The sequence below is a fragment of the Magnolia sinica genome, chromosome 2 (genome assembly GCF_029962835.1).
Source record: "Magnolia sinica isolate HGM2019 chromosome 2, MsV1, whole genome shotgun sequence".
NCBI classification, from domain to species: domain Eukaryota; kingdom Viridiplantae; phylum Streptophyta; class Magnoliopsida; order Magnoliales; family Magnoliaceae; genus Magnolia; species Magnolia sinica.
In genome coordinates, this window is record NC_080574.1 from 26,537,011 (window position 1) to 26,603,445 (window position 66,435).

The 66,435-nt window shown below is 40.7% G+C and overlaps 1 protein-coding gene across 2 annotated transcripts; it reads left to right on the plus strand.

Moving 5' to 3' along the window:
• Positions 1-30,391: 30,391 nt before the first annotated feature.
• LOC131236763 (receptor protein-tyrosine kinase CEPR2) lies at positions 30,392-43,465 on the plus strand. Of its 2 annotated transcripts, XM_058234179.1 has the most exons (4): positions 30,392-30,834; positions 31,487-31,716; positions 39,762-42,408; positions 42,825-43,465. In XM_058234179.1, the coding sequence occupies exons 3-4, from the start codon at positions 39,828-39,830 to the stop codon at positions 43,175-43,177; spliced, it is 2,934 nt and encodes a 977-aa protein (XP_058090162.1). In that variant the 5' UTR covers positions 30,392-30,834; positions 31,487-31,716; positions 39,762-39,827; the 3' UTR covers positions 43,178-43,465. The 2 variants fall into 2 exon arrangements, with proteins under 2 accessions (XP_058090162.1, XP_058090163.1); XM_058234180.1 differs by lacking the exons at positions 30,392-30,834; positions 31,487-31,716 and adding an exon at positions 39,247-39,669.
• The last annotated feature ends 22,970 nt before the right edge of the window (positions 43,466-66,435 follow it).

The window sequence follows — 66,435 nt, forward strand, 5'->3', positions numbered from 1 at the left end:
CAAGATGTTAAGAAGTTGTATGGATAAAAAATTGTTATGGTTGCGGCAAATACCATGAAATTTCATAACTAATTTAAAAAACACACTTTAAGCTCAAATTTAATAAATAATAAAGAAATTTGGTACCAAACACACTTTAAGCTAAAATTTAAAAAATAATAAGGAAAGAAAGAAAGAAAGAAAAAGAAAAAGATTAGGTAACATGCACATACTGACATAAACTATGTCCAACATCATGTCCAAAATCAAAAGTAAAAAAACCTAACATGCACATACTAACATATAGATTATGTAAAACTTTCATACATTCAATACCCTCTATATGATGAATGCCTTTGTGACATGTAACTAAATGAACCTTGTCCGAAATAGTAACCCCCTCCTCCACCTCCACCTTCGTTGCCAGATTCATTCTTCGGTTCTCTTTTTACTGATTCAACTGCAGGAAAACTCTTGGGCAACTTCGAGCTGGATGTGTCCAAAAAATAGTCTTTCACCTCTGCTAAATCGGATGGTGGGGATCTCTTCCTATCGTCCTCATTCACAGATGCAAGAAGTTTTTTCAGACGCTTTTTATGACTCAATTTGTACGGGATTCCCAACAGCCTATAAAATGCTACAAGACTTTTAATAAACTTTGATGGTTTACTTATACCTGCTTCAGCATCATGTTGTCTCGGAGGTGGATGTTGTTGTCTGGTACTTCTTGATCTATATGCCATTTGCATGCTTTCTTTGACGGCCTCTCTATAATCCCGTTCTTCTTGCTCTCTTAAAATTCTCTCTTGTTCTTCTTCTCTACTAATTGCGGTTATGGAAGGCCTGGAACTAGAGCTAGAGGCAGTTGTAGTTCCTCTGCTAAACCCTTCTTCATTTATAACAAACCTATTTCTATATATTTTTTGGTTAGTTGTATTAGTTGTAGTTGCAGGGTGAGGGGTGTGGAAAGTCTTTGTATTAGAATCGAGAATGGCTCCAAATAAATCCTGGACCTCCTGAGAAGCTTTGCTATAAGGTGCGGCGTCTCCTCCCTGACAAGCCGAATGTAATTTGAGTTGATTTGTTTTGTTGACAAACTATTTTCCACACAACTTACATTTCAACTTTATCTTTCTATCCTGTGAGTAGGTTTGGACTCCATAATCCCAAATATCTGCCGATGCATCATCTTCCGATGACATATCTGTTTAGCTTAGGACAAAAAAAAAGTTATGAATGAACGCAATTACCTAACAATATAATAAAAGATTTAAACAATATTATCTAATTGAATGATACTAATGGAAAAAGAGAAATATTCATCCACCTATAAAACATAACCATAAAACTTCAATGTAACTGCTTTAACAAAATTACAAATAACACGATATAACAAAATTAGAAGGCATCAAAATCATATTGCAGCTACAGGTACTGTCTCTTCAATCTTGTCACTCTCCTCTTCATCGAACTCCTTATCAATAGAGGTCTCTTTTCCCCACATCAGACGCAATCAATCCTGAGTACAAATGAGCGCTTCAACCGATTCAGGTGTAAATGAGCTTCTATACTTGCTTATGACCCTACTCCCCATACTGAAAGCAGATTCTAAAGCCACAGGTGAAATTGGAATTGATAATATATCGCGTGTCATTAACAAGAGCACAGAGTACTGTAACTTACTAGATCTCGTCCTCCACCACTCCAAAACATTAAAATCATCGCCTTTATTTAGAACTACAATATCCTCCTTGAGATACTCTTCAAGTTCTGATCTATGCATCTGTACTTGAGTCCCTTTTAATTGTGTATAATAAGACATGAAATCATCTATCGTGTCTTCTTGCGATTCATCAACAGTAGAACCAGAACCCACATGAGGAGATTGTTCTTTTGCGGCACACGTATACAAATTGTACAATTTACTAGCTACACCAGAAATCTTTTCGGCCTCACCAACACCCACACACCATACAACCTATTACATATGAAGCCAACCATAAACATCTTGTGCTGAGGATCAAGAACGATCGCAACACCCATTACCAGACCACACTCAGACCAATACTTATCAAACTTTACCTGCATACCCATGGTCATGAATTGTAAAAAGTCTTGTCCGTTACTACTTTTGCGCAAGGCATCTTTTACCTTCCAAAGTTCAGGCAGAAATATATTTGTTGTTGAATACTTGCAGCCCGAAAATTTCTTCGTGTTGTTGTAAAAAACATAAAGGAACTTACGAACTGATTCAACTCTTGACCAATCATCTTCAGAAGGCAGCCAAATATACGCATTATCAAGCTCCGCATAGTGAGAAAAGACAGGTCTCAAATCTATCGCTGAATCCAACATTTCAAAAGTTAAATTCCAACATGTCGTGACATCCAACTTCATCGTTCTCTGAGTTGACAAATTCAATCACTTCACGATCTCATTCCATGCATGTAATCGTGAAGGTGACCCCCATATGTACTTCACACTCCCTCTTATGTTTTTGATCATGGGATCGATTGTTTTAAGGACTTCTTGTACAATCAAGTTTAGGATGTGGGCACAACACCTAACATGAAATATCTTTCCACCAAAATACAAGTCACCGGTGGCCTTAAACTGGTTACTCAAATTCATTATCACGCTATCATTTGTAGGGGTATTGTCTAATGTAATTGTCGAGATCTTCTTCTCAATTTCCCACTCTATTAGACATCTGCGTATGCAGTCTGAAATCATCAAACCATTATGAGAAGGCGTAAGATAACGAAAGTTTATCATTTTCTTACAAAGCCTTCATTTGGCATCAACATAGTGAGTAGTTAGGGACATATACTCCTTTCGTTAATTAGATGTCGTCCACAAGTCTAATGTCAGGCTAATTCAGGAAATCGTGGCCAACTCTCCTTTCAAATTGACCTTCTCGCCTTCATACATCTTCATACACTCCCTCCTGATTGTTGTACGAGAGCCCTTCTCGTATCTGGGGTTAAGGCATTAGCTAGTCTAACAAAAGTAGAACTCTCTACCATATGAAATGGTATTTTATCTGAAATAATTTACTTGGTCGTCCACTCTTTCACCCACTCTTTGTCATACTTGTAGATGGACACTGACGGACCACCAGTAGATTGCAAAAATGAAAGTGTTTGTTGCCTTGCCGCACTTCTCACTTTTTTAAAACAATTTCCTAGATGTTTCTTTAATGTTGTGGTCGAACCATCTGCTTGCTTAGTGTACTAACTCTTACAGTGCTTGCATTGTATCTTCACTTGGCCGTTCTTCAGGGTTACTTCTTCAAAATTTTTCCACACTACTGACATCTTTTTCGTATTTCTCGCAACATGTGACTGTGTGGTACTAGTATCAACGACATCGACATGTACCTCTTCATGTTCAACACCTAATCCTTCATCTTCAAGGATCATAAGTGATGTAATTGATCGGGGACAGGGTATTGGAAAGACCCTCGCTTTCCATCTGATAGTTGAAATATACTAAATCATATTAGTATTAGCAATCTAATGCTAATAGAGTTATACTAAATCCTAAATTAGTTACCCATCCAAGGTTGGATAGATTGTAATACTTTTATATTCTCATTTAAACGTCCACGCTGAAAATCTGGCAGCATCTCCCAATGCCTCTCCAGATAAGTTGATCTTACGTTACAATCTGATGCCAAATATCTAAAGCAATGTGAAGATATTTGGCATTGGATACGAAACGAAAGAAACATATCTAGAGAGAAATGAGAAGATGGACCGCGGATCAGGCATGAACATTTAAATAGGTTATATGAAAGTATACTATCCATCTAACCTTGAACTGTCCAAAAAGGGACAATTTGAGTAATTTCTTTGCCACCAAAAACACATTATATCTATGTCTGACCACATAGAAATCCTCAAACGGGTAACTAATTATCTAACTTACAAGTAACAATTAAATCATAAATTAGTTACCCATCCAAGGTTGGATATATAAATTGTAATACTTTCATATTCCCATTAAAACATTTACGCCGAAAATCCGGCAGCATCTCCCTATGCCTCTCCAGATAAGTTGATCTTACGTTACATTCCGATGTTAAATATCTAAAGCAATGTAAAGATATTTGGCATTGGATACGAAACAAAAGAAACATATCCAGAGAGAAACGAGGAGATGGACCGCGGATCAGGCATGAACATTTAAATAGGTTATATGAAAGACAATTTAAACGATTTTTATGCCACCAAAAATACATTATATATATATATGGCCACATAGAAATCCTCAAGCGGGTAACTAATTATCTAACTCATAAGTCACAATCGCAACTAAGCTAAGTATACAATGCACAATAATTAACTAAGCAATGCACATATTAAGTTAAGTATACACATTACAATGCACAATAATTAACTAAGCAATGCACATATCAATCCCAAAGATTTTTCAGAAAATTAAAATATAGAAAATAACATCAAACAACTAGTGTCCCAGCACGTCGCTGCATTTGAGCAAACCTCACAAATCACAATCCAATAACATCTCTTGTATCAATTTAAGCTGAATTCAAAGAAATGGATAAACTAGAGAGTTCAAGGAAAAATTTGGAAACTAAAGTTAAGGATTTCAATCCTCTAGAGACTAGAATCAATGCTACATCTGTGGTATAGATTTTGAACCAATCTTGAATTGAAATCAAGATTTTCAGCAATGCCAAATGAATCCACTTATATAAATTCTAGATTTTCAGCAATGCCAAATGTATTTGTAGGTCCACTCAAATTGAGATTTAATAAAGTGGAATGAATGAGTGTCACATTCTCACCCACTCAAATCAAATCAGTTTTACAGTGCTTCAAAACAAATCATAAGAGCAAATGAGAGTGTAACTAATTGAGAAATGCTGAGTGCAGTGGCTCAATACAATTTGAAAGTGCACCCTCCTCAAGCATGTAAAAAACGAACCCATGTGCTAGATCACATTCTCACCCATATAGACATGAATTCTATGAGTGTAGAGAAATCTAGAGTAATTGTGTAGAAATCCGAAATGGCTTTATTAATGCATGAATCAATCCATTATTCTGCAATTTTTTACTAACAATACATACTTGTTGGGCCTGGCCCACCTCATCCAATTTCAAGGTGCAACTCTACACACATGCTATGTTAAAACATGTATTAGAGATATGCTTCATCCACATGGGTACTATCCTATGAGAACTTGACGAAAGAGACGGATGGTGGGGGCTCCATAAAGCTATCCATCAATTTTGATCATTTTACAAGTGTAAAAAGAAGGCAGATCAAAAGCTCAAATGTATGATATGGCCTCTACAGTTGAAGCCAACTTAATGTCACCATAGTGTTTACTTGCCATCCAACTTGTTCATAAAAATCACATATATCAAGATTAAGGAAAGACATAAATATTACTATATTAGCTTGATTCAAAACCTCCGCTGCTCTTGGGAGGTTTTCAACAGTAGGAGTTCAATCTCCATTATTTCCTGTGGTGTGGTCCACTAGCCGTTTGATCTACCTCATTTTAGGATCTAGAAATTACTTATAAACTGCATGGTTTCTAATGCAAGTTAAATCAAAATATACAAATTACGGGTCCCTATTTGGATGTATCAAAATTAAGCTTCCATAATCATCTCACAATCAGATTCTGAACATATATTGGATGATTAAAAATGAAAATATCTGTTAACCTATTTCAAATCGAAGAATCAGAGGTTAGTTGCTCAACTGATTAGATTTTGTGTCCATGTCTGTTTAACTTTAGTCAATATATGTCATTGAAACAGGCCCTGTTTCTATATATATATATATATATATATATATATATATATATATATTGTAATGCTCACTTGCACACTAGTTGTCACCCTTTCTTGCATTGAGCTATTGTTGTCAAATGGATGGTTAAAAATAAAGGAATAAATTGTAAATATTCAAAGGCAAAAATAAGATAGTTGATATTATCTTGATCAATCAAGCAGTGGGCAGTGGGCCATGGCTGGCCTGGTCGACGAGCCACGACCATACACTCGCACAGCGGGCAACGCCATCTATTCCGTGCAATAGGTGGCCTGGCCTAACCACCATAAGATTTGAGCTCTTAAAATAAAAATAATAATAATAATAATAATGGAGTGGCCAAGTGGGTCCTGCCTGATCAGGATCAGGAGTAGTGTTAACTTCGGGTAAAGATCGGGATCGGGACGACGGGATCGAGATCTTCGGGTAGAGATTGGGATCGGGACGATTTGGGGATTCCGGATCCGGCGTGGCGAAGGTTCTTCGAGTGCGGGTAGGGACAGGGTAGGGTAAAAACAGGCCGGGTATTCAAGATCTTCGGGTGCGGGTATGCCGGGTAGGGTAGAGAAGATGAATAGGATTTGGGGATTAGAGTTTGGCGCGGCGGCGAGATGAGCTGTTTGGGTAAGGTAAAAAAATAGTATAAGCTATCCGGTCCGGATCAGGTCGGTCCGAGTCGAATCCATTCGGATTTTTATAGTACTCGTCCGCCGTCGGTCCGGGTCTGTTCGGGTCGGGTCGGGTCCATTCGGTTCGGGTATCCGGGTCGGGTCGGTCCAGATATAGGTCTATCCATACCCGACCCGAAAAGAATCGGATTTGGAAAATCATGACCCGATCAAACTTGATCTTGGCCGTCGGTTCTGTTCGAATTGGGTGAGATCGGGTCTTATCAGGTCGGATCCACCAGATCGGGTATGAAATGCCCACCTCTAGACTTGGGTGTTTTACATGGTGTGTAAAACAGATGTTACTCGGCTTCTCTCTTCTTTTTTTCTTCCTTTTCTCTTTATAACCCCTCCTCACTCCACATGCAGTTGCAGTAAATCTCAGCTATAAATTTCTCTACTCCAAATTTCTCTCTAATTGCCAATTATCCTCTCGTGTCTAGAACCGTTAGGTTCATTTGTATTGGAGAAAAACATAAGAGAGAAAAAGTTCCCTCTGTAAAATAAATTTTAAAAAATATAAAAGTAAAAAAAATCTGCCAGCACGGCTGTCTGTGCTTTTTTTTTGGCTAGGTTGCTTTCATAGGTCACATCATGAGGTCAGTGTTATATCCAAACCGTCCATCTATTTAGTAAGCTCATATTAAGTCTTGAGACAAAAAATAAGATAGATCTAACTACCAAGTGGACCACACTGTAAAAGGCAGTGGGGAATTGAACGTCTACCATTGAAACCTTTCAGGGTTACGAAAGTACTGGATCATTATGAAATTTGTTTTTCCTCTTCATCCACGTCTTCGTGACCCTATGAATGAACTTAGACGGGAAGGATTTCTCACAAACATCACAGTGGGTCCCACCTGAGTTCCCATCGCCGGACCGTCCGTCAGCGCTCGTCTCTGCACGCCACCACGAGGAAGGCAGGGGCATTTTCGTCCTCAAATTCGGTGTCCGTACGAGGAGGTCTTAGTGCGTATGTTAAGTTTGTAATTCCTCATAAAAACCACTGGAAAAAAGGTTGGGTCACAGTCGTAAATTTCTCTTTTTTGACTCATGCCCTGAAATGATCTCTTCAAAATTATGAACAGTGTGATACAAAACATACATGATGGTGGGCCTACAAAACTCGGTGATACCACTTTAGTTGCCTATCTTGCCGCTCAAACCTGTCTGTAGCTAATCCTCGGAAACGGATTGGCTAGCCCCGTGGCTGGTGTTCTGTGCTCTGTGGGCCCTATCATGATGTATGTGTTTCATCCATTCTGTTAATCCATTTTTAAAGATTATTTTAGCCCTTTTTTGAAAAAATAAGAGGGATAGAAATCTCAATGGACCACACCACAAGAAAACAATATCGATTGGATATCCACAATTAAAATTCTCCTAAGGCCCACTGTACTGTTTATTTAAAATCTAATCTGTTGATTAGGTCATACAGGCTGAGATGAAGGGAAAAAACAAATATCAGCTTGATCCGAAACTTTTACGCCCCCAAAAGGTTTCTAATGGTTGACCATCATTCAACACTGTTTCCTGTAATGTGGTCTACTTAAGATTTTTATAGACCTATTTTTTGTTACATACTATAAAATGAACTGTAAAAATATATAGATGGCATGGATGAAACACGTACATCATGATGGAGCCCACAGACCACCCAACATCAGCCATTGGCTGGTGGCAGGGGGAGTAGCCAATCCGTTTCCCTAATCCGAGTCCGTGTGAAGGGGTGCTTGGCATCGGGACACGGATGCAGTGGATTCGGGCATCCGCTTATCACTGTCGTGTTCTATAGCATGGCGAGATTTGATTGGATATATGTCACTGCTAAAGATATAATTTAAAAAAATATATGACGGAAAGCCATCGGTAAGAGTGATTTGATGTGACCTAATCAATCTTATGTAGGTGCTAAGTTGACACGTATGCAACATCTGAACCATTCATAAGGTGAGGCTCACCCCTAACATGGCCTGGCCCAAAAAAGAGGCTGGTCCTTGCATCCAACCTAATGATGTGTTATCACCATATTTATGGTCAGGTCATATTCTGGGTGGGCCTGACCTGACGACTTCCCTGCATTTCGAAGGCACCATGTCGGCGGATATGTGACATATCACATTTCAATTATCTTTTTGAATGAGTGGCGCAATTTAAATCACCTTTCATTCCTTTCAATATCATTTTTTAACTTATTGATACTAACACACCGATTTTAATCAACTCATGTAATTTGCTAGCTTTTATCATGAGTCATTACAATACTACATTAATCTTTCAAATACTAATAGCCATGCATAAAATTAGATCTAGGCAAAATTCGACCCGATCCGATCCGAAGGTCAGGATCGGATCGGATCGAATAGGCCCACTCAGATCCGACCATACATCAAGTCGAGTTCAGATCAATGCCCAATCCGGACCAATCCGATCCGATCTGATCCCATCCAATCCGATCCACACAATGTTCATCCAATCCAATCTGATTTAATCCAATCTGAGTTTGGATAAGTGACTAATCCAAACCAATCAAGTTATGTAATGTTGTCCACTTGAGATTGGGATATACCTCATTTTTCGTGTAATATAATAAAATGTTCTTGAAAAAATAGATGGAAGGCATGGATTAAATAAATACATCATGGTGGGGTCCACAGAGCACCGACCACTAGCCATTAACTGGTGGCAAGGGGAGTAGTCAATCTGTCTCCTTAGTTATCTCAATCGGTATCTCGAGCACCCATTCTGACTTCTGACCTTGACACTTTGAGACGTGAGGAAGCAGATGGGCAGGTGTACCATGCACCAGCTGGTGCATTGATGTCAGCAAGTTCTGTGGGTCCCATGAGGTATGTATTATATCCAAATTGTCCATCCAACTGGCGGGCTTGTCTTAAGGCTTGAGTCGAAAAATAAGACAGATCTAAAGATCAAGTGGACCCCACTGCAAAAAGCAGTGGGGGTTGAACGTTTACCATTGAAACTCTTTTAGGGTTTACAGAAGTTTCGGATCAATATGAAATTTGTTTTTTCTCTTTATCCATGTAGTTGTGACCTTATTAGCAACTTGGATGGAAAATAAACGTTATGGTGGGCCCTACAAATTTTTTAATGGTGAAATTTTATTTTTTTTTAATTTTCAAAAAAAATAAAATAAAACAATAGACTCGTTCTGAACCATACCAAACCTTATCCGACTTGGTTTCCCTGACCAAGTTGGACTCGGTTCAGGTCAAGCCAACATTGCAAAGAATCGGATCGAGTTAAATGACCTGGACTTGATCCTAGATCGAATCAATTTTGGATAAGTTCATTGAAATTTTAGGACTGAGTCGAGTTAGACCCAATCCAGTCCGACTCGACTCGATGCCCACCTCTACATAAAATGTAGGGATCCAAATCGATTGGGTCAAAACCATGGGTAAGTGGATTCAATTTAATTAAACAATAATAATAATAATAATAATAATAATAATAATAATAATAAAGGTCTAGATCCAAACTTTGGTGCTTTTGAACTTGGCCCAATTTTCTCTTGCAAAAGAGTAGTTAATTTTCTCTTGCAAAAGAGTAGTTAGGAAGTGTTCCATAGCGGTAATGGTAGTAATAATAGTTACCATTATCACCGTTATAATACAGGTTGTAATGGCTATTACTGCTTTTTCTTTTTAAAAATAAAAATAAAAAAATATCTATTTATGAACTGTTTCAAGACTATTGTGGATCGTTTTATGCCATTACAGCCGTATTGGGCCATGATGCATAACAATAATGACCGTTATGATTGCATAACAGCCATTACATAACCAATTTGAAATACCATTGTAGCCATATATATATATATATATAGATATATATATATATATATATATCTAGAGTATCATAGGATAGGACTATAGCCATTTGGATTTGGAATTGTATTTGATGATCTAAACTGTTGATTGAATGAGACCCATATCTGGCTGCATCGAAAATCTTTATAATTAGAAGATCTTAAACATTCTATCAATGGCCTATAAAAATGGTTTAAGAGATGGTCCATGTTTAAGGGAAAAGAGTTAAATGATAAATGTTGAAATATTTCAATTTGAGATGTTCTTAGGTATCCCTGCTCTGATTTGCAATTAGTCTTTGCAACAGTGGTTAAACAAGGGTAAATTTATTATAGAAGTGTAGGCAAATGGCAAGCAACGGTTGAGATTTTACCCTACAAGATGGCTTAGACTCAATGAAATAATTACACATGTTGTGGCCCACCTGAGTATTTTATCAGGCTGATATTTGTATCTTCTCTTCATCCTGACATAAGGTGGTGCAGTCACAAACCTATGGTAGACATCCCAAATCCCCTATTTCACTTGGTGTGACCCATCTAAGTTGTAAATATAGCTGATTTTTCACTTCAAGACCTAACATCGAGTGTAGGACCCACGAACCGAGCGGGTTTACAAACATGCATGGTGAGCCCCATAGACTTGGGTGTTTTACATGGTGTGTAAAACAGATGTTACTCGGCTTCTCTCTTCTTTTTTTCTTCCTTTTCTCTTTATAACCCCTCCTCACTCCACATGCAGTTGTAAATCTCAGCTATAAATTTCTCTACTCCAAACTTCTCTCTAATTGCCAATTATCCTCTCGTGTCTAGAACCGTTAGGTTCATTTGTTGCACGCGCCCTTTTCTCTACTACCATCTCTTCTCAAAGATTTTCTATCATGGTGTTTCACCATTGATGTATTTGGTTAGAACAACTGAACCTTTCTAGTCTTTGCAATCACATTCAAACATTATGTCGGCCATTCACGCTTGTGTCTCGGTGCTCAACAACGCCTACCTCATTCAATCCGCATTACCGTAGTGAAGAGGCACTTTCTTCCACGATTGAACCGAACCAATTGAATTCCAATCTAGTGTGGTTCTATTCCCATTAAATGGACTCAGCACCTAGACTTTACAAATTGAATTTTGATGACTCTGTTACATCACATGAGAATTCCAGTGGTGGGGTTATTCTACTAGACATCATGCATGCATGTACCCGATCCTATCGCAAAAAGCCATACCCTCTTAGTTGGAATCAATTTGTAATTGATTCGGGAATCAGGTGCCACCCAACTCGGCTTTTCAAAAAAAAAATCTTTAAAAGATAAGAAAATTCTTTTATTATTTTAAAAATAACATACAATTCAAAAATTATATATATAAAAAAAAAAAACCCACATCCCAAGTCAGAGAAGGAAAAAGAAAGAATACCAAAGAAAACCTACACCCTCAATTAAGGGAAATCCCAAAATTTAGATATCAATTCCATGGCACATACTTGGAGAGCCAAATCAGCCTCCAAAATAGTGGTAGGAATGGAGGGATATAAGTCGAAGTGTATTGTAAATATTATCTTATCTCACTCTACTAAGTTGTGTATTTTGGAATAGTACTAAAAAATGAGGTTTTGTTAAATCCACTTGGGGCAGAGCCATGCGCATGCAAGAACTAATGCATGAGACAGAAGTTTCCCATGAGATTGGAAATAATTCTTAGATCTTAAGCCTACAAAAATTAGACAATTTCGCTATCAGATGGGCCATAGTTTAGAAAGTAAATTTACGGTTAAATTTTTTTTATAGCCATTCATTTGTTTTTATTTACTTAGGCCTGCCTGAGCTTTGAATTTGCATTTGTACTGGAAAATACAAACAATTCACATGAATGTGAATGCGTACAACTTACACATGATGTGGAATTATCAAACCTAAAAAGAAAAGAGGCAGTTACCTGAAAATCCCGTTTGATATGCATACATACGTTAACTCAAGTTAATAACCTACTGTAGTTAGGTCACATTCCAAATATTAGATTGGTTGAACAATCCCATCCTTTGATTCTTGGACACTTGTTTGTGGAAAGACGATCATTGGCTATTTTTCATTTTCAACTACCGATTAAATATTAATATATACACACTAACCTGAAAATAAAGTAGCAAAGTGTAATTTTTATTTCATGGTACATCTTAAATGGGACTGATTTGGATAGTTTAATTTGAATTAATTGTACTTAGTGTATGTAATTTCTCAGTGGCTGTGTTTCAACCATCACAGTCTACCAAGTATCAAATCTTTTTATATAAAAAGACGCTGAGATGAAGTTATAAAATAAAATTTTAAAAAATCCAAAGACAAGCCCATCACTTCGCAATCATCTCTAGAAGGAAGAAATTATATGGCACATAAGGACAAGCCTATCAATTCGTGAAATATACATCAACTCCCTATGAATGCGTTTGCTTAAATAAAATATGACATGACCAGGTACAAACCAAGGGCATCAATACAAAGCTTTGCAGTACAAAAATCCGCACAACATGATCACCAAGAAATAAACCCTTGTTTGGCACCCCTTTCTATTGTTCACTATGGTGTGGCCCACTTGAGTTTTGGATATGGCTGATTTTTTGTAGCAAGGCTTACTTTCGAGCGGCAAACCTGATGAACCAAATGGATCTCACTCATACAATATGGTGATGCCTGAAAAGGTTGGGTATTTTACACACTGTAAAAGAAATGTTGTAGATAATATGAATCCTTCCAAACCATACTCTCTCTCTCTCTCTCTCTCTCTCTCTCTCTCTCTCTCTCTCTCTCTCTCTCTCTCTCTCTCTCTCTCTCTCTCTCTCCATAAAAAATGGTCTAATTGATATCTTGATCTTTAATAATGGCCTGATTAGGACATTTATCTTCAATGTTGGCCTATTTGGACCACCAATTTTCATTATGAGTTCACTGCAATTGTTTATCTTCAATATTAGTGAAATTAAACATTTTATCATTTATGTCTGCCTAACTTAACCATTTGTCTTAAATATCAACCAAATCCTACCTTCAATTTCAATATTAACCTAACCATATTTGTCATCTCAAGTATAACTTTTATTTGACAGACTTCAGTGATACTTTGATGGAGTTTAGTAGACTTTGATAGACTTTAATGCACTTTGATAGACATTGATGCCCTTCGACATTCTTCAACGAACTTTAAAAGACTTGGACAAATTTCAATAGATTATAATGGGCTTTGATTGACTCTCAATAGACTTTAAAGGATTTTGAAGCATTTAATTCCTTTAAAGTGAGCCAAAATATGTCAAAGCACATCTAAGTACTGCCTCGAAATGATCCATTGAACTCTAAAAGTAGGCCATCAAAGTTTGTTGAAGTGAGTCGAAGTTTGTCCAAATTTACTGAAATCGCAGACATCAATATATTTCAATACACATCAATGAACCTCATGGACCCCAACATACTTCGACAATTATCTACTTAATTCAATGCTTCAAAGTTTATTAAAGATTGCCAAAGTTAGTTGACATTCGTTAAAGTTTATCAAAGTGTATCAAAATCTATTAATATTTGCCAAAGTTTATGTAAGTCAATCTATTTAGGGCGACATTGAATTTGAAATGCCTCAGTAAGCCTAGATGGATGAGGAATGGTTTCATTACACTGATATTGTTGAAGTACCCAATTATACGATTCCACTGACAGGAGAGATACACAGTCAAAACAAACCAATATTAGAAATCCATAGTACGTCTAGGGTGTGGTCCATGTACATGAGTTTTGGAGTCTTCATTCCTCGTGTGCAACCACTCATGTTTTCCTTAGTACCTAATCTATGTATTCCTTACAAAGATTATTATAATCAATACTTTCATCTCTAATATTGTCTAATCAAGATATTTTATTTTGAAGACAGGCCTAATTGAACCATTAAGCTTCGTTATAAGCCCATTTGGACTCATAATCTTTAATATACATGGAATTGAATCTTCAATCATGAAAATCAACCTCCACTATAGTTTGTTTTAAATAATGGTCAAATCTAACTATTCAACTTCAATATCATTTAATCGACACGTTCATCTTTAATTTGGCAATTAAAGACATTTAGTTAGACTTTAATGGGATTTATAAGTACTTGGAATTTAACGGACTTCAACATACTTCGACATATATCAATGAACTTCAATAACCTTGGACGAACTTAAACAGACTCCAACTCTCTGACAACGCTCATTGAAGTCTTTGAAATCCATCAATATTTGATGATATTCGTCCAAGTGCGTTGAAGTCGGTTAAAGTATGTCAAACATCATCGAAGTGCGTTATATTCTGTAAAAGTCTGTTGAAGTACATCAATTTTTGTTGGAGTCTGTCTAAAGCCCGTCAAAGTCCATTAAAACATGTCAAAGTCTATCGAACTTCATCCAAATTTATCCAACCACTTAGCTGAATGTAAAATATAAACGGCCTGTTTAGGCTAACAAGACAGAAGAACCGTTTACTTAAGCCAAATTTTAGTAGAGTAATCCAATTAAGCAGACATTAAAGATGGACGATATACTTCCATTATTATTACTGAAGGTAAACAATTAAAGCAAGCCTTGGCATTTTCAAGGTACTACATTTCTCTTTTCTGGTTCCCATCCCATTGAGTTTACCTTGTTTAATGAGTGACCCCATGGCAACAAGAAAAGGTCATCTTGTCCTATAATTATCTCTTACCTGCTAAGGCACTCCCTCTAGATCAATTATAAAGATTGATAGCATTTAGACCAACGTTAAAGATAAAAAGTCATGATTATTGACATTGAGTTATCAATAATAGACCAATCAAGCCATCATTTTACCATAATTGTTTTCTCATAAAATATATAATGCTAACCTTCATTTTACCATAATCGTTTTCTCATAAAATATATAAAGCGTGGCTGACTAAGTGGATGGCCATATTGCCTAATACCCAAGCCATGTATATGATTTGTTGGTGCCTGTCTATTAGGCATAGTGTTCTCATAGAGCATATGGACCTTTTGCATGAATTATTGCTCCCAGGTAGGCCCCATAGCTGAAGTGGTAGACTGAGTGAAAGATACCTCGTTTCAACACTGAGGTCTTGGTATCAATTCCCTAGTGCGGGTGGCTAACAGGGAAGTGTGAATTAACAGTGGTTGTACTAACAAGCTAACATTAAAAAAAAAATTAAAAAATTAAAAAAAAAAAAGTAGGCCAGGCTCAGGAGTATATAATAAGTTTTTTGGTTGGAAATTTTAACTCCATTTAATACATAATTCTATGGAAGGGTTGTTAGGAGTAATGGTAAGCACAGATGATTCAATCACTAACCATCATATGGACAGTGTTGATCTCTGACTCAGTGAGGTTTTTTTTTTTTTTTTTTTAATTACCTAATTAATATGGAATTTACATTCATGTACATCTTTCAAATAGCTACCTCATTAATCGATATAATGATCATCCTAATACCTTTTAGAAGGCGGCCATAAGACCAAATGGGTGGGTGGCTCAGGTGGGCCCCACCATGATGTTTATGTAAAATCCCCCGGACCAACAGGTGCCTCAGTCCAAGAGCACAAAAATCAGTTCCGTCTTCCATTCAAGTGGACCACATAATTGGAAATAGTGTACATGATAATGCTTACCATTCAAACTGTTTCTACATAAATGAATATGGTTTTTTTGGCACATGCCTAAACGATTTTATGTAATTTAATGACTGATGTGGATTTCATATAATAATCACGGTGGATCCCATTAAAAATTAAAGGCCGGTATCTGTCTCCCAGTTGTTTTCTTTGATACGCCCACTGTAATAACTTGATTCTATTGCGCACACCGGAATCACACATTAACCTGATTTTTTTATTTTGGGCCTCAGATGGTACTAAATATCTAATGGTCAGAGTAGTCAGAGTAAATCTTACATAAACATCACAATAGGCCGTATCAATCCATAACATCTACTCCAACAATTAGATGCATGATACTAGTTTAGGCCCATAATTTAAAAAATAATAAAAATAATAAAAATAAAAAATGGATGATTTGTGCTTAAGTTGGGATACATCAAAGAAAATGGTTAGGAGAGATATACACCCTTTATTTTTTCAGGGCCCACTATGATTATTGTATGAAATCTACTCCAACCATTAGATGCCATATAAGTATTTAAGACTGGAGCCTAAAAGTCAGACCCATCCGTAATTCAGGTGGTTCATGACACGTGAAATAGTTTGGAGGGTGATCATCGTCCTGTACACTATTTCCAATCATGTTGTCCACATAAATCAGAGATAGAACTGATTTTTGGGCTTTTGGCCTAACATGAGGTGAAGCACCCGGTGATTAGGATGGATTTTACATAAACGTCATGGTGGCGACCACTTAAGCAGCCAACGCATTTGCTAGTGGGCACTTCCTACCAGCCATTTATAAAAATAAATAAACAAATAAATAAAAATTGTAACGGAAGGTAGTGACGCAGCGGTTTGATTTTTTTTTATTTTTTTATTGTTTTTGAAACAGAAATAGGTACTGCAATGTAAATTTCATATTAGTTAGACGGTTCATTGTAAAATTTCCTTTTCATGTGGACTAACTAACGACGTAACCACCTCTATATATGAACGGCCTGAATCATCACGTGGTGGGGCAGCGGCGGGACGTGAATTTCCTGCAACAACCTTGTGGAACCCGTGTAAGGGAAAGCATTGTGGGGCCCACCGTGTGACATGCACTTGGGACATCGGAGGCGGATTAGCTACTGAGAGGTTGAGTAGCAAGACTCGCTACTGAAGTAACGCCACCAAGTCCTGTGGGTCCCACCATGATGGATGTTTTGTATTCACACTGTCCATTTGGAGAGATCATTTTAAGGCATGAGCTAAAGAATTAATGATACAGTTCTAAAGATCGAGTGGACCCTACCATAGAAAACAGCAGAGAAAATGACACCCACCATTGAAAATAGGGCCACAAAAGTTTTACAAAGCTAATTGTGTTTTCCCATCTTAAATTTGTGTTAGCTTATGAAGAGGTTGGATCTCAATTAAACATTAAGGTGAGCCTTAGGAAGGTTTCAACAGTGGGCGTCACTCTCTCCATTGTTTTCTATGGTAGGGTCCACCACAGCTTTGGATTTACATCATTCTTTGGCTCATGCCATAAAATGATCTCGACAAGTGAAAGGACCGTGTGGATACTCCACATACATCACCACATAACTTGAAAACGTCACTTTACAGCAAGTCTCCCTACTCAACCTGTCAGTAGATAATCCGCATCTCGGGACAACGTTTGCACGAGCTCATGCTCGACTTTTGTGTGTGTGGGCCTCACTGATGACCCTCTGGTACAGTCGGTGTGTGAGCCTCACCATATTATATATATTTTTATGCATGCACTGAAATAAGCTCGCATTATGGATGGAAGCATGGATAAAACACACACATCACAGCTGGCCATATGGTATGTGTGTTTTATCCTTGCGTGGATCAAGTGAGCCAGGGTAACTGATCAGCAGTTGAGTCTCAAACAGTGGGGCCCACAGGTCAGTGTATGTGTTATATATCTATGTTGTTCATCCATTTGCCAGCTTATAAAGGCATGGCCCAAAAATGAAGCATATACAAGTTTAAAGTGTACCACACCATAAGAAAGAATAATCATTGAATGACCACTATTAAAAACTCTCATGGTCCATGATAATGTTTATTTGCCATCAAACTGTTTATAAGGCCACATGAATCGCAGGGAAGGATAAACAGAAACATCAGCTTCATCCAAAAAGTTAACTATGATTTGAATAGTTTCATTTTTGTGCCCATGCCCTAAATAAGATGGCAAAGCATGTATTGTGTCAATATACCACACATGCATCCAGATGGGCCATGTAAGAAGTGGATACCCATCATGGCAGGCAATGTGGGGCCCATCATGGTAGGTTTGTTTTATGTTCAGGCCATCCATCCATTTTTACAGTTAAGACATCATTTAAAAAATGAAGCTGATTCCAAGCTTAAGTGGACTACACCATAAGAATATAATTATACTCACATTTGAAACCTTTATAGTGCACATTATGATATGTTTTTGTCATCTAACCTATTCATAAGGTCATGCCATCCAAAACTCGTGTCCCTTATGAAGTTTTTGATGATGGGCGTTCAATCACCACATTTTCTTGTAGTGTGATCCACTTAAGCTTTGGATTTGCTTTATTTTTGGACTAATACCCTAAAATAATGAGGCAAAACAAATGAACAGGATGGATAAAACACATACATCATAGTGGCCCCCACAGCGCCTGCCATCAGGGATGTCCTTGGTGAGGCGATCCACCTTGGGGCTGAAGCCCAACTTTTTCTGGTTGGGAGGATGGCTTCCCTTTTTATACAACTTATGAGATTGTCTGAAGACGTCAGGCCATAAACGTTGTCACACTGAAAATAGTAGTTAAAATTGAAAGTAGAGTCATATGGCATTCGGTCTGCGTATGACGCAGGCACTCATATTAGATTGTCCAGCTCCCAAACAGGCCCTTAGTTGAATGTAAAATATAAAAGCTTACTTAGGCTAACTAAATAGAAGAACCGTTTACTTAAGCCAAAATTTTGGTGGAATAATCCAATTAGGCAGACATTAATGATGGACGATATACTTCTATTATTATTACTGAAGGTAAACGATAAAAGCCAGCCTCAGCATTTTTGATGTAATACATTTCTCTTTTTTGGTTCCCATCCCATTGAGTTTACCTTGTTCAAGGAGTGACCCCTTGGCAAAAAGAAAAGGCCTATCTTCTCCTATGCTTCAATTATCTCTTGGCTACTAAGGCACGCAAACTCCCTCTATATCAACTGTAAAGATGGATAGCATTTAGACCAATGTTAAAGATGAAAAGTCATGATTATCGACATTGAGTTATCAATAATCAACCAATCAAGCTATCATTAATTTACCATAATTGTTTTCTCATAAAATATACAACGCGGACATCGTTTTACCATGATTGTTTTCTCATAAAATATATAAGGCGTGGCCCACTAAGTGGATGGTCATATTGACTAATACCCAAGTCATGTATATACTTTTTTGTGCATGTGTATTAGGATAGTGTTCTCATAGAGCATGGACCTTTTGCATGAATTATTGGTGGGGGAGTATATAATAAGTTTTTTGGTTGGAAATTTTAACTCCATTTAATACATAAAGCTTTGTGTTGAATCCAGCCTCATCCAAATCACAGGCATTGTGATATGAGTGCCATCAGATCTGGTGGTGGTCATGGCGTCATGGAAAAGATCTCAGTCATCAGATTGGTCTCCATGGATAGGTTGGTGAGGAGTAATTAATGGTCAGCACAGACGATTCAATAACTCACCATCATATGGACAGTGTGGATACCTGACCCAGTAAAGTTTTTTTTTTTTTTTTTCAAAAAAGCTACTTAATTAATATGGAATTTACATTTATGTATATCTTTCAAACAGCTATCTCATTAATCAATATAATAATCACCCCATTACCTTTTGCAAGGCGGCCATGAGAGCAAATGGGTGGGTGGCTCAGGTGGGCCCCCCAATGATGTTCATGTAAAATCCCCCAGACCAATCGGTGCCTCAGGCCAAGATCCCATAAATAAGTTCCGTCTCTGATTCAAGTGGACCACATGATTGCAAATAGTGTACAGGGTAATGCTCACCCTTCAAACTGTTTCTACATATATGAATATGATTTTTTGGACAAATGCCTAAATGTTTTTATGTAATCTAATGACTGATGTGGATTTCATATATATAATTATCATGGCACATCCCATAAAAATTAAGGGTGGTGTCTGTCTACCAATTGTCTTCTTTGATGTGACCATAGGAATCAAAGGTTAACTTGATTCCTGTGTGCCCACCAAAATCACGGATCAACCTGAGTTTTTGCTTTTGGGCCTCATGTAGTACTGAATATCTAATAGTATGATCAGATCTTACATAAACATCACACTGGGCTGTGTCAAAATCAAAGTGAAGTCCCTGAAAGTCATTTTCTTTCTTAATACTCTCTGCACGGTTGAAGAGGGATGCACTGACTTTGATCTTAGTGGAACCCATTTGATGTTTATATAACATCTACTTCAACCATTAGATGTATAATCCTAGTTTAGGCCCATAATAAAAAAAATAAGAATGATTTGTGATTAAGGTGGGCCATGCCAAAGAAAACGGTTGGGAGAGAGATATACACCCTTTATTTTTTTAGGGCCCACTGTCATTATTATATGAAATCTATTCCAACCATTAGATGCCACATAAGTATTTTTGCCTGGAGCCTAAAATTCAGACCCATCTGTGATTCATTTGGTCCATGACACGGGAAATAGTTTGGAGGGTGATCATTATCCTGTATACTATTTTCAACCACGTCGTCCACATAAATCAGATATAGAACTGATTTTTGGGCTTTTGACCTAACATGAGGTGGAGCACCTGATGAGCAAGATGGATTTTACATAAACATCATGGTGGGGACCACTTAAGCAGCCAACTCATTTGCTAGCAGCACATCTAACCAGCCATTTAAAATTAAAAAAAAATAAATAAATAAATTGTAACGAAAGGCAGTGAGGCAGCGGTTTGATTTTTATTTTTTTCTGAAAAATGTACTGCAATGTAAATTTCATATTAATTAGATGGTCCATTGTAAAATTTGCTTTTCATGTGAACTAACTAAGACGTAACCACCTATATGAACGGCCTGAATCATCACGTGGTGGGGGAGAGGCGGGACGTGAATTTCCTGCAACAACATTATGGAACCCGTGTAAGGAAACACATTGTGGGGCCCACCGTGTGACATGCACTCAGGATATTGGATGCCGGTTAGCTACTGACATTGAGTATCAAGACTCATTACTAAAGTGACATCACCAAGTTATGTGGGTATATTTTATATACGCACTGTCCATCCATATGGAGAGATCATTTTAAGGCACGAGCCAAAGAATGATACAGATACAAAGCTCAAGTGGACCTACCACTGAAAAGAGTGGAGACAGTGACTCCCACTATTAAAAATTCAAAAATTCTAAGGGCCACAAAAGTTTTAGATCAAGCTGATAATTGTGTTTACCCTTCTTAAATATGTGTTTACTAATGAATAAGTTGGATCTCAAATAAATATCACGGTGGACCTATGGAAGGTTTCAACAGTGGGCATCACTCTCTCCACTCTCTTCTGTGGTGAGGACTACTACAGCTTTGAATCTACCTATTTCTTTGGCTAATGCCCTAAAATGATCTCTACAAATGAATGGACGGTACGGATCTACACGTACATCATCACAGAGCTTGAAAACGTCACTTCACAGCGAGTCTCGCTGCTCAACCTGTGAGTAGATAATCCGCATCTGGGGACATCGTTGGCGCCAGCTCATGCTCAGACGCGAGCCCAAAAATCACGGACTTGGATTCGGTAGTGATGACCCTCCGGTACAGTCGGTGTGTGGGACTCACCGTATTGTATATATTTTTACCGCATGCCATACATCCATTTTTCCAGCTCATTTTAAAGCATTAGACCAAAAAGAGTCGGATCCAAATCTCAGGTGTACCACACTATTGGAAATGGTCGTGATTTAAAGTCCATCTTAACCCACTGTGGCCACAAAAGTCTTTAATCAAGCTATTATTGGTGTTTTCCCTCCATCCAAGTTGGTATGACCTAATCAACAGGTCGGATGGCAAAAAAATGTTACGGTGAGTACTAAGAAGTTTTAAAGGTGGGTTATTCAAAGAACACGAAGGGAACACACAAATATAACCTTGATTCAAGACTTTTGTGGGCCCTAAGAAGCTTTTATTGATGGGCATTCAATCACTGCGGACTCTTGGCATACCGGGGTTGCTTTGTTTTTTTTGGCTGACCTAACCTGTCGCGCCGGGGTTGCTTTGTTTTTTTTTTGCCCACCTAACCTCTGGAGTTGCTTTATTTTTTGGCTCTAGCACTAAAATAAGCTCTAAAAATGGATGGATGCATGGATAAAACACACATCATAGCAGCCATGGTATATGTGTTTTATTCTTATGTGGATCAAGTGAGTCAGGGTAAGTGATTAGCGGTTGAGTCTTGTTGATGTCAAAATCTGGATCACCCTCCGATGAGCCTTGAGTGCACAAAGTGAACTCTTGTCCTGCACAGAACAGTAAACAAAGGAGACCCTGGCTCAAGTAGGGGACCCTTTGATACCAAAGTCAAGCTAGAGAAACTGGGTCTAAGTTGAGTAGAGTAGTGTAAGGGTGTCAGATCTTGCGTACCTATTCCTGTAGAAATGATCCGTATTTATAATTGAGGGTCGCCTTAAATGTGTCCGATAATATCAGCACGATCATTGTCACTGCGCGAGAACTACGTGCATGCAGTCATCGGCCGTTACCCGTAGATCATGCGATAGGCATTACTTTAGTCGTGCGTTATGAGTTGCTCATTAATACTGTCGCTGTTCAAGCTCCTGTCTGAACCGACCTCATGGTTCGAATTATACCTAAAGGGCAAAGATTGTGAACAAGTCGATTACTTGAGCAGAATATGAAGTATTGGCTCGGATGTAAGATCATAGGGCACATGATAATCAAGCTGTCGTGAGAACCCCATTTGGAATTGAGTCGGCTCGAATACATCATTGTAGCTTTGAGGTTCTCGCCCCAGGACGTGTGACTTTCGAGTCTATGTCGTGGCTTTATTAGAACCCTCGAGTCAGATATTCATCTCACTTCAGATGCTTGTAAGCCCGAGGCTTTGCTCGTTTCTGCCTAAGTTGATCTTGATGTACTTTGGTTCAGATTTATCCAAAACAAGTCTCAAACAATGGGGCCCATATGTCAATGTATGTGCTATATACCTATGTTGTTCATCCATTTGCCGGCTTATGAAAACATGGCCCAAATTTGAAGCATATACAAGTTTAAAGTTTACCACACCATAAGAAAGAATAATCATTGAATGCCCACTATTAAAAATTCTCATGGTCCATGATAATATTTATTTGCCGACCAACCTGTTTATAAGGCCGCATGGATCCAAGGACAGATAAACACATATCAGTTTCATCCAAAAAGTCAATTATGATTAGAATAGTTTCATTTTTGTGCCCATGCCCTAAATAAGTTGGCAAAGCATGTATTGTGTCAATATACCACACATGCATCCAGGTGAGCCATGTAAGAAGTGGATACCCGTCATGGCAGGCAATGTGGGGCCCATCATGGTAGGTTTGTTTTATGTTCAAGCCATCCATCCATTTTTATATCCCATTTTAAGACATCATCTAAAAAATGAAGCAGATTCCAAGCTTAAGTCCAGCTTAAGTGGACTACACCATGGAATATAATTATACTTACATTTGAAACCTTTATGGTGCCCATTATGATATTTATTTGCCATCTAATTAATTCATAAGGTCATGCCATCCAAAATTCTTGTGTCCCTTATGAAGTTTCTTACGATGGACGTTCAATCACCACATTTTCTTGTAGTGTGGTCCACTTAAGCTTTGAATCTGCTTTAATCCTGTACTAATACCCTAAAATAATGATATCATAGTGGCCCCCACAGCCCCTGCCACCAGGGATGTCCTTGGTGAGGCAATCCACCTTCGGGCTGAAGCCCAACTTTTTCCGGTTGAGAGGATGGCTTCCCTCTTTATACAAGTTGATGGGATTGTCTGAAGATGCCAGGCCATAAACGTCGTCACACTAAAAATAGTAATTAAAACGGAAAGTAGAGTCATATGGCACTCAGTCTGCGTATGGCGCAGGCACTCATATTAGACTGTCCAGCTCACAATCACCAAGTGTCCACGAAATTTATTGAGCAATCTTAACTTTTGATTCGTGGACACTTGTGAAAATTGACGGTTTGATTTTTTTTAAAATTTTTTAATTATGCAATATATGTCCCAAATTAATAAACGTGCATTTATCAATTGCACGCTAATTATGCGTGCGAAGCAAACATGTAACTAATCTTTCAACATATAGGGCTTAACCCATCACATTGCCATCGCAACCACTTGTTCAGTTTCTATGTAATTTCTAAGGCCTGCCTATCATACACCACACTCTGCCAGAGTATTAAAAAAAAAAAATCTAAAATTCAAATGCCTCGCCATTTTTAAATGGCTAACTTTCTTTCCGTTACCCGGCACTTGCTCTCTTACACAGGCACACGTATACGATTTACATTCCTCGAGTACACTTGGATGGGCTGATTTTTGAGTTGTGGTCCATCCAAGCTAGGGCCATGATGATGATCGGTCTGGATCTGGCCCAACTTTCACCTGTAAGAAAGCCTGACAACTGATGACTAAAGCGGAAGAAAGCGAGAAACTCGTTTCCAAGGTGAGTTACTGAGTTATGGAGAAATTTGGGACTGTGGACCCCACCTTTTATCCAGCTGTTTTTACGAAACAATGCAAACTTTGTTTTGCAGCTTAGACCTGCGCGTGCGGAGAGCGAATTTGACGACGAAAATACCCCCTCCTTTCACGGAAACGGATTGGGTACTCCGCCTGCCACCAGCCAATGGCAGATGGTCAGTGGTCTGTGAGCCCCACCATGATGTATGATTTTCATCCATGCCTTCATATACTTTTCGAGATCATTTTATGGTATGAGACCAAAATTGAGTTATATCCAAATCTCAAGTGTACCACATTACAGGAAACAGTGTTGAATGAGCGTCAACCATTAGAAACCTTTAGGGGGCCCACTGTGATGTTTGTGAGAAATCCTCCGTGTCTAAGTTCATTCATAGGGTCACAAAGACCTAGATGAAGAGGAAAAACAACTTTCTTAATGATCCAAAACTTCTGTAACCCCTAAAAGGGTTTCAATGGTAGACATTCAATTCCCCACTGCCTTTTAGAGTGTGGTCCACTTGATAGTTAGATCTATCTTATTTTTCGTCTCAAGACTTAATATGAGCACGCCAAATAGATGGACGGTTTGGATATAACACAAACCTCATTATGGGACCCATAAGCAACACATAATTAAAAAAAAAAAAAAGCTACAGACTGCAGCGGCACTATTGCCCAGGTAGTAGGGCTACAGTTATGGCTACGGTTATAATCCATAACTATAGTGTATCGAAACTTGTAATTTTTTAGGCAAACTCGCTAGATAGCTCTAGACTTTTTCGATAATATCAAAAGACTTTCAATATATCAATGACCTATACCTATGGATTATAACCGTAGCCATAATTATAGTCGCTACCACTCTATGCAAATTTTATTTTATTTTTTTCACATGGAGAACTCTATTCTACCTACAATATTCTCTAGTACATATTTATATAAATATGTATATTTAAGCATATTAAAAAAATTTCTCTCTTTTTTTTATTTCTTTCGTTATTCATTTAACAAGAACATCTTCTAAACCAAAATTAGTTACTGGACGTACCCTGTATGATTTTGGGGTAGGAGATGCTACTTTAGCCAACCAACCCGGTTATTTTTCAATATTCCATCAGGTCGATGGTTGAAAATCCATTTCATTCACTTTGCGGTCAATTTCATTTATTTCATTTACTTCGCAATCAATTTTATATTTGCCCCGTTCAATTTTCAATTTGCCCTGCTCAATTTCATGTTTGCCCCGCTCATTTTTCAGTTTGCCCCGCTTAATTTCATGTTTGCCCCACTTAATTTCTAGTTTGCCCCGCTCAATTTCTGGTTTGCCCCGCCCCATTTTCAGTTTGCCCTGCTCAATTTCCAGTTTGCCCCGCTCAATTTTCCGTTTGCCTCGCTCAATTTCTAATTTGCCCCGCTCAATTTCATGTTTGCCTCGCTCAATTTTCAGTTTACCCCGCTCAATTTCTAGTTTGCCCCGCTCAATTTCTATTATTGTGGGCCTTATAAAATTTTTAACGATGAAAATCAATTTTTCCGCTACTCTTTGTAGTGTGGTCCAGTTGATCTATGGATATGATTCTTTTTTTTTATATATATAATGCTCCCAAATGATCTCCAAATATGGATGAACGTTGTGGATATAATAAATAAAAAATTGTGAGGCCCATGTAACTTTGACCTCCTTTGAGCGGGGCGAACATGAAAATTGAGTAGGGCAAATTAGAAATTGAGCGGGGCAAACTAGAAATTGAGCGGGGCAAACTAAAAATTGAGTCGGGCAAACATGAAATTGAGTGGGGCCAACAAGAAATTAAGCGGGGCAAACTAGAAATTGAGCGGGGCAAACTATAAATTGAGCAGGGCAAACACGAAATTCAGCGGGGTAAACTAAAAATTGGATGAACGTTGTGGATATAATAAATAAAAAATTGTGAGGCCCATGTAACTTTGACCTCCTTTGAGCGGGGCAAACATGAAAATTGAGTAGGGCAAATTAGAAATTGAGCGGGGCAAACTAGAAATTGAGCGGGGCAAACTAAAAATTGAGTCGGGCAAACATGAAATTGAGTGGGGCCAACGAGAAATTAAGCGGGGCAAACTAGAAATTGAGTGGGGCAAACTAGAAATTGAGCAGGGCAAACATGAAATTCAGCAGGGTAAACTAAAAATTGAGCAGGGCAAACATGAGGTCTGTGTTAGAGACCGAATGCATTTTATATAGGGGAGTAACTATGGGAGAGAATTTTGTGAGTCTTATCACAGGGTATATATTATATCTAGATCGTACATCCATTTAGAGAGCTTGTCTTAAGGCTTGAGATGAAAAATAAGACAGATCTAACTATCAAGTGGACCACACGAATGGTTTAACAGTGAAAATCATTCTTTGCTCTTTTTGGGCTCACAGAAGTTTTGGATCAATATGAAATTTATTTTTACTCTTCATTCAGGTGTTTGTGACCTTATGAAAATATTGGATGTAAAATAAATATTAAGGTGGACCCTACAAATTGTTTAACGGTGAAAATCATTATTGCTACTACTATTTATGGTGTGGTCCAGATGATCTTTGGATATGATTTAGTTTTTTGGATAATGCTCTAAAATAATCTAGAAATAATAAATACATCACTGTGTGGCTATGTAACTTTGATCTCCTTTGAACTGTTCGTACAACGTGGAGATCGAGGAGCGTCAGTGCTCCTCTTCCAATGACACGTACCTACAACAGTTATACAACAGCCAATCAGCTTCCCTCTCCAGCACAACACGCGATCATTTGAGGGGCTGACATGTTAAGAAAGTCTAACGGTGGATTAGGTACTGCCCTGCTAATTCTGAGCTCCAAACAGACTAGTGCTTCTATGCCTAACATGTTTATTTCTCATCTAAATGGATCATAAGGTCTCTTAAACATTAATGAGGGGAAAACACAAATATATTTTATTTCCCACCGTTTGCCCTGCTGAATTTCATGTTTGTCCCGCTCAATTTCTAGTTTACCCCACTCAATTTCATGTTTGCCCCGCTCAATTTTATGTTTACTCCACTGAATTTCTCATTGGCCCCGCTCAATTTCATGTTCGCTCCGCTCAATTTCATGTTTGCCCCCACTGAATTTGTAGTTTGTCCCACGCAATTTCATGTTTGCCCTGTTAAATTTGTAGTTTGCCCCGCTCAATTTCATGTTTGCCCCGCTCAATTTCTAGTTTACCCCGCTTAATTTCATGTTTGCCCCACTTAATTTCTCGTTGGCCCCATTCAATTTCATGTTTGGCCTGCTTAATTTCTAATTTACCTCGCACAAATTCATTTTTACCTCACTTAATTTCCAGTTTGACCGCGAAGTGAATGAAATGGATTTTCAACCATCAACCTGATGGAATCTTGGAAAATAACTAGGTTTGTTGGCTGAATTAGCCTCTCCCACCCCAAAATCATATGTGGTATGTTAAGTAAATCATTCTAGTTTAGGAGATATGTTTGTTGAATAAATATACAAAGAAATGAATTAAAAGAGAGAAAAAAATTTTATATGCATATATATACATATTTATATAAATATGTATTAGAGAAAAATGTAGGTAGAATAAAGTTCTCTATGTAAAAAAAAGTTAAATTTAAAATGAAGACAACGGACTACAGTTATAGCTACGGTTATAATCCGTAGCCATAGGTAGACGCAGGAATTTTGAGATAAACTCGCTAGACACTTTGGGACCTTTTTAGATATGTCGAAGGACCTTCAATAAATATTGAGAAGGCAGTGGCTACGGCTATGGCTACGGTTATAATTCGTAGCAAGAGGTTCCGAGTTTTTTACTTTTTATTTTTTTTTGCTGTTGTAATCCCCACTGCTTTTTGCGGGTCCCATCATGAGGTCTGTGTGATATCCAAACCGTCCATCTATTTTCCGAGCTCATATTAAGCTTGAGACGTAAAACAAGACAGATTTAACTATCAAGTGGTGGGCCCTACAAAATTTTTAACGGTGAAAATCAGTTTTCCCGCTGCTCTTTGTGGTGTGGTCCAGTTGATCTTTGGATATGATTTTTTTTTGGATAATGCTCCGAAATGATCTCGAAATATGGATGAACGTTGTGGATATAATAAATACATAGTTGTGGGGCCAGTAACTTTGATATCTTTTGAGCCGTTCGTACATCTCTCGGTCGGAGGAGCGTCAGCGCTCGTCTTCGAAAGGGAGGGGTATTTTCGTCCTCAAATTCGCTGTCCGTACGCACAAGTCTAAGCTGCAAATGCTTCGTAAAAACAGCTGGATAAAAGGTGGGGTCCACTGTCCTAAATTTATCCTCAGTTATGTGATATTAGACTCACGTTATTGTAGAACAGTACATGCACTATAAATTATGATAAGTGGGGCCCATATTTAGGAAATCCAGACCATCTATTTGTGAATTCTCTCTGTGGATGGATAATTCCATAAGAAACATCCTTGACAAGAAGATCTCAACGATTCTTTTTGGTACCTACAAATAGGCAGTCAGGAAGAAATACAGCAACGGTTCTCATTCAACCACACAATATTTTTCGTAGATTTTCCAACATCAGAGGTTTACTACATCTCCATCCACGGTGGGACACAACAAACCAATGGTCCCGATGACGGAACCATGCTCTCCACTCAGCAGAAATGAAAATCGAGGTATACGGTACAAAAAAGAGGGTCGCGTATCGTATAATTCCGTAAAAAGCTTTGATGCTCTGGCGGATGCTGACGAATGATGCTCAGGCACTTAGAAATTACATACATGGCATACAAGTAATTCAATCTAAACCGTTCGAATTGTTTCCTCAGACGAAAAAATACAGTTATTGGACTATCTGATAATCTGATTGGTGGACCTTCAATAGACGGTGAAAATGAAAAATATACAACGGTTCTATTTCAACAAACAATTGTCTATCAAGAGTTTATAATTGTTCAACCTATCTGATTTTTTAACTGTTACTTGGAATATTTTTTTTCCTGCAGTTTAATCGGTTTAATTTGTTTTATTGGTTCGGTAGGTGAACAATTTATTATTGTCCGCGTATCAGGCGTAGCCAGAGTATCAACTAACCGGAAGCGGATTGCCTGGTGTGGTCAGTGGTGTGATCACCTCACCGAATCGTGTGGGGCCCAAAATGATGTATGTGTTATATCCGCACCGTCCATACACTTTGAGAGATCATTTTAATTCATAATACGAAAAATTAGGTACATCAAAAGCTAAAGTGGACCACACCACATAAAGCAGTGGGGCAATAATTTCTACCGTCAAAACCTTCCTAGAGCCCATTATTATGTTTACGTGTCATCCAAACTGTTCATGAAATCACTTATAGGTAAATGAAATGAAAAAACAAATATCAGATTGATCCAAAACTTATGTGGCCCCAATAAGTTTTCAATGGTAGACGTTCAATCCCCTCTGCTTTCTTTGAAGTGGTGCACTTGAGCTTTGGATCTGCCTCATTTTTGGGCCAATGACCTAAAATAATCTCGTAAAATAGATGTACGGTGTGGATATAACACATACATCATGGGTGAGCCCATAGAAGTAGGTGACGTCAACACACGACGGAGGTCGGTGGTGTGTGGCACACCACGCAATCCGTTTGCCAAATCACCTCGGTAGCTACTCTCCAAAATAGGCTTCGTTTGCTTCCCTGTTTTATGCGAGCAGCAGAGAGGGATACTCTTCAACTTCGGTTTCTGCATTTTTCTCTTCTTGAAGACCGGGATTTCATTTAAAATGACGAAAACTCGGTTTTCTTGGAAGATTTGCTGCTAATTCCTTCAATTTTCAAGCATTTTGGCGGAGGTCTCGAGGAAACCAAGCTCAGTAATTATGTAGCTTCTGCAGCAAGATCGGAAATGGAAGAGATTTGAGCTTCACAGAAGGATTTTGGGGATTTCAGTCGAAGAATCTTCAAATACAAAATATCTTGGAAACGCGTCTCTCCAGGTACTCCAGATCCATCGATTTTCCATAGAAATTCCATGAGATTTCAATCTCGTGCTTGCTGAAAGAAACTTAGGCTATTGGAGCTTCAGTTACAGCTGGAAAAAGTTCCGGAATCCAGAGATTTCGCCGTCGTTTGGTAAGAAATCCACATTCACCACGAAAAATGCAAAAAAGAAATCGATATTTACAGTACTGCTGTACGGGTTTCATCTGAGCCGTGAAAAAGCTCCGATTTCTTGAAACTATTGTAGGATTCGAGGAATCCGAACTGGTATTAGTGGAAGAAGGCTCGAAAATTACAGAGATATTAATATTGGTAAAAAAGATATTCTTAAAAAAAAACTGAAAAAAAGATCGATGCTTTGAAGTAGCTTTTAGGGTTTTTAGTTCAATCGAGAAAAGAAAAGCTTGCTCCTTTAGTATGGAAAAAACGAAAATTGCTTTTTTAAACCCCTTTTAATCGAAAATCCCAGATTTTTTGTATTTCTTTCATTAAATATTTCTCAATCCCTCAAAACAGTATAAAACAGTGATTTTTTAAGGTTTTAAACACTAGATTTGCGTTAAACATATATTTATTTATTTATTTTTCAGAAAATAGTGAAAATACCGATATTACCAATTCGGAAAAGATGAAGAAAAGAAAATAAACGGTTTTTCAAAAACTTTTTGACTGATAGCTGAAACTTCATAGACGCGTGTTTGGCACCCTTTATTATCTTCTCCTCTGTTGGTGGGATTTCTGTTCTTTTGCGGAGCAAAAGTAATTAAAATATATCTTTTTTCAGACTTCTTAATCTCCGTCTGTTCGTCCGTTTTTTCTTTCGGCGAAGAAGGAAAGTGGAGCAGCTCTTTCTCTCCTCTGCTACTGCAACTCTGTCGGCAGGAGGAAATTTCAGGGCGATTTCTCGGAAGAATATCGTGTCGGGAGAAATTGATTTCTCGTTTGATCTTTTATCTCGCAAGGCCCAGCTTGCTGAAGCAATGGGGTTGTTATCTCGTCGCTTTTGATTTCGAGGTACGTTTTCCGATTCTTCCTTGGTTCAAAGACTTCAGATTCACCCATTCTCTTGTTACGCACCCGGCGTACTTTAGCAAATAAGGCGTAAAACCACGGCGGCAAACGCACTCGCCTAGGCACGCGGAGGCCCTGACTCGCGCTAACTGAGCGCTACGTTGATAAACATGCATCAGATCCACCCCGTCCATCTGGTGAGCCACCACAGTTTCACGGTTGATCCTAGACATCAGTCCAATCCAAGACTCATCTGGGCCACACGGTAGGGAACGGTGTAAAATCATTCCTAAAACCTCCAAATTCACGTGGTGTGACCCACGTGTTTCTTGGAATGTACTGATTTTCCCAAAGTCCATGTATCCGAGTCCAGCGCGTTGGATAAGTGGATTGGATGACATATACACACCACGGGGGATCCGGACAGAGAATTTGGACGATTTTTATGGTGGGATTTCCAATCTCAGCTGGTTCCATGATGCAGCCGATCTGATGGCTCCAGTCCAAACACAGTGCGGCACACCTGATGGATGGTGTGGATGGACGCGGATTTCCTGCAAAAGCCTTTCCAAGGATGCGCCGGGATGTTAGGTGAGGGCCACCGTGAATTTTTTTTTGGGAAATCCACACCGTCCATCCGTTTTTCCATATCATTTTAAGCCATGAGGCCACAAATCAGGTGAATACAAAACTCAAAGCAGCCATGCGAGAGGGAAATCCGGGGAAAGAGTTTCCTACCGTTGAAATCTTCCTGGGAGCTGCCTTGATATTTATATGCCATCCAAACCGTTTCCTCTCGCGCGGACCACTTGAGTTTTGGATCCATCTTATTTTTCGTCGCATTACTAAAAATTATGTCTCAAAACGGATGGACGGTGTGGATTTCTAACAAACATCACGGTGGGCCCCAACTAGCATCCTAGCGCAGGTACTTCCGCGTTTATACAGTAATGGGAGCGTCGGCTGATCGGGACCACTCACGTAGTCGGTCTGACTACGGATTGATTGTTCACGACTGAAAAGACACTCCGATAGGACAATCTCAGCCGTGACTTTACTGCACAGTCTGCAATTCTTCTGCGGGATGTCAGTCATCTAACCATTCCGGGGGTTCTGCGCAGTCTGCAACGTCTTGGTCGTCGGACGCGGAAGGAAACGGGGCTGGTGTCGGGGGGCGTAGCCAATCCGTTCCCGACGCGGAAACGGATTGGCTACTCCCCCTATCACCAGCCAATGGCTGGTGTTCGGTGGCTTGTGGGCCCCACCATGATATATGTGTTTCATCCATGCTGTCCATTTATTTTTGTTGATCATTTTATGGTATTATACAAAAAATGAGGTATATAACAATCTCAAATGGACCACATTACAGTAAACAGTGTTGAATGAACGTCGACCATTAAAAACTTCTTAGGGGCCATAAAAGCATTGGATCAAGATGATCTCTGGTTTTTCTCTTCATCTGGATCTTTATGACCTAATCAACATATTGGATTTCAGATAAACAGTACAGTGGGCCTCAGGAGGATTTAAATGATGGATATCCAATCACTATTGTTTTCCTGTGGTGTGATCCACCTAAGATTTATATCCCTCTAATTTTTAAGATTAAGTCTTAAAATGATCTTTTAAAATGGATGAACGGAATGGATGAAACACATACGTCATTTTAGGGCCCACAGACCACTGAACACCAGCCACGGGGCTGGTGTGAGTAGCCAATCCGTTCCCGACGCGGAATGGCTACTACACCCGCCGGTTCAGAGCTCAAGACCGGCGGGCCACCGTGATGTATGGATTTTATCCGTACCATCCATCTATTTTAAATATGAGCCGAAAAATTTAGGCAAATTAAAGGCTCAAGTGGGCGACACCAACGGGAAGCAGCGGTGCTGATGACACCCATGGTTGCAACCTTACTAGGGCCCACCCGTATGTTTATTTGTCATCCAACCTGTTCATAATGTCATGTAGTCCTGAATGAAGGAAAAATACAAATATTGGCTTCATCCAAAACTTCTATGGCCCCCCAACGGTAAAGCGTTTAATCCCTTCTGTTTGGTCCACTTGATACTTGGAGCTGCCTCATTTGTGGGCTTATAACCTAAAATGATATAGAAAAATGGATGGACGGTGTGGATAAAACCATTACATTACGGTGACCCCTCAGAGCCCCAACAGAGGGGGTTGTACCCAAACCGCGTCTAGGATCGCCCAAATTTTCAAAAAAGAACATCGGTCCTCCGCGACGGCGGATTACCTGCGAAAGCCTTTCGCAGGAAGTTCCTGCGCAAGGATGGTGGGTAGGGCCCACCAGCATGTTTTTGGCAAATATACTCCGTTCATCCATTTTGCAAGCTAATTTCACGACAAGCAACAGAAAATGAGGTGGATCCAAGAGTCAATTGGGTCACACGAGAGGAAACAGTAGGAATTCAGTGAGAACCGTTTCAGGCTAAATTTTTTGTATTTTCACTTCATCCCAATGTTAATGACCTTATAAACGGTTTGGATGGTATATAAACATCAAGGTGGAGCCCAGGAAGGTTTCAACGGTAGGTATTTCTTTCCCCCAATTTTCCCTCTGGTGTGGCCCACTCTAGCTTGGAACCACCTCAATTTTGGTCGAATGAACTCGCCAAACGGATGAACAGGGTATATTTCCCAAAAACATGGTGATGGCCCCCACCCACCATCCTTGCGCAGGAACTTCACGGACGCGGATTTCCTCCGAAAGCCTTTCGCGGGACGTTCCTGTGCTGGGAACCAAGGTGGAGCCCACTGTGATGATTTTGAGAAATTCCCTCCGTCCATACGTTTTGGGAGTTCATTTTAAGACATGAGGCCAAAAATGAACCGTACCCAATTCTCAAGTGGCCGAAAATATGAGAATTGAATTTAGACAGTTGAAATGTTCGTGGGTCACAGAAGTTTTTAATCATTCTAATATTTGTTTTTTCAGTTCATCCCAGTAGGAATGACATTATTAACGGTATGGATGGCATGAAAACATCACTGTAGAACCCAGGGAGGTTTCAACGGTAGGAATTTCCCTAACCACCTTTTCCTTTAGCATGGCCCACTTTAGTCGTGGATCCTGCTCAATTTTGGTCTCATAGCCTAAAATGAGCTCAAAAAACGGATGGACAGGGTGGATTCCATACAAACATCACGGTGGGCCCCACCTGGGTTCCCAACGCAGGAACTTCCTGCGAAAGGCTTTCGCTGGAAATCCGCGTCCGCAGGTTACCGCGTGAACGGGAACGGATTGGCTACTCCCCCGGACACCAGCCAATGGCAGGTGGTCGGTGCTCTGTGGGCCTCACCATGATGTATGTGTTTCATCCATGCTGTCCATCTATTTTTACCGTTCATTTAACTATTTTACTATATGAGACCAAAAATGAGGTATATCCCAATTTCAAGTGGACCACATTACAGGAAACATTGTTGAATGAGGGTTGACCATTAAAAACATTTTAGGGGCCATAAAAGCTTTGGAACAAACTGATTTTTGTTTTTTCCGTTCATCTGGGCCTGTATGACCGAATCAACAGATTGGATATCAAATAAACAGTAAAGTGGGCCTTAGGAGGATTTTAATGGTGGATATCCAATCACTATTGTTTTCATGTGGTGTGAACCACCAGAGATTTATATACCTCTAATTTTTGGGATTAAGACCTAAAATGATCTTTAAAAATGGATGAAACACATACATCATGGTAGGGCCCACAGAGCACCGACCACCAGCCACGGGGCTGATGGCAGGGGGAGTAGCCAATCCGTTTCCCGCGTGAACGGTCCATATCAGCCACAGTGATTATCAGTCACATACGCACGTGCCGTTTGTAAATTTTCACATACAGCCCATCATTCTCGCAACCTTCGTATGCCTTTTATCGGACCCCTGCCATGAAGATTATCTCTTACGAAAATCAGGCCCATCCACTCATTTAGTGGGCCATATCTATATGTCTCCTCTAGTTGTTGGATCGGCTGGATTTTAGCTCCAGGTCATCTTCATGGTGGGGCCCACCTCTTTTTATGGTTATGATATCCTACACATGTGAAACGTCGAAGCATCGCATATGCCAGCTGTATACGAGGCATTAACACACTTGAATCTAACTGTCCAAGTACTAAGTCCAAATATGATAGATTGTTAGCTGTCATACAAAAGTAATTATTCTGTCGTGATGGTGACGATTGATTGTTAGCTATAGTTGTAAGATAGATGACCGTCGAAATTATAAACGAATGTCGGTAATCAGAGGTTCGGATCAGCCAATCGATCTGAATGTCTACATGTGCTGCGTACCAACTGGGCGGTTTGGATTGAGATGGAAGCCTGCTAAAGTGTCAGGTCGCAGCATGAGCGCGTATATACACAGTGACACTCTACCAGCTACCATATCAATTTAAATGCACGCGGACCTTCTCCTTGGGAAGAATGTCGACGTCCAAGGCGCTGAGCAGCAGACATTGCTTATCCGTTGAGTTTCTTGCCTTTAATGATCCGGAAGAGTGTCATGGATGATACACATGCACTCTCAAACCGTGAAAAATTGCATACGTGCCGCACAAGTAAATTCAATTAGAAATAATAGTTTGCAGTTTAGATGAATAATGAACTAAAAACTAATTATTTAATAAACTGATTATCATATTAGTGGACATTTATTGGACGCTTGAAATGAAAGATATTCAATGTTTCTATTTCAAAAAATGAATCAGATATTAGGATCGTTGGAAAAATCTGATTTCGGGACTGTCACTCTCAATTTCTGAGTGCTTGCGGATCAATTGGGAGCTGCTTAGGTGCAGCTCTTACCGTGGGGCCCACTTTGATGTATGTATTGCATATCCGTGCTGGACATCCGTTTTTACAGATTATTTTAAAGCATTATATCCCGAGAATGAGACAGATCCAAATCTCAGGTGGACCGTACCATAGGAAAGAGTTATGATTGGTGATTAAGAACTTCTTGTGGGTCACGAAAGTTCTGTTCCAAGATGATATTTGTTTGTCCCTCCATCCACGTTCGTGTGACGGTGGGAAGTTTTTAATGGTGGGGCGTTCAATCACCACTGATTCCTATAGTATGATCCACCCAGATTTGAATCTGGTTCATTTTTGGGCTCATGCCCTAACTGATCTGAAAAAGCAAATGGACCGCGTGGATGTATGATACATACATCAAGGTGGGCCATACGGTAAGTGACGCACTGTCTTGGGTGAGGAGGCCGGGGCCGCACCTTATCCGCTCCCGAGCCAATGAAATCGGATTGCGTACTGAGTTACTCAGTACGCTCTTATCTGAGTTACTCAGTACGCTCTTATCGTACTGAGTAAACTCTGTTGGGCCCACCGTGAATGCATGTGGTTTATCCACGCTGTCCATCCATTTTTAGAGATCATTTTAGGCATTGAGATCAAAATTGAAGTATATCCACACCTCAACTGAACCATACCACATGAAACAGTGGAAATATTGGTTTCCACCGTTGAAACCTTTCTGAGGCACGCAGTAATGTTTATTTTTCATCCAACCTGTTCATAAGATCAAACAGAAATAGATGGAGGGAAAAAAACAAATATCAGCTTGATCTAAAACTTCTGTGGCCCCTAAGAACTTTTCAACGATAGAACTTCAATTCAAACTGTTTAAGCTGGTGTGGTCCACTCGATCTTTTTATAGGATTTATTTTTGCGCTAAAGCCCTAAAATTATCTGGTAAAATTGATGAACGGGTTGGATAAAATGCATGAATTAAGGTGGGACCCACAGAGTTTACTCAGTACGCTTAGGGTACTGAGTTACTCAGTACGCAATCCGCTTCCTCGACAGTATCCTACTAGGTTGAGGATCAAGATCCACCGTCTAGAGTGCCACGTGTACAGTTGAAGGGTGGTACTATCCTAACGTGGTAGAGACTATTCTTATCCCTGTTTTAGTGCAACGTGAGTGGTCTTTTTCTATTGCGAAGTTTTGTCTTTCATCACGTTGAAAAATCTACAGAGCGATATGCATCTTCATCCACACTTTATTAGATTAGAAAGGGAAATGACTCAAAATGAAGTGGGAGACACCCATCATGAAAGGAAGCTATGGGTGATGGTGCGATTAGCTGGGACCCATTTCCCATCACCTTCCAATAACAAGACGTCCGCAGCGAGCTTTTGTTTTACCCCTTGATGATTTTCATATTGGAAGATGCTCCCTTATAATTAGATTTTTCAGGGAAGTTTTGGCTTTTTCGTAACTTTCTCTTGTAAATTGTGATTGGACGGAAGATGCCGTTCATGTTCAGCGAAACAGAATCCAGCCTGGCTATCTCATTCCTGCAGGTCTGTTCTCGGCATTTCGATGCTTGTGTCCGTGTGTAGGCTCCTGCAAGCCAGCAAACGGGTAGTTTCCTGACGCAGGGGCGGTGGATCTGGACTTTCCATTTGCTGGGTTCCCTCGGTGGTCCTGGTCCATAGCTCAAAAACCAATTTATGTGGACGCGCTGTGTCATCCACTTCAAATAAATTAGGATGGGACCCGGAGGGATAAAAGTAGGATTAATTTCTAATAAATTCGAAATAATTTGATTGATGATTAAAAAAAATATGAAATTACAAATATTTAAATAAGGAAGGTTAAGACGGAGATTTAGACTTAGACACCAACTCAAACAACTTTTTAAAAATGACTTACTATAAATAGTAATTTACCATTTATAGACTGCCTCTATTTCTACTAGACTTCTTAGTTTTTAGCTAAGTGTTCATTTTCTACCACGCAAAGGATTAAAAGTTATACTACCCATAGCGGGCAACTGGGCATAGCAGGGTTAGGGTTGGTTGTCTTAAGTAGGTTCCCTTACCCCAAAATCATATATAATATTTTGAAAAACTCATCCCAGTTTGTGAGATATAATTGATTTAAGGTTCCGACGGTCTCAATCATTTCCACCTCCAATCAGGCCTCTCTGGTCTATCTTTGCCATGAAAGTGTTTGCGATCTGCTCTACATCGTCATTTAAGCCATGGATCACCCATGTTAGGGACCACCGGGTGGATGGTCCCCGCTTAGCAGGCTCAATTATATCATTTTATGGAAATTAAATACTTTTTTTAGGAGGGTAATAATAATAATAATTTTTTTAAAAAAGGACACTATCACTGCAACAGTTGGCTCATGATTGAAAGGAGTTGAGAAATTTTCATCAAGGCATGCAAATCAATCAAAAATAATAACCATAATCAAAATCAATCATGGGCCTTATCCTAGATCAAGGAGAGCTTGTCAATTCACTCCGGTAAGATGAGCATAACAATATTACTTGGGCCCACGAGGGGGGTTCGGGTTCCTGACCCATGAGATGTGAGGCCTGGGCTATGAGATAAAAGGATTGATTTGCCATCCTCTAACAGTTCAAGCTTTTAGAGCAAGTGGTTAATTATCCGGCATCAAATTGTTACCCGTTGAGCTTTCGATGGTCCATTTGATAGCCATATATAGGATGGTTTGGATTTTGTTTTTAATTGCGTTTGTTTTTTTCTTCCCCTGCTGCACTGAAATGGCCTACTTTTTCGATGATTTCATGATCAAATTGGTTGGCACTACATGGAAACCAGCATGTGTCACCCATTGGAGCCCGCATGTGAGATGATCCTATGATCTGAGCCGTTCATGTTTTGGATGCTGCCCGAGCTTGACCATAGTTAGAGACTACTAAGGCCGAGTGGATGATTCTGACCACATGTATAGCTGAATATGGAGCTTTGAGAAAGATTGTTTCCTTGCCTCATACTTAGCTCAATTGAATGGTCTGGATCGTCCTTTTGCCATCAGTATTGGACCGTAAGTATTAAAATACACCTGGATAATAGACAGGTAGCATTATTGGACCGATTTCACATGTGGGCCCAATGAGCTACGACAGGCAGATGATCCTCTGTCTCAACGTAAGCAATACTAAATTGTCTGTCTTATGTCGTCCTTGCCTTCCGAGAAAAAGAAAACAACTACTTATCGTTTCATTGTTCTTGTTTTACAGATATTTTAATGCTACTGCAGAGCTTTTACCGTCCAAAAGATTTCCCATGATACATCCACTCGCAAAATGACATTCCTACCCTTATTTTTCTTCCCAATGGCAAGAAGCCCTCTTCCCACCCTCCTCCTAACTACCATTTTCTTTTTTGCCCTTTTCCCGCCCTCATCTGCCAAAACGGGTGCAACTCAGGCCCTTCTCCAATTCAAAAAACAGTTAAAAGATCCACTGAATTTCATGCAAAGCTGGAAAGACTATGAATCCCCCTGCAATTTCTTGGGAATCTCTTGTGACCCAATTACAAAAGAAGTCACTGGAATCTCCCTAGTGAACAGATCCCTCTCGGGCGAGCTCTCTTCCGCCATCTGTGCCCTCCCGAGCCTGGATTCTCTTGTTCTCACAACGAATGCGATTTCCGGCCATCTCCCAGCCACGCTCGCCAATTGCAGTAATCTTCGAGTTCTTGATCTCTCAGAAAACAGTTTCGCGGGTCCCTTGCCAGATCTTTCGTCTTTGGTTGACTTAGAGGTTCTCGACTTGTCGGAAAACTACTTTTCGGGGGGGTTCCCCACATGGGTCGACAAGTTATCAAGATTGACTTCACTGAGCCTTGCTGAGAATGAATTTGATGAGGGCGAGATTCCGGAGAGTCTTGGGAATTTGAAGAACCTGACGTTGATTTACATGGCCGGTTGTAATTTTAGAGGAGAGATCCCGAGCTCAATTTTTGAGCTGAATGCCCTGGAGACATTGGATTTTTCGAAAAACAAGCTATCCGGAAGTTTCCCAAAAGCGATTTCCAATTTGAGAAGTCTCACCAAGATCGAGCTCTATGCGAACAATTTCACTGGAGAGATTCCACCAGAGTTTGCAAACCTCGTTCACTTGCGTGATTTCGACATTTCCCATAACCAAATGACTGGGAAACTGCCTGTTGAGATAGGTAATATGACGCATCTGAGGGTTTTCCAATTGTATGAAAACTACTTTTACGGGGAAATCCCCGAAAGGTTTGGGGATTTAAAGTATCTCGAGGGATTCTCTATTTACAAGAATAATTTCTCAGGAGAATTTCCACCAAACTTTGGACGGTTCTCGCCGCTCACGAGTATAGACATATCTGAGAACAGGTTTTCTGGTGGGTTTCCGAGGTTCTTATGTGAAAGCAAGAGACTCATGTTCCTGCTCGCATTGGATAATAGCTTCTCTGGTGAGTTTCCAGATACTTATGCAGAGTGCAAGTCATTGGAGAGGTTCAGGATCAGTCAAAATCACTTAGTTGGGACGATTTCAGATGGGATTTGGGGATTACCTAATGCCAAGATCATTGATTTAGCAGATAATGGTTTTGTTGGAAAGATATCTTCAGAGATGGGGATCTCAACTAGCTTGAATCAGCTGTCTTTACATAACAATAACTTCTCAGGTGAACTTCCATCAGAACTGGGCAAGCTCACGCAGTTACAGAAAATTTCTGCCAATAACAATTCCTTCTCTGGTAAGATACCTTCTGAGATTGGAAACTTGAAGCAGTTATCGTCTTTGCACTTGGAAGAGAACTCATTAACAGGAGCAATACCATCAGATCTCAGTAAATGCACTAGATTGGTCGACCTGAATCTTGCAGAGAACTTCCTGACTGGTAAAATTCCCGACACCTTGTCCCTGTTGAGTTCTTTGAACTCTCTGAATCTATCACAAAACATGCTTTCCGGTTCGATTCCAGAGGATTTACAGGCCTTGAAGCTAAGTTTCATTGATTTCTCCCAAAACCAATTATCAGGAAGTGTTCCCCCTGAACTTCTGATAATGGCTGGAGACCAAGCGTTTTCTGGCAACACACAGCTCTGTGTTGACAGAAAAACTGGAAATCAGCGAAATTCTGAAATGGATATTTGCAAACCAAGCCATTCCCACAAGGAAATTGCAGGAAAGAAACTGGTTTTGGCTTGTGTTATATTGTTGTCTCTGATAGTTGTTTTAGCTGGACTGGGTTTTGTGAGTTACAAGAGCTTCAAGCATGATGAATCTTGTAAAGAAAATGACCAAGAAGCAGGGTTTGGAAAAGATCCAAATTGGAAACTTGAATCTTTCCATCAAAAGGAATTCGAGGCAGAAGAAATTTTTAATCTGGAAGAAGAGAATCTTATTGGAAGTGGGGGCACTGGGAAAGTTTATCGATTAGATTTGAAGAAGAATGGAGGAACTGTCGCCGTAAAGCAACTGTGGAGGGGAAATGAAGTGAAAGTTATGGTGGCAGAAATGGAGATTTTGGGAAAGATCCGGCATAGAAATATTCTGAAGCTTTATGCGTGTTTGACAAGTGGGGGCTCGAATTTTCTTGTTTTCGAGTACATGCCAAATGGCAATCTGTTTCAAGCTCTTCGCCGGGAAATCAAAGGTGGAAGACCAGAGCTGGACTGGATCCAACGATATAGAATTGCCTTGGGAGCTGCGAAGGGTATTGCATATCTTCACCACGATTGTTCACCAGCTATTATCCACCGAGATATAAAATCTACCAACATTTTACTTGATGAGGATTATGAGGCAAAGATTGCTGATTTTGGAATAGCAAAGATCGCTGAAGATTCTTCAGCAGGATCAGAGTCAAGCTGTTTTGCTGGCACTCATGGTTATTTTGCTCCAGGTGAGTTTCAAAACAAATATCTAATTTGCACTAGTCTTCAAAATGTCAAAGAATAATTAGATTATTGATTTGTGGTTTTTGTAATGATTTGCATTCTGAAGATCTTTAGGCCCTGTTTTTGGCTGCCACTTAAAATCATTTCACCTGACTTTAGTTAAAAGTAATTATGTATTAGAGACCATAGTTTATGTAAATTGTTGGTTTATGAAGATTATTTTCGTTTTTTTTTTCCAAAATCTCTTATACATAATTATTGTTAACTAAAATGAGATGAACTCATTTTCATTCTGGATGCATATTTCATAGTCCATTAATACGAATTGCCTATAAGCATCTTCGATTTCTCATAATTTATAACTCGAGTTTAGAAACATGCCAAGGAACCTTTATTATTCTCATCTATATTTTCTTTTCAGAGCTTGCATATACTCTCAAGGCGACCGAAAAGAGTGATGTCTATAGTTTTGGCATTGTCCTACTTGAACTGGTAACAGGCAGGGGTCCTATTGAGCCCGAGTATGGCGATGGAAAAGACATTGTCTATTGGGTTTCTACTCGTCTCAATGACCGGAAAGATGCTGTTGAAATTCTTGACCGTAGGGTGTCAATAGCTGCTGAAGATGACATGATCAAGGTCTTGAAGGTTGCTGTTCACTGCACTACCAAGCTGCCGTCTCTGCGTCCCTCCATGAGGGAGGTGGTCAAAATGCTTCTCGATGCCGATCCATGCACAGTTGCAACTGTAGAGAAGAATTCTGGTAAATACTGATAGCGGTTTTCTTTTACAAGTGTGGGTCCTTTTTGTTGATTATAGCTGTTTCCATCCTGGTAGATTTTGTTTTTCATAGACCTTTGTGTGTGTTTTCTTCAGTTAATATGAACATGGCATTGCTGTTGGGGCATATGGTTAGATAAAATTAGCATAATTCTGGGCATTCGATGAATGTGGATAGTTCAGAACATTTTGTATGATCGGATCGTTGGCTCACACTATCTTGTCTATGGATGTGTATATACAGTTAAGATTTAAGAACAAGCAATATGGCCATATTTCTTATTTTGTTTGTTTGGATAGAGAACCCAAAACATGGACATGGAGAACCCATGTGGATTGCTTTGTTAATAGAGAAATGCAGAATCCAATAGAAAATTCCTTGTTTGGTTTGAATGGCAGTTTTCCATGGAAATGTTAAGCGGTCAACAGCCCTAATCTTAGATATCCGCACTTTTCTTTTCCAAAGATTTTGTTGTTCCCAAACAGACCCCTAGGACCTAATGGCATGAAACCATGTTCAAAAAGATATTGGCTGTCATACAAAAGGTCTTTGATGGTAGCTCATCTGAGGTTTGCGTTTAAAACAAAGTTTCAGGAAAATCTAAAACACTTTTTTTTTTGGAACCTAAAGAGAAACAGGAATAAAAGATTAAAAAAAAAAATTTAAAAAAATCCAAGCATGTAGGTAAATATTTGTCTAAAACAAGTAGGTTTCAACCGAAGTTTAAAGCATCATCAGAACAGGTGGTTCTCACTGAATATGAACAGGTTTCATCCATAAACGATAGGGCTGGATCAACTCCATATAGATCCAAAACAGCCTGAGATAGTGCGATATGACCCAGCTTGGATGGTGTCAATCAATAGGTACATTGAAACTGATATTTAGTCCCTGGTTTTGACATTAAACTAATACTTAGATGGTTGAACTTCTTTTACATGGATTTATAGGAACCCTTATCCATGACCATTGGAATGGGTTCATGAATTTGCAAAAACTGAGATCTGTTTTTTAATGAAAAACATGAGTGGCCTTATTTTGATTTCAGCAGGTTTGGATGCAGTATTCAATCTAGTTGTAATTTCATTTCTTAGCATTTTTATGAGGATAATTTCAATCAAGTTGTAATTTCATTCCTTAGCATTGTATTCAATCAAGTTACAAATACAATAGTTTTCAAGTTGGACTTGAAAGAAATGCGATTGCAATTTCAGAGCTGCCTGCTTAATGAATTCTAAAAAACATCATTGATTGTTGTCGTTGCCTCTTGACTAACCTTTTCCATCACAAATCAGTTGGTCAGTACATCCAAACACTTCCTCTGGTTTGTAGATGGAAAGAATTCTCACACAATTTTATCCTTTTGTTGTTCTTGATGTAAATATCAAAAGATAAACAATGGTTTGAAAAAGGAATGACGGATGAGTGTTGTACTGCGAATGCTTCTGGATGAATGTGGACTATTGCCATTTGTCTCTAATGGTTTCAAATCCCAGTTTTCCTATCAATGGCCTTCAATCAGAACTTAAAATCAAAGAGCATTCATTGATCTACATTCAACAGGGAAAAATCAGTGGGCCATCTAGCAATGGACCCAACTAATGGAAGTGTAATGTAGTGACCAATGCGACCATATGTACGGTGGAAGTCGCAACGTTCGAAGACGGCAAGACCAGCTCATGGAGACACGAAAGCTCATCAATGCATGTAACTCTGCATATCACTTCGAGCACCTTGCATGTGACTCACAAGTCACAGAGTATTTTGTTAACCTTCACCAACTGATCTAGGCCGTCCATTCCGAATGGCCACCTTCTAGTTAGCCTCCTATCCGAAATCCAACTATTAATCCACGTAGTGTATATTAGGCCTACAGGGCTAATATTTCAGTCCACGCCAAGTATGACTTGGCTAGGCTCGAATTCCTTAAGGGTCTGTTTGGGCCGTGGGATTAGAAGGGATTAGGTAGGATGGGATTCAAAAAATATAATTATTACCCATGGCAGGTATTGTCCCCGTTGCCATGGGATAAGATTAATGCCCTGCTTTGTTGATAATACGGTGGTACATTGAATGGATATACCCACCATCATTTGAAATTATTGAGAATAAAACACATGTTATATCTAAACTGTTCATTTGTTTTGTAACCTCATTTTATGGCATGGACCTAAATATGAGGTAGATCCAAAACTTATGTGGCCCCAAAGAAGTTTTCAACGGTGAGTATTCAATCCCCATTGCTTTCTATGGTGGGGTCCACTTGAGCATTAGATTTACCTGATTTTTTGGCCCATGCTCTAAAATAATCTCAATAAATTGGTGGAGGGTGTGGATATAGCCCACACATCCTGGTGGGACCTACAACAACTTGCTAATATTGAGTGAAATTGGCACCGGACCCAATGCAATTCTATTTAATGTAATTCCAAGCTTTTCCATTCTTCCCAAAAATGGAGTGGAATTGGCACAGATGAATCCCATCCCACCTAATCCCCTCCAATCCCACCGCCTAAACAGACCCTATGGTGGCTCAAGCTAATCCCATTTCCAATCTCCCAAAGGCCTCATTACCGTTACCCGTTCGGATGTCACCCTCTATAACAGATTGGAAGACCATTACTTCTGGAATATTTCAACTATTGTTTTGTTTTGGTTTTTTTTTTTTTACACACGCACACGCCCCCCGCACACTCACGCTTGTGTAATTTCACGACCTATAGATGCTTGAACCCTTGACCGGGTGTTGAAACTCCTTAAGAGTCTAGCACCGGTGCAAGAGTAAGGATCCTCTTTGAACTATTGTTTTATTTGCTTCATCGTCCGTCTATTTGTTACAACATATTAAAAGGTTAGGTTTCGTCCAATAAAGGAGCGACGAATATTAACAGTGGGGCCCACAATGTCAACAGTTTGGATTACTGGCCCCCTTTATCTAACTTGTACAAATTGAGAACCCAATTCCAACTTTCCACCGCCTGCATGAGAAGTTCCTCTGGGCGGAAGATATATGGGTCCACCTCAATGTCCGTGTGACATCCACTCCCTCCATCTGCTCACACTAGGACACTAGACAGACACGAGGCAGATCCAAAAGTCAAGTGGGTCACACGATAGGAAACAGTGGGGATGGAACGGCCACCGTTGAAACTTTGCAGGGGCCATCCCTGATGTTTATATGACATCCAAACCCTTCCTAAGGTAATTGCCTCTGGCAGGAACGGAAAACACAAATATTAGGCTATTCCAAAACTTACTGTAGCCGCACAAAGTCTTCAATGTTTGGTGTTCAATCCTCCTCTGTTTTCTATCGTGTGGCCTACTTGATTTTTGGATATGTCTCATTTTTAGTATCATGTCCTTATGTGGTATGGAGAAACTGATAAACGGAGTGGATGTCTCGTTGGATCCCACACAGCTTCCACTTACGGGCAAGTGGCGTACAGGTGTGATGCACTTCTTAATGATGGCAACAGTCCTCTACTTCACATTGCTTGGCACCGAAGGAAAGCTTGATGCTGTAATCTATGTTTTGCTAACCCCACGGCCCACGCGCGTGTATAACTTCTTCCCTCATTTGGCGCCATCACTAATGTGCCATTTGTTCATGAGATCCCAACCTGACTCAAAAGCCTCCAAGATTAGAAGATCCTCACCTTTCGAATAATCAATGATCAATTTCAAAACCAAATACACTAATGTTCAAGAAAAAAGTGCCGAAAGATTACGGGAACGGATTGGCTACTCCCACTGACACCAGCCCCGTGGCTGGTGGTCGGTTCTCCGTGGGTCCCACCATGATGTATGTGCTTCATCCATTCCGTTCATCCCATTTTAAATATAATTTTAGTAATTTGTACCAACAATGACAGGGATTTAAATCTCAGGTTGACCACACCACAGGAAAACAATAGTTATTGGATATCCACCATTAAAATCCTCCTAAGGGCCACCGTACTTTTTATTTGACATCCAATCTGTTGATTAGGTAATACAGACCCAGATGAAGGGGAAAAAAAAAATCAGCTTGATCCAAAACTTTTACAGACCCCAAAAAGTTTTCAATGGTCGAAGTTTATTCAACATATTATTTCATGTAATGTGGTTCATTTGAGATCGGGATATTACTCAGTTTTGGTCTCATGCCATAAAAAGATCTATAAAAATAGATGGACGGCATGGATGAAACACCCACATCATGTTGGGGCCCACAGAGCACCGACCACCAGCCATTGGCTGGTGGCAGGGGGAGTAGCCAATCCGTTTCCAAAGATTACATGGCTAGGAGCATAGGATTATCCAATCTGAAGATCTTTCGGCCAACCAGCATCCAAAGCGGGGCCCAGTACTGACTGTTGCATCGCCACGTTATTCTTGTCAAGCACTTCTCCGTTCGAGAATGTTTGTACTCACCACGTTTGACAGTGTACTGTTTTATGATACTCAGGCCGACGCTTGATACGCGGGCACATCTAGAAATTATACACTTGGGGTACATTAACACAAACTAAACCAACTAAATCTTGTAGCCCCACATCCCTAAGTCATAGTCCTAGGATCAGATGGTTGGACAATCCTAACCTTTGATTCGTGACACCTGTTTGGACAGTTCAATTCGCCCTATATATGTCACGAAATTTGGTCCGAGTTGGCCAAGCCCTACGGGACTGTGAATTGTACTTAAACAAAATATACAACACAATTTACATAATTTTCATGTATTTTCAAGGCAATAAAAGCAATTAAAAGGATACTAATCATTGTCATTAAATATTGTCCACCAATCGATCCTTGAATCTTTAATTACATTGATATTTAAAAATAAATAATAACAACATATATTGAATTTTAAGAAATTCTCAAATAAATAAAAAGAAAAGTCTTCAATCTTATCCAATTGGCTCTTCATACACAAACCCTACAAAACAATCTATAAGGGTGTGAGCGCGACGGCTCATGAGGTCACATCATTCCCCAAATTAAAAATTCTACTTTAACACTAATACAACTCAATAAAATAAATAAGATTAATTACGAGCATTGAATCGGCATGTTACATGATAACAATAACAATTTATTTTTCATAATATCAAAATAAGATAATACAGTCATCTAAAATCCTTTTTGGTTTAATCCAGGGTATAGAACCCATGTGTGTTGATCTATTTAGGGAATGACCCTCGGCAGAGCACCGATGTTGATCCTTTTAAAGAATGAACATCGGCAGAGCACCTAGTGAATAAACTTTTAGGGTAAATACACAGGACAGAGCACCTGTGTGTGTTGATCGTTTTAGGGAATCGCTCAGGGTAGAGCACTCGTGCCGATCCTTTCGGGTATAACCTTGGGTATAGCACCCGTACCGTGCCGATTCTTTCTGGAATGACCCTAGGTAGAGCACCCATAAACAAATAACATGGTGATCCTTTTGGCCAAAGCACCCGTAAATTAAAATACATTCTACATCATCTAATAATAAGGAAATAATTGTAATTTATACACATAACAATAATTAATTGAAGTAAGTCAATAATTCAAATAAATTACCTCTATAATATGCAATTAAAAATCAAATAAAATAATCTACAATTAATGATAATAATCAAATAAATTGAATACATAATAAATAATCAAATCAATATATATGTTAACCTAAAATTTTCAATAAGGAAGATCACCTACCTGATTTCGTGTGACAAATCTCATGTATGGCTGGATAAGGCGAGAAGATCTAAGATCGATACAAATGCAGTCCATTTGGTCTAGTAAGATCAAGTTCAACTCAATTCACATAGCGGCACTTGGTGAGCGTTTCTACGTGAAATGCTAGAGATCTCTACAAGAAAACACATATACTAATTATACTTCTATTATCCTAAAATTTATATATTCTAAACTTGAATCCAACTACATCAACACATCGACTCACTGAGTCAACTTGGTAAGTCGACTCAATGAGTCGAGCCTTAGGAACTACAACTATGACTTGGGAGGGAAGCTTACTTGATAGATGACGTATATGGTTTGGATTTCAACCTCAAAACTGGTATGGATAAATAATACAGATACAAGAGAACTTACGATGCAACTTTGATCGACATGAGGATGGTAGGCTTTAATGGCGATTTTCTGTTCTCGGCATATTTCGATATAGTAATGTTTCTGGATGGCATGGATTCATCCTATGAAGCTTTTAAATGGTTGAAAACAAACTATATACCCATTTTGTTGGTGGTTACATGGTTAGGAGTTCTCGATTTTCTTATGTTGAAGAAGTGGAGAGAACATGAGAAGTGGTGCTTTCTGATTGCTAGAAACGGGAGAATCATTAGAAATTAGAGGTCCATTGAATGGAGTTGGTTGAGGAATATACAATGGCTTAGATTTGTGAGATGAGTTATATACAAACCGCAGTGTTGTGGAAGGAGTGCTAGTTTTTCGGCCGTGAAAGACGTTGTAACCATGAGGAGTCGCGAACTGAATTTGAAACGGAAGTTTAGGTGGGGTTTGCCATGAAGTTTGATGGGACACGAGGTTTGTAATATCCACATACAATGTGAGCTCAAAAGTAATGCATATCTGTTGATCAGGTGGGCCGCATAGGAGGTTTTGGAGCAAAGGACCAAAATGGATAAGGTTTCATAGGATTTCAATTTGGATGGTCGGTCCGAATTTAGAAGGTGGGACCTAAATGATGGACGGTGCTAGCCTCAGATGGGTACGGGGTCTCACCATGTGAAATAGAAAAGGAGGAAGAAGAGAAAAAAAACTCGAGCGGTTGCCTCGAGTGGTGAATGTTGTTTTGTTTTTTTTCAAATATACAGTGGGCCCTATAGGAATGACATGATGAATCCACTCCGCTCATCAGTTGCATTCAAACATGTTAGGGTATGGGCCAAAAAAAGAGATAGAGCTGGAGCTCTAGTGGGCCACACCATAGGAAATGGTGGGATTTAGTTCCCACTGTTTTATTTTTTTTAAAAAAAAAAAAAACGAGTTGTTACAATTTATGTACCACCTATGTAATTTATTGGAAATTTTGCAAAAATTACCTAATTAATATGAACTTTACAATTAGGGTATTTTTTTCAAAAAACTATCTCATTAGTCAATATAATTATCATTTCTCTACTTTCCATTACAGCAGCAGTGCAAACGTATGAGTTGGCAGCTAGTACGGTCAAAATTCCTTTATTAAAATTCATTCTGACCACTTGGTGTGTAATCCAATATTAGAGTAGAGGTCCAAAATTCAATTCGATGTTAGAAAAATGTATGAGGCAACACTTATCCTCTTAAACTATTTACATTACTATGGCCCACGTGAGTCACGACTGAAAATGATTTTGGGAGACGTCTAAATTTTTATATCAAATTTCATATAATTATCCTAGTGGGCCTTATATAAGTTTAGGGTAGACCTCTCTCTATTAACTATTTCCTTGGTGTAACCCAATGAAATCACATGTCAACCAATTTTATTCTTCCAATATTAGAAGCATGACCTCTGTTGATGCAAAAATCTGGCTTCTCCAACCGAGCATCGGTGGTTAGCTCTGAGCCCTGTGAACTTGCACAAGTGAAGGACAAAGGAGACCCTGGCTAGAGTAGGGGACCCTTCAATGCCAAAGTCAAGCTAGGAATCTAGGTCTAAGTAGTGTAGTTGGGGGTTTAGAGGGCCAAATGTTGCGTACCTGTTTCAATTGCTTCATCTCTTATTTATACCCGTGGATCAAAGGGAGCATGGCTGTCAATCTTGACATGATCTCTTCCATCATGCGGGAGATGTGTGTATGTTGATATCAACCGTTATCCTAAGATCGTGCACCAGACAAGTCTCCAACGTGCCTTATTAGGATTAATCACTCACCATGATTCTCGGCCACGTTACGCATCCGAGCCGATCTTAGTCGACGGCCAACCGAGCGTATGAGCAAGTTGATCTTGCTTGGATCTCAAACTCATATTGGCATCGAGTACTAGACCTTCGGCTCGGGCCCACAGGTTGGACGCATAATACCTTCTTGCGAGTCCTGGACCGATGTCAAAGCTTAGATCCAAGATCCAGGGCCATAGTTCTTCGGATGAGAGTTCTAGATCTAGGGTCGTAGTTCTTCGGATGAGAGTTCCAAACGTTGGTGTGGCCCACTCTGCCTCTCTTTCATAACCCTAGTTTTGGAACCATAGTTCGAAAGCACAGTCGGCTCGAATGCAGTGCTATTACTCAGAGGCTCTGCTCATCAGCTTCTCCAAGTAGGCCTTTGTTGATTTTTCCATAACAACCCCCATCTAAGGGGAGCCAAAAACTACAAGTTAGCAAGCTACATTAACGAAAGCTATTAGAAGGTAGACTTTTACCCTTAATTTTTATAGGGCTCACCGTGATGATTACATGAAATTCACTCTAGCCATTTGGATGCCACATAAATATCTAGGCATAAGGCTTAACAAAGCCCATTCATGATTTAGGTGGGTTGTATTAAAGGAAACAATTTGAAGGGTGATCGTTATCCTATATCCTATACATTCTTTCCAATTATGTCACCTACCTGAGTCATGGTTGAGGGCAATGTTTGAGCCCTTAACATAAGATGAGGTGATGCACTTAGGGCCTGTTTGGCCGGGCAAATCCCATGGGATTGGGAGGGATGGGATGGATTTTAAGGTAATGATGGTAGTGTCAGTGGATTGGTTTAAGATCCATGGGATTGCTATATCCCGGGACAAGTTCACTGGATCTGCTTGGCACGCATGACATATCCCAGGGTTTTACCTTCCAATCCGTCCAACCAAGGGATGGGATCAATTTTAAGGTAATGATGGTGATGTCAGTGGATTGTTTTAAGATCCATGGGATTGCTTATATCCCGGACAAGTTCACTGGGTCTGTTTGGCTCGTCATGCATATCCCGGGATATCGCGATCCCATACCTCTTAATACCGTGGGATCGGTCCAGCCAAACAGGCCCTTAGTGTTGGGGATGGATTTTACATAAACATCATGGTGAGGCCCACCCAAGCAACCAACCCATTTGCTTACATGGGCCTAGGTTAGTCTCGGCTAGATTTTGAACTGTTTTTCGCCTAGGATAGGGCCTATTCAAAATTCTCATTTTGTGGGGGCGAGCCAGACCCTTTAAGACTCTTATCTACTGCCCAGTAACAGCTGTTAAAAAATGTACCAAATGTAGTGAAATAATAATTATATCAATTAATAAGGTAATCTTTTTAAAATATTTATATATTAAAAAAAGATATTAAAATATAAATTTCATATTAATTAGGTAGTTCTTCCGTAAGATTTATTAATTTCTAAATGCCAGCCTATCACCATCACACACCTACCATGTTAAACTTTTCATCTTTCTTGGTAAACAATTATCTAAGTTTTTCTCTTTTATTTTGATCCGGGAGTGGAATAGGAAACCATAGTCCCAAACATCAATTAATGAGCCACACCACAAAAGATAATGGTGACTCAACGCCCACCGTTAAAAATATTTACATCAATTTGATGATATTCATCCAAGTCCATATGACCTTACCAACAGGTTGGATGGCAAATAAATAGCATGGTGGCCCCCACGAAGCTTTTAACTGTGGATGTTCAATTCGTTCACTTGAGATTTGAATGAATTTTATTTTTTAACTTATGCCCTAAAATGAGGCAGCAAAACCGATGGACGGTTCAACAAAAAGTTCCTTTGGGCCACTACGATGTCCACCGTTAAAACCTTCTGGGACGGTGGGCTCTCCATCCTTAATCTTTCCCTGAGATAGATTACCTGAATTTAATCTGACTGACTAATGTACGGAAGGAAGACGTGTTCTTACACATGCCTGATTTATTGAGTTTTGGCACGCGCGCGGATCCAGTACTACCCCCTCCTGTTCGGATCTCTAGACAGGCGGAGGCTCCGAGAGAGGGTCACTGGCGGTCCACTTTATCCACACCGTCTATCCATTTATATCATCTTAGATCAAAGTCTAAATTAGACCACACCACAAGAAGCAGCGGTGCTAAGGATGCCCACCAATGAAACCTTTTTAGGGTCCACCGGGTTGTTTATTTTCCATCCAACCTGTTGATATGGTCATATACACCTTGATGAAGTGAAAAAAATAAATATTGATCCAAAACTTCGGTGGCCCCAAGAAATTTTCAACGGTAGGAATTTAATCCCCACTGTGTGGTCCATTTGAGCTTTAAATAGTCTCTATTTTTAGCTTTATAATCTAAAACATATGTAAAAATGGATGGACGGTGTAGATAAAATTTATAAATGAGGTTGGCCAAGAAGTGGCCCTCGGAGCCTTAGCCTGTCCGAGCTCCGAACAGGCGGGGGTAGTAGCTAATCCGCGGGCGTGGATTGGATACCGACAAGGTCAGTAGCCAAATGCTAATGAAGTGACGTCACCAAGCTCTGTGGACCTGTAAACACTGAAAATCGGTGCCCACGCTGATTTATATGTTATGGAGTAGTGGTGGGGGTGATTAGGCCGATTTGTGAATGTTGGAGTCGCCACTAGCTGAATAATCTCAGAATCCCGCGTTCGGCTAGAACTGCGGAATAATTAAGGTTGGAGAAATCTGACAACTCTCCTTCCTTAGGTTGACTCCTGGTTTGCGATTCGAAATTCCAAGTAAGGGACCTCAGTTACAAAGAGGAAAGGGGTCAGGTACCCTCTCTGCATATACAAATGTACGGTCTCTTCTTAGTGTGGTAAAGTAATCTCAAGGGATGATGGATGCTGTGGCTAAGATGGGACTAGGCACACGTGGATTTCTGATGCGGCGAGATCCGAGATTTCGGTAGGCCACAGAACATACGTCCAATAACGTGTCTAGAAGGCGGATGTGATGATGTTTATGTAAAAAGGTAAAAAAAAATGGATTAGATCACTAGGATTTCTGATGTGACAAGATCCAATGTACGACAAGTCACAAAACATACGTTCACTAGAGATCTAGAGAAGCAGGGGGGTTGAGAATGGAATTGATGTCATGATAAGTGCTAGTATGTAGAATGGATCTTTGGCTTGATTTTGAGTAGGCTAAGACGTGAACCGAACCATGACAATTCCAGGCTAGGCTTATGGGCGGAAAAGGTCGAGAGGAAGGCTAGGGGGTGGCTTGAAAAATTAGAATTTTGAAGGCTTGGGAGCTCCTTCCCTCTCCTTCACTCTCTTCCTCACTCTCCTTCTCTCTTACTCTCTTAAGCTTAAAGGGAGAAGTGACTTGTTGGGATGGATGAAATGAGAATAGGAGAGGGCTATTTATAGCCTTCTCCAATGGCTTTGTAGTAAATATGGGGTAGGTAAGGGTTAAAATGATGACGTGGAGGCTTGTGATTGGCTAGGGAGAGAGGAGCGCCACGTGGTGCGCTCTCATTGGCTCTTGAGGCCGGTAAAATAGTAAATAGTGAAGATGGAGGGGGTAAATTCAGGAAAAAGTTGACTTTTGGACATTGGGACAACTATCCACATGCGAGCCGCGAGCGGTGGTAGTGGAAGTACCGCCGGCGGTAGTCAGACTACCGCCCGGGCTTTGCTCGGGCCAGGCTCGAGGCTGCGGGCTTTGTTCGCTGTGTTGGTTCACCTGGGGGTCCTCTTTTGAGGTTTTACGGATCAGATAGGTGGGCTTAGGTTTGGGTGAAGGGGTCCTAATTAGTATATAGGGTAAAGAAGGGGTAGTATAAGGATTGAACGGTTTAGATCAAGGTTTTGGGTCTCGATCTAGAAGTTGGAGACTTTTGGGTCAGGGTTAGGTTTAGGCTGGGATTAGGGTTTGGTTCAAGATATGATCATGGTTCCTAGACTGTCTTAGCCTTCTCAAGAGGTTAGCCTAAGTGGGGTGTCTACAGATGCCCCTCTTTGGCTGAGGTTGTGAGCAATAAAAGGCCAAAGCGAGTGGACACCCCACCCTTCTGGTCAGAAAGGATAGTGATTTGAATCTATTGCCTGCCATTGTATCATTGTCAGTCAATTGTTTGGAAAAGAGATTACTTGCACATGTTATAAGTGTTGAGGAAAACATTGTGATTGTCTCCTGTGCATTCGTCGCGGCTTTACGGGTTACCAATCACAACCCTTTTACATAAGATTGCTAATAGCATTGGAGGGTGAGTCTGAAAAGTAAGGGCCTCTGCGCGTTGGTGCGGCTTTACGAGGATTCTCATACTATTTGGTCTGTCATTTCCTTTGCTATACAATCACCCTGGGAGTATTCGATTTGTTTGATTGTCAAAGTGGTTAGCTGCCCTATGCATTGGTGCGGCCTTACGAGGAACTTACTACGTCGACTTGGACTCAATCAAATTTTCTGAACATCTCGGACTAGGTATGTGCAGGTATTCCTTTGCCATACAGTCTACTGATTCTAATACTTTGGTTACAACAGATTGTTGTCACATTGAGTTTGATTATTCTTTCCATAGATAGATCCACTTGCTTTTACTAGCATTTGTACGACTGTCCAGATATAGAGATCGGGCCAATCGTACATGTATCATGTACGGATTCAATCATCCTTCGGGGAAACCGGGAGAGATCAAATCTTATTTAGCTGTTTGCACTGACCGCAACTGGAGAATATGAAAGATTCCTCAGTTTATTGCGTGCCGTGTGCGTTTTTTAAAAATTTTTTATTTGAAAATTATCCTCTTTGGAGCTAAACTCCTTAGGGATTTTATTTGAAAATACTTTTAGATTTTTTGAAAAATATCCGTTCAATCTCGCGGGTGGGCGTCGTCGTTCGGTTTTTTTATTTGCACAAGTTAAGCAAACAATCGCGTTACCTCCACTGATGAGTTGGCGGTGCTAACAGTTTTTATTTGAGATATTTTTAAGATTTTTGAAACATCCGTACGACCTCGCAGGAGGGCGTCGTCGTCTGGTTTTTATTGTACAATAATCTAGATTGAATAACCAGTTGGCCTCCACTAATGAATTAATGGGGCAATTGAGGAACATGGGCCTGATTTAGACATGTGGCTTAGGAAATGGGCTTAAAGAAATGGGGGCCTTTGGACAATGGGCTTGGTGGGCTTTTGACATGTGGGCCTTGTGGACTTTGAACTTGTCGGCCTTGTAGGTTTTGGGATGTGGGCCTCTAGGGCTTTGAACTTGTGGGCCTAAAGATGTGCTTGGAGGATGATGGATGGTCTGGATTTTGGTGGGCCACATTTGGTTGTTGGGGATGATATGTTGGCAGGAATGGATGGGTATGACGGTGAGGATGGTATGATGATGGTGACGGATAGTTTGGTCAGTGGATCGATGGTTATAGGTGGTGCAGATGATGGTATGATGAAAGTGGATGGTGTCGATCGAGTGGATCAGATCCAAATGGGTGGCGGGCCCCACCTTGATGGTTCGAGTGATTTGGATTTGGCGGGTGACGAACTTCTTGTGGATGGCCTGGGTCAAATATTTGGTGCAGATTTTGGGGCAGTGATGGGATAGTCAGCTGTTGTCAGAGGTCAAGATACTTGTGCCATCAGCTGCTGGGATACTTTAGGCGCCGCAGCTCCTAGGGCGTCTATTTTCCAAACCGCTCCTGATGTGGCGATTGTTGGCAGCTCAGGCCCGCCTGTTGCAGCTTTTCAGAATGCTCTTCGAGATGTGATGGGTGAGTCCGGCTTTTTTGGCCATCATGAGATAGATTTGAGGGGATGTCCATCTTTGATGATAAGCCTTTGGATCCTGGGTTCCAGATTGTATAGGGCGTGCCTGTCTGGACTTGTCATTTGTAGCCACGCGACACCTGTTCTGAGTGGTTGCATATCTAGATCGAGAGCTTGACCGAGTCTGAGATCTTCTAGCTGGGCTCCTTGGGCTTCCGGGAGGTTCTCCACTTTCACCGAGTTCGCCTAGACTGGCGGTTGTTGAGTGTTGCTTCGTACAATTGGGTTCCAGCATTGAACCTATTTTCTTTCAATGATTTGGAGCTGGGCCCATCACTGGAGGAGTTTGCACATCTGTCCGGTCTCCCTCTCACCCGGGAACCTTATGTTCCTTCATCTGAGCCGGTTCATCCCACTGATCTAATCTCCTGGTTTGGATTTCTTACGACTCTTCCTACCATGGTGGGTAGGGCTGGTGAGCTTTTGCTTGAGATCTTGTATGATCGCTGTTCTATCTCCCGAGGAGGTCCCGGATCAAATCGCCAACTTCAGTGCTTGAATGCACTGATATTTTGTGCCTTGGCTGAGTTACTTTTCTCGGGCTGGCGGCAGTCATCATTGGTGGTTTTACTGGATGTATTCCGCCGCGTTCTGTTCCGTAGGAGCATTGCTTCTGTGGTGTTGGCGAAACTCTTTTTGGGGCTTACTGACTGCTCGCTCGGACGTATCCGCATCCTCTGCGGTTGCTACACATTCCTTTAGGTATTATTTGCTTTTGTCCTCTTTTATTTCTTATGCTCTGTTATCTGCTTGCAACTTGAGCTTGACTTGTACTTCTCCCAGGTATGCCTGTGGGAGCATCTTTATATGACCCCTCCGCTTGTGTGGCCTGATTCCCCCCGTGGTGATGTACTCTCTTTATTGATTGATGGCCTTCCCCTTGGTGTTGAGGCCACTGAGTCACTGTATTGCCGTATGCTCTCCCAGCTGCGTGGGTGGGAGATTAGTTGGGAGGCTCTCTGGCTCTATTGCTCGCCTTTGATTTGCAGTGCCGCTCACACTCCTTTACTGTTGCTAGGACTTCGGGGGTACTGCTCCTACCATCTTGTGCGCTTCCTTCGTCAGTTTGGTTTTTAGTAGGATATTCAGACTTTGCTTTTTCTGGATTTGGGCATGCCCCTCTTCCTTCCGATTTGACTACTTTGTATAGACGAGTCTGGATTTCCTGGCAGGGCTCCTTGGATGCGACAGCTCTAGCTCTTGAATATTGGGCTCCTCCCCTGGTGACAGTACCATACCAGCGATGGGTTGCGGAGCAATCACTTCATCGTCAGGTCCCTGACTGGCATTTGGTGGACGAGGTTGCTGATCAGGACATGGTGGGTGATGCTTCTTCATCTTCTTCATGCGTTGACGATTCATTCGAGGCATTTGAGGAGAAACCTTTCATCGATCCATCCTTCTTGCTGGCCACACATGGTCACTTGATCACCGAGATCGCTGTCCTTCACCACGCATGTGAGGATATGGCTCGTCGACTGGCAGTGGGACGGTGGTATGATGAGATCATGCTTGCGGCAAATCGCCTAGATAGGGATGATGCTTTTTACATGCACATGGAGATAGAGAGACTTAGGCAGAGATTGTCGATGTACGAGAGATAAGAGCTTACTTGTGGTCTCTGGTTCTGATCAGCTGTTTATCCTGTACATATAAAAGAAATCTTTTTCTTTTTTTAAAGGAACGAAAGCAGTGTACTTGTAAAAAGACTTAAAAGAAGAAGAAAACTTTTGTTTGTGCCAAATTTTTCAGTATTTGTTTGTGTTTAGATTTGCCTTTTGGATGTTTGGAATCAAAGTATTGGGCTTAGCCCACGATGTATGCAGTAGTCTAGGTTGTGCTCTTGGGATCTCGGTTCCTTAAGAGGGCATCCAGGATCACATCCTTTAGATTTGAGCAGAGTTCGATAGAGTACTGATCCGGAGTTGTTCTTTCCTTGTATCTCGTTGCGATGCTTGCCACCTTGGCTTCTTCTGTACTTGCACTTTTATCATCATCTCTTTCGTTTTCATTTCTTGCCATTTTTGCTCGTAGCGCCCTTTCAGGTTTTCACTATGTCCAGCTCTCTCGTCATTTTGCCCATGGAATCCTTTCGAATTTTCACCATGTCCTGAGTTTTTGCTCTTGCTTGCCCGTTGGCAGCTGTGCTGTTTTTACCCTTGGTGCCTATTTAAGTTTTCATCAAGTCCGCTACATGCCTGCTGTTTTTACTCGAGCCACGCACCCTCTCGGGTTTTCGACTCACCCTTTTTGCTTAGATATGCATTTCTCTTCTTTTTTTCTTTTTTTTTGGAGTGCTGGAAGATACGGAGAGACTTCCTTCATAACCAGTCAACTGGTGACCTTCCTGTCCTTGTCTTTGAGTACAATCATAAGCTACCTTTAGTTAGGTTATTTGGGGATGTGGGATGGACTTCTTCTCTTCCCTTTTGGGTTTTCTTCTTTTGGGGATTTTTTTCTTTCTTTTTTATTTTTTTTTTCTTTTTCTCCTTTTTTTTGTTGCTTCCCCCCTTTCTTTTTTGTTGTTTTTGTTTTCTCTCTTTCTTTTTTGTGCTTTCGTCTTTTCTCTTTTTTCGTGGGAGGAATGACGAGTGTTTCTGACGAGAAGTGGCGGATATTTTTATTTTATTTTTTTTGTGGGAAAGTGATGGATACATTTTTGCGATTGTAATCATTGACAAAGTTAGGTATGGTTACCCATGATGGATCTTCACGTTATCAGCGTTGAAGGGCTCAGGGAGATCTTCTCTTTTCAGATTGGTGAGCCGAAGAGCACCTCCTGGAAGCACTTCCCGAACGATCAGCGATCCATCCCAAGAGGGTTTGAACTTTCCTCTGGGATCTAGCAAATGCAGTAGTAAGATACGCTTCATGACCATGTCACCGACCTTGAAACTCCTCTTCCGGACCCTCTTATTGTAGGCCCGAGCGATCCTTTTTTGATAACATAGAGAGTGGCTTAACGCCCGCATGCGCTTTTCATCTGCCAGGTGTAGTTAATCATACCTTGCTTGTTGTCATTCGCCTTCTTCGACCTCGCTTTTTAGCAGTACCCGGAGTGATGGGATTTCGATTTCGACTGGCAGCATTGCTTCCATTCCATATACGAGTTTGTATGGAGTTGCTCCTGTAGCAGACCGTACAGACGTCTGATAGGCCCAAAGTGCGTAAGGAAGCATTTTTTACCAGTCACGATATGTCTTCACCATCTTCTCCAATATGCGGATGATAGTTTTATTTGCAGCCTCGACCCCACCGTACATTTTAGGACAGTAGGGACTTGACCGATGGCATTGAACTTTGAACTTGTTGAGGAAATTGCTCATCCTTTTATTGACGAACGAAGTTCCGTTGTCAGTGATGATGGCCTGAGGGACCCCATGACGGCTAATGATATTTTTCTTCATAAACTTGACTACATGAGATGCTGCGATGGTGGTGTAGGATGCTGCCTCTATCCATTTGGTGAAGTAATCTACTGCCGCCATGATGTATTTGTGCCAGTTTGAAGCTTTGGGGCTGATTTTGCCGATGACATCCAGCCCCAATACAGAGAAGGGCCATGGTGCTGTCAAGTTGTAGAGTTCGGAAGCAGGCGCATGGATCTGGTTTGCATGTTCCTGACACTTGAAGCATTTTTCGACATATTTGCAGCAATCTGTCTCCATCGCAAGCCAATAGTAGCCGAGTCGTAGGATCTTCTTTGCCATCATGTGTCCATTCATGTGTGGGCCGCATAATCCTTTGTGGATTTCTGACATGATTTGCACTACTTCTGTCTCATCCACACAGCGGAGAAGGACTTGGTTGAAGGATCGTTTGTAGAGGATCCCCCCGGTGATCACGAACTGTGCCGTTAACCGCTGGATAGTGCGACGGTCTGTTGGCGTTGCTCCTTCCAGGTACTTCTGGTGTTCGAGGTATTCCTTGATGTTTATGTACCATGGCCGATCATTTGAGGGATGTTCAGCTTCGTTGATCTGTAAGCAGAATGCAGGTTCCTCCTGGAGTTCGATGATGAGTTCCCATTCCGTAACTCCTTTTGGGATCTCTAACATTGAGGCGAGGGTAGCTAAAGCGTCTGCAAATTGGTTCTTAACTCGAGACATGTAAGAGAATGTGATCTCATCGAATTCCTCAAGTAAATTTTCCAGGTAGACGTGATATGTGATCAGCTTTTCATCTTTGGTTTTCCAGTCGCCATTTATCTAATTAATGATGAGCTGCGAGTCTCCGAAAACTCGTAACTTCTTTATGTTGAGGATGATTGTCACGCTCCAAACTCGGAAATCGGACTCACAAAATTTTCGATCGCTAAATCCGGCGCCGACAGCCTCCGTAGTACCCCATTCTCGGCTCCCAGCGCTCATTCGTCAGGTTCCGATCCTGGGATGCTACGAGGAGGATTTTCAACATCAGTTTGATTCGTGATAAGCATAACCAAAGGCATAACCCACAAACAACAACAAAAAACTCTATCACATTTTCACTATGATAAAAAACTTTATAAGTACAATGACCATAAAGGGAAATACAATAATAATGAAAAAAAAGCTCCAAGATGATCTACTAAGCGCTCCTGTCTCAGCATTGCTGCGGTCCAACGTCACCTGCACGCAACGGTCGTGTATAAGCTTATGAAAAGCTTAGAGGGTGGTGAAAGTGTATGCACAAGGTAGTAATACAATTATGTAGTATCAGAATAATGCGAAATATGCTGACGAATCCATGAATACTATTAGCCGTACCAAGGCCATACGATGTAAAACATGAATGATGTTAGCCATACCAAGGTCATGCGATGCGAGATGCAAACCAAGCACACCAATCCTCATCTAAGTCCACATATCAATACAGCTCAACTCTGAAATATCACCGAAGTCTAGTACACTCCAACCAAATTGCCGCCCCATCACGTGCAACAAGGTGAGTGGAAAAGACCTCACTATCCGTCTACCAATATCGGACTCGGCTCATCGATAGCGGACTCATTCCTCGAGCTGGTCAAACTCAGCCTAGCTTTGCCCCCTCCACTCGGGCGGATAAGTCCGCACCCCCTTCCAACCAACCATGACACAGTGGAAAGCGCGTCCTTTTGGTAACCGGCACTCAGCGCTCATGCACCCACTTGGTTTAAACGTTAGAACAAATTCTTGATACCATAAGGGTTTAGGAACTTTTACCCAGGGATATCTATACCACCCCATGTAGAACAAGATTTTCGGTATCCAATCCTGCCAACCACGATACGCCTGTGGAAGCTACGGCCCTGATGTCACTAGGGTGTATAGTAACTATGTCACGCAATGCAAGATGCATGAATCATGTAATCCAGTCATACCGCAAACATGTGTGTATCGCGCGCTCATGTAGGGCAACTCCGCCTATCAGGGAGCCCATAAGAAATCTGCTCGAAGGCATGTGCTATGATCAATCACTCATCTCATCACAAGCATGCAGATGATGCATATGGACATGTATCATGATGTTATGTTGCCACATACTCATAATCGGAATCGATAATCGGAAATCGAAAATCGAAATCGGTAATCGAAATCGGTAATCAGAATTGGTCAATCACATACGGCGAGTGGGGCCCACATATTTAGGTTAACCCATGAAGAAAATGGGCCTAACAAGGCCTAAGGGAAGGCCACAATGAGGACATCTAACCATCATTGCCCCTCAATGTGAATATCTAACCAATATTGCTTCCAAGGAGTGGCCTACATAAGGAATCCATACACAATGTAACGGCCACACATACATCTCATTGGGCCTCACTCATGGGCCTCACATACATCGCATCGGGTTTCATATACATCAAATGGGTCGATCAAATGGGTTGATCAAATGGGCTGAATCAAATGGGCCGCACCAATGGGCCAAATGTGTATCAAATCGGGCCCACCCTCATGTATTTTGAGATCCGACCTATTCATAAGTTAACATAGAGATAAATGAAGTGAAAACAATTATTAACTTAATTGGAAACCACCGTGGCCCTTAGAAGTTTGAATGGTGGATGTCACTGCCCACTATTTTGATGGTAGGGCCCATTTGAATTTTAGTTCTGATTCATTCTTTACCTCATACCATAAATGATATCTCAAAATGGTTGGATGGTATGGATACAACACATGCATCATGCATGATGGGCCCCACCGTCCAAATAGTGAACGGTGTAGATAAAACATATGCATCATGGGGGGCTACAGAACTCGCTAACTTCGACTCACCAGCCATGTAGTTGGTATAAGGTACTCCAGCCAATCCGTTCTCCTGCTGGTGGGTCCCACCGTCCCAACCTGATGGACGGTGGATACAACACATGTATCATGATGGTGTGGTCCACGTCCCACGCTGCATGTACACAACAACCATATAGCTATTGTACGTTGCAACTACAGTTGCTAAGAAATGCAAAGGTGGGTCCCATGTAGGGCCCACCCTCATGCATATAAACAACATAATATTTTATATATATATAATATAGCTGCTAACAGCTTTAGCATTAAAAGGGCAGAGGTGGGTCCCACGTAGGGCCCCACCTCACTTCAAACAAGAGGTATTATTTAATATTATAATGTAACATATAATATATTATATCATATATCATATTAATATAATATAATATATATAATATTATATTTAATAAAATCATAGCGTCCAGGCCCTGGACGGCCTGGACACACACGTGCATCATGGTAGCCCCACGCGTGGGGTGGGTCCCACCGTCCAGGGATGGTGGAGACCTCACACGTACCATGGAGGGGCCCTGACTAAATGGATGGACGTCGTGGATGGGTCCCACGAACCCCACCGTCCGTCCACACTTCACTGATAGCCACCTGCACTACGGAATCTCGCCAAGACCTCAGTGTTAAAAGGAAGTATCTTTTACTCAGCCTACCACTTTAGTATGGATCTGGGCGTGGATACGTGCATCAAGGAGGGCCTCTCCCGTGGGGTGGGTCCCACCGTCCAGGATGGGTGGACGGTTTGGATAAAACGCATACACCCTGGTGTGGCCCATCTGGACGGATGGAGGGCGTGGATGGGTCCCATGGACCCCACCGTCAGCCCATACCTCATTGTTAGTACACCCAACGTCAGTCCACACTCCACTGTTAGTGCACACCCCATGTCAATCCACACTACACTGTCAATTAACACTTCACTGTTAGCTGCACCCTCCACTGGTGCGTCCGCTAGAGTGACGGTGTGGGTATGCACCTCATCAAGGTGGGTCCCACATGGCCCACTTGTTTTGAATCAGCCTGATATTTGTGTTTCCCTTTCATCCGGGCCTGGGTGACCGTCCGGTCATGCAGGCCCCAAATATGGATCAAGATGGCCCACTAGTTGGATGGCATGGGTAAAATACACACATCATAGGTGGGCCATGATCATAGAAAGAGAGAGAGAGAGAGAGAGACATCGGCAAGGATGGAGGGGCCCCACCACTATGGACCCCTCTTTGATACAAAGCCTGCATTAAGGTGGGTCCCACCATAAGTAGGCCCTTACATCACAAAAAAAATAAAGAAATGGAGAGCCAAGATCACCCACCGTCTCCTTCTTGCTCCCTAGGCTTCCTTTGCTCCTTAGCTTCGATTCTAACGGAAGAGATGAAGTTTTAATGGTTGAGATGGGGGATGAGAGGGTAGGAAGTGGGCCACATACAAAACTCTCTCATGGAGGTTCGGGAGAGCTTTGGATGTGTGATTTTTCTTGCTTGGGAAAGGTGAGTTTAAGAAATGAGAGAAAGAGAGAGAGGGTTGTAAAGAGAAAGATGGGTGATGGAGTGATGGATGTGGTGAGTGATGAGTGTAAGAACTTTTTAACTTTTGAAATTTTTGGTGTAAGAAAAGTATGGGGTGTGTAAGAACTTTTTGACTTTAAGGGTTGCTTGGGGATGGGTGTGAGGTGATGGTGTGCTTGACCCTTGATAGGATTGATTGATGGATTGAGGTGACATGTTGTAGAGATTCTCTTCGATTTTGCGACGCGCGGCATTTTTCTCGAACTAAACGCGGGCCCACATCTCTTGGCCAGGGTATCGCCTCGGCGCGCGAGTCACGGCATCAGAACCGCGGTGACGGAGCGGTCGCTAAGGTACAAGTCTTAGGTTGTGCCGACTCAGGTTGACGGCATGCATTTCAAGGTCGCACGTAAATGTCGGATAAAGGTTGAAAGTTGTCAGAATTCGACCGAAAAGACCGCGGAAGCCTACGGAACAGTACGGTCTAGGATACGGGGCTTACAATGATTGTTTCTCTTAGACCAGCGATGCATGCTTTATATTCAGCTACATTGTTGGTGCATTGGAATGCCAGACTCCTGGATATGGGAATTGGGACGTCATTGGGAGAGTTGAGTATGGCACCTACTCCACTTCCTTTCGAATTTGCGGCTCCATCGAAGAAGAGAGTCTACTCTCCTGCCTTTCTTTCTTCTTTTTCCTCAATCTAGAGGATGTCTTCGTCGGGGAAGAAAGTCTCCAGCGGTTGGTAATCAGGTAGAGAGTGTGCTGCTAAGTGATCGGCTAGTACTTGCCCCTTGATTACTTTCTGAGTGACATAAGTGATGTCGAACTCTAAAAGCAGTAATTGCCATTTTGCGATCCTGCTCGTTAGTGCTAATTTTTCGAAGAAGTACTTCAACGGGTCTATGTTAGCGAGCAGAAGGGTTGGGTGAGCGATCATATACTGTCGTAGACGTTGTGTTGCCCAGACTAGGGCGAGGCACGTCTTGTCTAAGTTGGAGTATTTGGCTTCATAGCTTGTGAATCGTCGGCTTAGATAGTAGATCGATTGCTCATTTCTTCCTGTATCGTCGTGTTGGCTCAGAACGCATCCGATTACTTCTGTTGTAATGGAGATATACAGCAGTAGTGGCCTACCTGGAGCAGGTGGCATGAGCATTGGAGGATTTAATAGTACTTTTTGATCTTGTCGAAGGCCACCTGACAATTGTCATTCCATTCCTTTAGAGAGTTCTTCCGTAGTAGCTTGAATATGGCCTCACAGACCGGAGTAAGCTGTGCGATGAATCGACTGACATACTGGATTCGCCCGAGGAAGCCCCGAATTTCTTTTTCAGTCTTAGGCGGTGGCATTTCGATAATTGCCTTAGTCTTGGTCTCGTCTACCCGGATGCCATCCTCATTGACAATGAAGCCTAACAGCTTGCCTCCGGTTGCACCAAAGACACATTTTTACGGATTGAGACGGAGCTTGAACTTTTCTAGCCTGTCGAAAAGCTTCTTGAGATCTTCGAAGTGTCCTTCAATCATGCGAGACTTGACTATCATGTCGTCCACATAGACTTTCATTTCCTTATTTATCATGTCGTGGAATAAGGCGGTCATGGCTCGCTGATATGTAGCTCCTGCATTCTTCAGCTCGAAGGGCATGACCCGATAGTAGAAAGTTCCCCATGGTGTGATGAAGGAAGTCTTCTCTCGATCTTTGATAGCTATTTTGATCTGGTTGTAACTGGAGAAACCATCCATGAAGGAGAAGATCTTGTGTCCAGCAGTATTATCTACCAGTGTGTCGATG

Bases quoted from the DNA above. Each gene is read 5' to 3' on its own strand.
- LOC131236763 (XM_058234179.1), top strand. From the start codon at position 39,828: ATGACATTCCTACCCTTATTTTTCTTCCCAATGGCAAGAAGCCCTCTT. The intron at 42,409-42,824 runs GTGAGTTTCAAA...TTTTCTTTTCAG, and splicing joins TCATGGTTATTTTGCTCCAG to AGCTTGCATATACTCTCAAG.